A 72,089-nucleotide genomic window follows, 5' to 3' on the forward strand; every position below is an offset into this window, starting at 1 on the left:
CTTTGGATTACTCCAAGTCCTACTATCTCACTTTAATTCATACATTCCTCCCCACCCTCCCCTCTGCAGGCCATGAAAGCCAAGTAATTTAGTCTGAGCTTGGCATTAAACAGGAGGTAACAGGAGGGTTTACCTTTTATGGCCAATTAGTTAATTGCTATATGCCACACAAGAGGCATAACTGCCACATAAGTAATGAACTAAAGCTAGGGAGTAGATCTCAGAGTAATGCAATTACGTGGTAACAAAATGGGGCATGTGTGCTGAGGTGAGAAAGGGTGTCTAAAACACTACAGCTTGCTATGGTGACTTCTAGTCATGGATGAATGCTCTCTAGAACCATGAAGGCAATCTTGCTCTATCCCAACAAAGCGCTTCCCTTTTTTCAGGAGACTGAGCTGTACCATGCTTTCTAGGATTTTTTTGGCAATGTGTTCTATAAAGCTAATTATTGAACCTAAGTGCTTTTTCATGGTCTTTCAGAAGAAAGCTCAACTCGAAGACTCCCCCTGAGCGCAACCTACCCGGTAAGACTTTTCCGACGCCTAAGTCACCCCTGCACCTGAAGCCCCTGGGCAGGGGGGGGGAGCTTGACCAACTGTGTCCCTACATCCCCCTAGCATCTCTACTTACCTGGGCAGCTGTACGTTTGCCGGCCTGAGCCTTTCTTCAAGACTAGTCTCCCCCACTGAATTGCATTGAGGGCCCATCGCTGTGTTGGCACTCAGCTGCCCCTGTGCCGCTGAGAGTGTACATTTTTTTGCTGCCTTGTGGCCCCCCTGTACTAACCTTAACTCCAGAAGATCGAACTGGACACAGCTTTACTCAACTGGGAGCAATGAGACTTAGATTACCCAGTCTCCATTGATTAACATTGGGCGCCTGACCCTTGTACCGCTGGTGGTGTAGTTTTGGTGCCGATTTGAACCTTACCTAGTGTTGACACCAAAGACCGAATTTGAAAGTTGAATACTTACCTGCAAAACTGCATTCTTGTTTTCCTCCCATAGGTGAACATTGCAAAGCCTGAGAACTGCACGGTCAGCTTTTAAAAGTATTTTTCCTGAAAAACATACTTACCTTTTTTCGTACATCTTGGTCTTAACAACTTTATAGAAGCTTATTTTTCTAAAATTTGTGTGGATCTACTTTGAGTCGCGTGTCATGTATTGGTCAATGTGTGAATAACAAAGGTCTTACACTCCTTTGTGTTAGGCCTAAGGCTGCTGAACCACACTACCACAAATAGAGCACTTTGGGTTTACATTGAGCCATGCATACTTCTGGGGAAATCTCTGGAATCTTTGCACGATATAACCACTTAGTGGTATAGCATATAAAGAGCCTGCTTCCTACACCCGGTCCATCTCACGCAGCTACGGATTGAGTCCAAGTCTTCCAGTCACCAAAATCAAAATGCTATGGCCCTGGCCCTCAACTGTCAACTCCTGATGCAGCCAGGCCCACTTGCAGCCACAAACCACTGAGGTGAGCAAAGCACAAGCCATCAAAGTGATATATCTCGAGCTATACTTTACCATCTTCGAAACAGCCACACATCATCAGGCCCACAAATATCTAAATACCTATCCCTAAATTACTGCTCTACAACGGCACATCCCTTTCAGTTCGGGGACTCCCACTCTGCGCTCCCTTTCTTGAGTGATCTCTCCTTGCAGAAGCACTGTACTCTGACCCCTAGTATACACCTGCCTAAGCTCTTGCTCCTTCCTTCAGACTTTCCTATTAATCCCAGCTGCTTTAAGCTTATTAAATCAGTCAGGGAGCTGGGGGCATTAGGTTACATGGGATGGTTGGTGATCCGGCCAATTTGGTTCTTTCAGGGGTATTTGGGGGTAAGGAGTGACCATGGAATCCAATAATTGCCTTTTTACAGTGGTATGAAGGTTCAGTTAATGGACCTCAGTGGGCGGCTTCTTTGGGTGGTTCATAATACTGACGCCAAGATGGATCTACAAGATTTGCTTTTCCTGAATTTAGGGATTTCACCAGTTTTACTTCAGATAGCCATCCGGGGGAACAGTCTGCTTGTTGCTAGGAGGCGATTGACAGGGTTCGACCAATCTGCTCATATGAACTATTCAGCGATTCGGAGTCAAGTCCAGCTAGCCAAGTGAAAAGGATGTGGCAGAGCTAACACTTATGAGCAGATTGACAATAGATGGAGCAGTCTAGTGATAATTTTTTTCCAGTGTGAAGGGGACAGCAAAGATACCCCCTGGACATATATGCATGTCTAAAAGGCTGCTCTTCAGATTCTTAATGTGGTGGTTAATAAAAGTTTGTTTCCAGTACTGGTGGCCTGTTTCCGAATAGCTGCTACACTCGTGCATGGCTGTAAGGAGCTTAATTTCCAACAACACAGTGATTCAACATTACCACACTCCACAGGATTCTCAATCCTAGCCATGCACTTAAGGCAGAGGAAAATCCACCATTCTAGTAGCTTTCCTCCTGCAACAAGTGGAATTTAGGGTCAGAAAATGAATCAGATGCAACATTAGCGATTCAGGATATGGGAATTTGTCTCCAAGAGTAATTTATGGCCGACAAATATTTTCTGAAACACAATCTTAAATTTTATCTTTAAGAAGAATGGTTGATGACCACAAAGATAACAGACTGTGTGGAAAGTATTTTTTATTCAATATTACTTTTTCTGAACAACCACATGGAATCATTCACTCGTTTTCGGTGTCCTGCAGTCAAGGCTTCAATTGTTTGAAGGTCTGTTGAAAAGAGAAATAAAATTACAGTTATAGAAAAGAAAAAAAAAGAGAAGTCAAAATCACAAGAAAATCTATTATTTTACAGAGATCGTTTGCTGGTTTGATACGCGTTTACCACGAGTCGATTGTTACAGTGAAGTGAGGAGCCACAGGATGTGGCATCACAGTAGAATCACAAAGCAACTACAGGGCATGAATGTCTTCAGTCTACATTTTTAAGAGGTGCAAAAGAAAAAACATAGCCCCTTCAGGAGACCCAACAAATGATATTACACAAACCAGACAGGTTTTTAAAACTTTAATATGAATCCTTAAAGACCCAAGAGGCCTGCATGGGGTCTAGTGCATAACTTAACTCGTGGAGAAGAGTGTTGTGGAAGAGAGATTTGGACAATCGGAAACCGGAGTGAGTACAAAAAGAGAAGGGGGATGGCATACATGTTTAAGAGGGATTTCATGTCTTTATTTGCAGGAGCCATCTGCTTAGAAACATCCAACTGATATTTAGCATAAAAATAAAATGGTGTCCCACTTAATGCAGCCTGCCCCCTTCTACCAAGATGTTTCCCAGCACTTACAGATTACTGTGCAGCATACTCTGACCTGCTCAATGCAGCATCACACCTTAAACCTAGACTTGATGGCGGTGTATGGTGCAGCCTGCTTATTTTTTTCCTACAACACAAGTTTGGACTTTGACGTGACAGGAGCCAAGCAGAATTTTAACAAAGTAAGGTGGTGACTGCAAGGGACTACGTCGAAAGTGCACTTCACCTGCATCACTGGATTAATCGGCCAAGGTATCCACTGGAGAAGTACAATGACAAAGGCGTGGGTGTTTCATAATGCCTACTTGTTGCGGCAGAAACACCTTAAAGACATTCTTGGAGTATAGAAATTCACCTTTGGCATACTAAGGTTAAAGGAGGCTAAAGCAGGTGCTCAGGCCTTGCACCAAACCGTTTTGATACTGCTGACCATAAAAGAAAAGCCTGGATTTATTGGTGGTCTTAACATTGAAAGCCAGGGTATGCTTTCAAGCAGGCATGATGTACAACGATGGGGCAGCGCAGATAACCACTCAAAGCACCATCGGAGCAGTGTTAACTAAATGTGCTAAGCCTAATCCAAAATGGCCCTTCCACCACTGGTCAGGGCTTCAGAACCTAGGTGTATTAGGATATGAACTTAAGAACTCCACCGTGATGTAGGGCACCGTGCAGAAAGGCACCAACTGTGATGCTTGTGAATGGATCAGTTGATAAAAGCTGTATTGATCGCCATATCAGGTCCTCAAAAAATAAATATGTATTTAAAGTTCTTGTAATGAACAGCCGCACAGGTCGATCAAAAATCACGTGCTTGATGCAAAAAAATAAAAAGGAATATGCTACTTACCAGTATGCATCTGTTCTTGGCATGTAGAGCTGCAGATCTACACACTTTTGCATAGATCGCCATCTGGTGTTGGATCCGGATGTTTGCACTAGTTTTTGTCCTGGAAAGTCTTTGGAAGTCACGAGGTATGACACTCCTCCTTAGGATCATAGTGCGCATGGGCATCGTCTCCATCCTTAGATTGTTTTTCGCCAGCAGGGAAATGATGGTTCTTTGTAATAAACAGGACGAGGATGCCCTTGTATAGTTTATCTAAATAAGATCATACTGGAACAGATAAAGGAAGCCGGGGAGGCAGGTGGGCGTGTGTAGATCTGCAGCTGTACATGCCAAGAACAGATGCATACAGGTAAGTAGCATATTCCGTTCGAGGCATATGAGCTGCAGATTACACACTTTTGCATAGATTGTATAGCAGTCCCACGTCTAGCGGCGGCCACCATTATCTGCTGCAGTAGTCTGAAATAGGGTTTTGAGTACAGCTTGGCCTACACTGGCTTGTTGTTTCATTTGCACATCTACACAGTAGTGTTTAGTGAACGTATGTGATGTAGACCATGTAACTGCTTTGCAGATATCATCTAATGGAATGTTGCCTAGGAATGCCATTGAAGCCCCTATTTTTCTTGTAGAGTGGGCTCTAGGAGGAACAGTTAAAATGCGTTTTGCTTTGTGGTAGCACATTTGTACGCATTTAACAATCCATCTGGCTATCCCGGACTTAGATATGGGATCGCCTTTGTGTGGTGGTGAGAAAGAAACAAAAAGTTGTTTAGTTTTCCGAAAAGGTTGTGTTATTTCAATGTAATAGAGTAATGCTCTTTTAACGTCTAAAGTATGAAGAGCTCTTTCTGCGACTGTGTGGCTGCGAGAAGAAAACGGGCAACTCCACAGATTAAGGTGGAATGGGGAAATGACTTTAGGATTAGTGCGGAGAACCTTATTATGATGCATTTGTAAGAATGGTTCCTGAATAGTTAGGGCTTGTAGTTCACTAACTCTTCTTAGAGAAGTTATAGCCACTAGGAAAGCAACTTTCCATGTTAAGAATTGTAGCTCACATTTATGTAGAGGTTCAAACGGAGGACCCATCAGTCGTGTGAGCACGATATTTAAATTCCAGATAGGTGAGGGTGGAACTCTGGGAGGAATTATCCTTTTGAGGCCTTCCATAAAGGCTTTGATGGCGGGCACTCTAAATAGTGATAAATGTTGTCTATTTTGTAGCTATGCTGCTATAGCAGCAAGGTGTAGCCGAATAGACATGTAGGCTAAGTTGCACCTTTGTAGGTGTAGTAGGTAGGTTATGATGTGTTGGATAGACACATCTAGGGGATTGATGGTATTGTTATGGCAATATACCACAAATAGTTCCACTTGGCTGCATAGCAGGCTCTAGTGGTAGGGCGTCTAGCCTTCTTAATGACGTTCATACAGTCAGGAGGAAGGTTAAGGTAACCGAACTCTAAGATTTCAGGAGCCAGATCGCAAGGTTCAGCTGAGCTGGGTCTGGGTGTCTGATCTCCACGGTTCTGGGTTAAGAGGCGTGGTGAGAGGTGTAATCTTTGGTGCGAGACTATTGACAGTTCCAACAATGTGGTGTACCACGGTTGTCTGGCCCAAGTTGGAGCAACTAGAATTAGAGTTAGAGAGTGTTGCTGTAGTTTGCGCACCACCAGTGGTATGAGTGGGAGAGGCGGAAAAGCGTACGCAAATCTGCCTGACCAGTTCATCCATATCGCATTGCCTTTGGATAATGGGTGTGGGTATCTGGCGGGGAAGCTAGGGCATTTGGCGTTTTCGTGGGTGGCGAAAAGATCTATCTGTGGTTACCCCCATATCTGAAAGTATGGTTGGAGAACTTGTGGATGGGGTTCCCACTCGTGAATCTGTTGTGTTTGATGACTTAACAGATCTGGTATGGTGTTTTGGACTCCTGGGACGTGTTGGGCTAAGAGAAATATATTCTGAGGTATAGCCCACCTCCATATGTTTTGTGCTAGCTGGGAGAGCTGCAGAGTGTGTGTCCCGCCTTGTTTTTGGATGTAGTACATGGCTGTCATTTTATCCGTGCGGACTAAGACAGCCTTGCCCAATATTTGTTTTTAGAATGCTTTTAAGACTAGGAATATGGCCAGTAATTCCAGGTAATTGATGTGGAATAACTTTTGTTGAGGTGTCCACTTGCCTTGTATGGTGTGATGTAGTAGGTGAGCTCCCCAGCCGGAGAGCAATGCGTTCGTTATCATGACAATCTGAGGAACTGGCTCTAGGAACGGTCGCCCTTTGGAAATGTTTTTGGTGTTCCACCACTGCAGAGAGCGGTGAGTGCAACACCAGATCTGTTAGCGGACCTTGAGCCTGGTTCCATTGTCGTGCTAAGCACTCTTGTATGGACGCATCTGGAGTCTTGCGTGAGGCACTATGAAAATGCAAGAGGCAATCATCCCTATGAGCTGCATGAACACTAGCTGGGAGAGTGATGCGGCTGAAATTTGGGTAGGAGAGCGAGGATACTTGCTATCCTTGCTGGACTGGGATAGGCTAACGCTTTTAAGGCGTTTATTGTGGCGCCGAGGTATTGTGTGTGAGAGGGTTGCAGATGAGACTTGGTGTGGTTTACTGTGAACCCCAGGTCGTGGAGTAATTGGATAGTCGTGTGAGTGTGACGAACACACTGGTTGTACGAGCTGGCTTTTATGAGCCAGTCGTCGAGGTATGGGAAGATGTGAATGTGTTGTCTTCTTAGATGGGCTGCGACTACTGCTAGGCACTTGGGGAATACCCTTGGTGCTGCTGTGACTCCGAAAGGGAGTACTTTGAATTGATAGTGCTGCCCGTCCACTACAAACCTGAGATATTTTCTGTGAGCAGCGTGCATAGGAATGTGGAAATAGGCCTCCTTGAGATCTAAGGTGCCCAGAAAGTCGCCCTGTGAAAGTAGAGGGAGGACTTGCTGAAGTGTGACCATGTGGAAGTAGTCTGATTGTATGTACCTATTTAGTGGTCTGAGGTCTAGAATAGGTCTCAGAGAGCAATCCTTCTTTGGTATAGAAAATATAGGGAGTAAACTCCCTTGTTTTGTTGGTGCAGGGGAACTGGTTCTATTGCATTTTTTTGTAGTAAGGAAATCACCTCCTGTTTGAGGAGTGACAAATGGTCTGCTGACATTGGACGTTGTTTTGGTAGAATGTTTGGGGGGGTAGAGGTAAGTTCGAGACAGTAGCCTGATTGCACTTTTTGTCGCACCCACCTGTCTGTGGTGATGTTGGTCCAGACAGGAAGGAACTGCTGTAGTCTTCCCATGACAGGAGTGGAATGGTCCGGGGGAAGCGGAGGGAAGTCATTGGGCAGGGGTGGAGGCAGAGCGGGTGTTGTTGGTCTTGCCTCTGCCCTTGTTATTGTTACCTCGGTATCCTCCTCTGTGGTAACCTCTGGTGAAGGTGGATTGGGTGGGAGACTTTTAGGAGGTGGATGGGGTGTCAGATGAGTATCCCCTGGAGTTGCCCCTGTAGGATGAACGACAAAAACAACGTCTGGGAGCTTGCGATTGCAAGGCTCCCATTGATTTGGCTGTATCTGTTTCCTTTTTCATCTTCAAGGGACGCATCAACATTAGGGCCAAAGAGGTGTTGCTGGTCGAATGGTTGATTTAGTATAGAGCTTTGCACCTCAGGTTTAAACCCCGAAATGCGTAGCCACGCGTGCCTGCGAAGGAGGACGCTTGTGTTCACTGCTCTGGACGCGGTATCTGCTACATCAAGAGCACACCGGATAGAGGTATTGGTGATAACTTTACCCTCTTGTATTAGGTCGTTGGCCTTCTGTTTGTATTTGTCCGGGAGGTGTTGGAGCAGGGACTCCAACTCATCATAGTGAGCCCTATTATATCTGGCTAGCAGGGCTTGAGTATTTGCGATGCACCAAATATTAGCTGCCTGGGACGCTGTTCTTTTGCCAGAGGCGTCCAGGAGTTTAGACTCTGTCGGGTGGAGGTGCATCCCCTGTTGTCTGCGAATTAGCCAGTTTCCTAGCATTTGAGGCGACCATGGAGTCTAATGGAACAGGGCCCCTAATGTAAGCTGGGTCTGTAGGGGCAGCTTTGCATTTCTTCTCAATTCTAGGGTTGATGATTCTAGTCCTGACAGGGTCTTTAAATACTTCTGTAGCGTGTTTAATCACCCTTTTAAGCATTGGCAAAGTGGATGTGGACCTTTGGGTGGTGTCGAAAGTGTCTATTAAAAAATCATCTTCGACTGGATCTGTATGGAGGTCGACCCCGTGGTACTGGACAGCTCAGGGTATTAGCTGATTAAACCCCATGGTATCTTCTGGTGAAGGCCTAGAGGAGTAGATGTCTTCTTGTGGTATATTAGGGACATCAGGCGTATTATAGTCATCCCATGGGTCAGGGGAGCCTGAAGGACTGGGGTCATCTATTGGCATGTTGTTGTCACCGTCCCCTGTGTCATCATATGTGTAGTCGTCATCTACTGGTGGAGGGGATGGCGTAGGAGACCTAGGTGGGAGGGGTGGAGGAGGAGGTGGTGGTAGTGGAGAGGGTACCCTAAGAGGTGATGTGGCTATATCCCTTCTTTTAGGTGGTGGAGCTGGTGCAGGCATGTTCAGTGGTCTTTTTCTGGAACTGAGAGTCAATTGACCGGTTTTAGGGTCTTTAAAGTTTTTTGTTGAGGGTCTGGTTGAAAAAGCTCCTCCATAGAAGTTTGGGTGTTCGGTGTTGGCATCAAGGGCTTTTTCGGCTCTGGCTGCTGAGCTGTTTTGGGCTTGGAGCCATGCGATTTGTCGGTTTCTGTGTGTTTTTTCGGTGTCGATGTCTTTCGGCTCCGAAGAACGCGAGTCCGAACTTTTGGGGAGTGGCTTCTTCGTCGGCTCGGAGTGTTTTTTCGGTGCCGGGGAGTCACTAGTTGGAGTCTTCGGTCCCGAACGCTTCGGGGTTGAAGTAGCAGTCGGCCCGAGGATGGGTGCGGCTTCTTTTTTCGGTGCCGATGATTGGGTTCGGGCACCGGTAACAGGCACTCGAGCCCGAGTCGCCGGAAGGCTTGGTAGGCTTCTTTGCCGGGCCCGAGGGCGGGGCATGGGAAGCACTGTGTCGTTATGCACCTGAGCCCGAAGGCGTGACCGAAACCTTTGTTGTTGTTGTAGGGAGTGGGTCGGGGGTCGACGTCTGTACTTACGACCCGTTGAGCTGGAGTCACTTCTTCAATGTCAGAGTCATCGGCTTCGGAGGCGCTGATGAGCTCTTCTTTGACCCGCTCCTCTGGCACAGACACCCTCGTGGAAGATGTCGTCGGGGATCTAACTCGACGAGCGAGCCATGGTCCATCCGGGTTCGACGAGCTCGAAGGACCATGGCTCGCTCGTCGAACCCGGATGGTCTTCGAGCGGAAGGAGGCTCAAGCAGGACAGTCTCTGGCCTCGTGCTCGGGAGAGAGGCAGATGTTACACACCACATGCAGATCGGTGTGGGGAAACTTCGACCCACATCGAGGACACTTCTTAAATGGCGTCCTTTCCATGACCCAGATGCCAAGGCTCGGGTCGGCCCGAAGGCCTGCTTCGATGACCGGAATGGAAGATTGGTAGAGATGCGCGCCGATTAGGGGTCACGTTCGAGAAAACACCGTCGAAAAGGTGAAGGATTGCGCATCGAAACTGGAATCGGCAACGGTTCCGAACTGGAGCGCGAGAAACACATCCGAACCCGATGGCGGAAAAAAACAATCTGAGGATGGAGCCGATGCACATGCGCACTATGATCCTAAGGAGGAGTCACATACCTCATGACTTCCAAAGACTTTCCAGTACAAAAACAAGTACAAACATCCGGACCCAACACCAGATGGCGATCTATGTAAAAGTGTGTAATCTGTAGCTCATATGCCTCGAACATATGTATATCTGCTACCATCACAAGACACATTTCTGAACTTTGATCAAAGTTAAGACACTCTAGCCCATTCCCCAGGCTTGAATGCAGGCAATCTAGAACAAGGCAAAAACGTTTGCTTAAGGAGCTTTCAAGAACTAGAAAACATAAGAACCATGGGCCTAAATGAGCCCTTGCAAGAGAGGCTCGCCTTCAGATTAACAAATGGATAAGGCAGTACAGCGACAGGATAAAATACTTACTTGGCCCATTCGACGTTGAGGATCAAGTGATCATAACCAAAGCCAGACACCCCGGCAATAGCCCTGGCAGCATCTTCCCTGCGGTGGAAACTGATGAAGGCAAATCCCTGAATAGAGAAAGAACAGAGAAGGAAGAGGTCTTAATTCAGGACATTGATAAAAAAAATAGCAAGCACCCAGACGCATACTCAGTTTGTTAGGCTTTGAAATGGTAGACTTCTGTGCAAAGTGGACCGCAACCCACTTCTATAAGCACTACTAAGGCATAAGCAGCAAACACGTAACACTGAAGAATTTGATACTCGCCCCTGAACTCTGGCAGACACAAGAAATTGGACATCCTAGCATGTGGAATCTGAAACAGAGTCTGCTTTCAGACCCCATTGTCCATCGTCCACTCTCATTATTGGTTCCTTGGGAGATCTAATAATATAGGAGGAAATCACTCTAAGGCGCACTTTTAAATGCTAGGCATCCTACCATGCAAGCTAGAAGGCTTACTGGGAGGTACCTTCCTGCCAAATATGGATATTTTGTCCTGTCTACCTGCAGTTTTAAAATCTGCAGCAGTGACACTACACAAGTAGACCGGATACCATGTTTTCCTGCTCACCCTAGTGGATAGCACAATATGGTCTTCAGGTGACAGGTGACATTTAACTTTTCATGCCATGGGTGTATTTTCAGTGCCATATACTATAGTCCTAAAGTTCTGTAGGTCAAATGGGAATCAGCCAATTTTTTCATGTTGTTGGAGATGAAAACTCATTGTGCAGAGCTCAACTATCAGTCAGCACAAAAATGGAGGTGCTCACGCAAAAAGAGGGTTTGTTTAACCATAAAACTACTTATAAAGTGCAACTACACCTCAAAGACAACTGTACACTACACAGAACAACAACATCGGAACATAACACTAGAAAAAGAACAGAAAAAAAGAAGTATTCAACACCCCACCACTGTAAGCTGTCCAGATTTCTCCTCTGCAACCTTTGTGAATGGTTGCTGATTACCTACCTTTGACTGTCCAGTGGTCTTGTCTTTGGCCAGGTAGATTCGGGAGATGGATCCAAAAGGCCGGAACAGCTCCTGCAAGTCAGTCTCTCGAGTGTCCTCAGATAAGTTGGTGACTCTGATTGTAGCATTATCATCAGCTGGGAGAGGCAAAAGATGGTTAGCACAGGCTGGCCACAGATCAGACCCGAGAGGTAAAGTACTTCTACACTGCAGAATTGAAGACAGATACAAACTCTTCACATAACGTCACAAAACATGCAGTCAGGAAAACGGTAAAAAAGGTAGCTTAGACAGCTCCGTCACCCAAATGCTTCTCATATCACAACTTTATCTAGGTTTTGAATATGCTCTGCTTTGCAATAAAAACATTTTTTTTTTAACTAGGCAGTTCCCAAGACTCCATTTTCAACCTTGGGGCAAATAGGTTGCTTAATAGCATTGTTATAAACTTGGGAGTGCAAACCGATACACTCACTTGCAACAGCCATTGGATGATCAAACCACAATGATCTGATAACATGTGGCTGCACTGAATAAAGTAAGTATTTGGTTGCATTTACATTGGGTTCAGAAAAATGCTGTGAATGAAAGGACGAGCAGACTGATCACATTTATTCTCGTTCCAGGTTTATGTTGTGGAGTGAGAGGAAAGAGTTTGGAGGGGACTCTACTTTAGTTGCAGTCTAACAGTCACTTCTACAGTTAAACATAGCATTATGGGAAGTTGTTCACAGCAACTCCAGTAGACCCAATCTACGCCGCTTTAGCTTTAAATGGATTTTTACAGATTATACTGGTAGGTGGGTGCTAGATTGTTTCTTCAGATTACCGACAGAAGGATTATTTTAATTGTAAATTTAAACTGAGAGGAGCTAGAACTGAGTCCCTTCACCGGAGGTATACCTCTGCGATTTGGCTGCATGGACTCTCCTCGCCGGGTGGCCCCGTCTCGCAGACTGGGAGGTACATATTTTCCTGTGGTGCTACTCTTTGCAGCTTGTGCGGCATCAGGTTCTGCATAGAAATTAACACAGTTAAACAGGACATACATTAGTAGTGGATAAATTTATTTAGGTCTGTAGTGAGTTGATCATTGCATCGGAAAAAACAACTTTAGACACAGACCTCCACCAGGAACTTTCTCCTTGTCTCCAGTAGTTAGCCCCAGCTGATCTGCCAACTCTTTCTGCATTGGGCCCAAAGTGTCCTTGTATGGACATCGTGTTGTCCAATGGTCACCCTTGCAGATACGGCAGGACACAATCTTCTGGCCCTTCAGCTTATTCATCGGGTCCTCATCCTCCTGAGGGTTCAGGTCCTACATTTAGGATTAAAAAAGCCAATTAGATGAGCTCGAGGAGATGGAAGCTTAGGAGAACAATGCCCATTTCCTCAAAAATCAAGGCCATTTAGAAAGGTCTAATCTTACACAAATGACTGCTCTAAGACTTCCTTTATTGCTCTTACTCTTCGACAATCCGTGTTAGTAGAATTAGAGGAGGAATTTCTCACCTTGAACACATACAAGTTCAACAGAAGCTTTGGGGTAGCAGATGTTTTATGATAACGGAATCTTCCATATCTCTCTTGTAAGTAGACTACTAACTACTCATCCTGCTCCAAAGCGTGAAATATTCTCCAACGGTCGTCAGTGCAATACACATTGTGACATAAAAAATACATGTTCCATACAAATCAGCCCAAATTGTATGATAAACCTAAAGCATTAACTCTTCGGGGTGTGCCTGTAGGAGGCTCATAGCCTCGAAAACTAACATTATCAAATGTAATGTTAACTAATAAAGCGTTCAATATGACATTATTATTTTAACAGCTGTTTAACTGGCATGCTAACAAAAGTAAAAGAAATGCTGCAAAAAGGTACCTTCCATTCTATCTTGCAAGGCCATGTATGGAACAGATTTGGACAGTAGATAGAAACAAAGTTAAATACATTTTCTTGCCTTTTGGACATATCTCTGACTGAGACATTGTTCATTCTATATTGTGAAGATACAAAAGCTGTAGACCACCTTCCCCCTCCCCATAGAGAATCATTGGACAGTATGCTATAAAGAGACCTGATGATTGGAGAGTGGCAGACATAGATTAATTGCATTAGGAAAGATGCTGGGGCGCCATGATCCGTCTGCAGGCACAATAGCTTTCTGAGGTATGCAGGAATAAGTGTATGGCATAAAATAATTAGCGATATTACTATTCATTCAGCCAATACAACCACCATGAGGTGAATTACAAATCTATAGGTGTTAGGGAGGGATTAGACACATTTACTACACGTAGTAGGGATGTGTAATGTGAAATGTGTTGGGTTTCCCTGATGGTCATTCTTAATATTCACCTTTTCTAATGCTAATCAAAATGACTGCTGAAGTTACCATGATACCATTATTCGGTCCACAAGGTTTATACGCTACATTTTTTTTTTATCCTGTTCTTGTAGGTGCTACTTCTACTGTCCTGGTAGGTAGCAAATCCATGACATGGAGAGTGCTGGATCTTTATTATGGTGGACTAGTCATAGTTACTCTTAGCTGAAAGAGTCAGGTACAGCAATTTCCCTAAATGCAAACCATCATCATCTTTTACTGAAAAGAAGCTCCAGATTAAAAATATAAAACTGTCGAATGAAGCCACGCTTTGGATGAACCCAAGTTACACAAATTTATCACGATATATAATGGTGTCTGAATCTACTCTACCTGTATAATTGGTAAGCTTTCTCAGCTTGAAGAATACACCCAACTTTGCTTAGAGGAAATGCTTCTATTAGAGAATATTTTACATCACAAAACTTTTGATAGGAAAAAACGTATCCCTTCATTTAAAAAACTTGATAAAGTTCAAAGATGTTTAAGATTGCATGGTTGGCAAAGAACCTTTGCAACTGCACAGCTCTATAATTCAGGCCGATTTGGAATGTTTTTTTTAATTAGATTAAAAAAAAAGAAAATTGATTTAGAAGAGTGCATAAAACATTTACAGTATTCAAGTACAATACAATGTGTACTTCCCACTTAACGTTTTGATAAACATGAGAACTGTAGGCAAAGATGAAAAGGCTGATTTTCCACTATTCTCTATAAAACTTCACTGGCTTTTACTCTACCTCTTTGCTGCTGATGAATGTCATGAGTACATCGTCGCTGACCGTGGTGGTGGCAACATTCGGTCCAGGAGGATCAAACTCAGAATTCCCAAACTTCTTCCAGTTCTAATGACCCAAAAATAAAGAAGGAAAAGGAAACATTACTAAACTGCACTGCTTCCGAAAAGTACATTTACATCCCAATGTCTTTGATCCACATGCCCACTTTCCAAGGGGAGTTAAGAGTATAAGAAGTAGAGATCAGTGTTCTGCGCAACAGATCATGCTGAAGTCCTTCAGCTTATCCCTGCCGCTTGGTCAAATTGTTCAGAGTAACTCAGCAAAAAGACAAACTGAAAATATGGAGACAAAGTTTTGGTACTAAAGCTGCAGTATATCTTATGCCACCCTAGGGGACCCACACACAAATCCACACTGACAGCCATTGCAGGCTGCATGACATAGTGCAAACCATTATGTAAGTCACCCCTTCAGCAGGTCTTTGAGCCACTAGGCAGGGAGTATTATATTTTATGTGAGGACATATCTGCTTGGCTGGTATGCAGGCTTTTTTAATCTTCCTTTTGCTTTATTTCCTACAGATACAGTGTGTCAGTGTACAATCGTATGTGTTAAATATCAGGTGAACACACATTAGGCGTGCACCCCATAGTTTCCTATTCACAGGATTCTTTAGGAGTGGTACGCACAGGGATGGCCCTCGCGTAGTCCTGAATAAGAGCTTTAGTGGAAAGCTCGAAACATGTCGACCCAGTACTAGGGACACCATACTCATTACAGTTAGGTCTTTCCCTAGTATTAACCCCTGATTTTAAAACATACCGACTAGGAGCAGAATAAAATATTAGCTCACTAGCTAGGTATTTTTAACCTGTTTTTCACACTCCACATCACTGCACCACACATTTTCCAAAAACGAAGTGCTCCTACGTAGTTCGCAAGTCGCAGCATGCCTCAATCCGCAGCGGATTGAGAGGACCCCAATGATTAAGTATGCCACCTAGGGGTAACCCTTGTGGGTGAGGAGACTCTAGAAAATATTTTCTCTTTCTGGAAAGAGGGTTTTTCACACATGTTCAGTGGAATCCCTGTTCTTCCTATGGTTAGGTTTCTAATTCCGTATTTTGTGGAACTGCATTCAGTAAGGAGGGTGAACCTAACCTCTACCTCCCCCCGTTTTTTGTTTGACATACCTGCATGAGCAGATTGAGGTAATGACACAGATATGGCCCTGTGATGTCTAGTTCTATTACTAGATATTGCAATTGAGCAGGGAAGCTATGTTAAGGTATGTACTGGGCACTAGTCCAAATGAGTTACCTAGCTACATAATGGCTTCAATGAAACATATGGTGTTTGGTATCAAACACCTCGTATTACTAAACTCACACCGATTCCAGTGATCGATTTATTGATACATACACCCAGGGAATGCCGTAGAGGTACCCCATAGACCCTACTAGACTTCTAGTGTGCTGGCTGGCTCTGACCAGCCTGCCATCACAGATACACTTCTGACCTCTAGGGGTGAAGGCCTAGGCTCTCAGGAGGTCAGGGACAAAACCTGCTCTGGCAGGAGGTGTTTACACCCCCTTCCAACAGAATGACCTGTAAATTGGCATTCTAAGGCAGAGAGCTTCAAAAAGCCCACCACCTTTGGTATGCAAATCTTGCTTCCCTCAGAGGTGAGGGGATGCCAAACCCCCTGACCAGGGCCCATTTTAATCCTGACAAGCAGGAACATTAGTAGTCGGCGAGGCGTGTCCACCCTCAGGCAAGTTCCACCTCTTAGGTCAGCCATGTGACGTGGATACAAAAATGTAAAAGTCTACCATCGTGGTGATGGAAAATTTAGGAACTCTGAGACAGGATTATGCCCACTTCTCACAGGAAGTGGGTCATATTGGGGGGGGGGGGGGAGGGGGGGGGGTGTAAGTAGCCGATTGGCTACTACCCTACACTCCCCTAACACCCCTAAATCTAGGGAAGCTCCTGGCACCAGAAAAGGAGATTCCTGCTGATCTAAGGAGGAGGACACTGAAGAGCAGCAAGAAGCAAGGACTGTGGAGAAGGAACTGACTTGGCGTCAACCCTGCCAGCCTGTCTGCTGTTCGACAAACTTATGCCAAAGTAGTCTCGTCCTGCAGCTGATGTGCCTCTGGACCTCCGCAAACCTGACACTGGGAAGCACCACTGCACCTGTGACCCCTAGCCCGAGTTGAAGTTGGCCTACGGTGCCAGCGTAGTCTCTGACCCCCAGAGACAAAGACCACTTGGGTTTGCCTTCAGTGGACTTACCGACGCAGCATGCAGCCTCCTTGTGCACTCTACATCAAGTGCCTCCGATGACGAAAACCCACCGCCTTAGAACACCTCTGCACCCAGCCGCCCTTGCCTGCGGAGAAGGGGACCGAAGGTGTGCCCACGTCCCTGAGGATCGTGAGACCCGTGCCCCCTTGTTGGGTCACCCTAACTGGTCTCCCAGTACCAGCTTGAAGCCTCTTTGAAATCTGACCATTCCCCATTAAAGTGAATGGGACACCAGACACCATAACACACCTCTGAACCCGGACGCCCCAGAGCCTCCTGAGGTGACCTGTTGGGAGTGGCCTTGGACCTTGCCCCATACTCACCTTAAGTCCAGGAGATTGGCTCCGTAAGTCGCTGTTAAGTGCCTGAATAGAGTTTGCCCCCATCGGATAATATTGGGCACTTGACACTGTATAGCACCTCTGCACCCGGATGGCCCTGTGCTGCCCCAGGTGACCTGCTGGTGCTGCCTTGAACCTTGCACCATTCTCGCCTTAAGTTGTGAGTATTTGTCACGTAAGTCACTGTGAAGTGCCAGTATGCATTTTATGTCTTTCCTCAATAGGATAACATTACCGCTTCAGAAATCAATTTTTTAAAACTGTAAAAATTCATAACTCAAAAAGGTACTTGCGTACCAGATTCAGATGATCATGGTATCTAAATTTGTATAAAAGTATGCGTTATTTTTATAAATTGGTGTTGGATTTATTTGAGTGTCTCACTTACTGCCTTTGTGTGTGTAATATTTGCTTAGCACTTCCCTCAGACATGCCGTACTGCTAGTCAGCACAACCAAAAAAGGGAGCATTTGGGTGTCATTTGTGCCTCTGTAATTCCATTGGTGTTTGCCTGGACACTTTACACAGTGTACCTTTTTTTGGTCCACTATATAAAGAGCCAGATTCCTACACCCACACCTATTATGGAAGAGCAGGGACCGGGATAAAGAATACTCTTGCGCCTTTACATCATTGCTCTAGTCAGATTTTAAGCGCTAAAGTTACTACAGAAGCTCCTGAGCTGGATCAGTGTTTTGCCATTATACAAACATTTGGTTATTTTTATTTCAAAAACTTGTCAGTACAGCCTGAATTTAAAATAACCATTTTAACAGGTTCAGGAACAGACATACACTGCATGATGGCTAGTCTGTGGAACGTTCTAGATGCACACATGACGATCTGAGAGAAGTCTCATTAAAGAAAAGAGATGTCCTTGAATGAGGTTTAAAAGACACCTGAGAGTTTGCTTAAAACTACTCAGATACCCTCTTCTTTCAAAAATTATATCTTTGCAGTGCCCATACACAGGCTACACATAAAACAAGCTACTTTCCAGATTCTATAAATAGCAATCTATATGCACTGCAACAGATAAAACAGACACCACGTCAAATAGTATTTTGATTAACAGAATGTATTGGTTGATATTTGTGGACATACAGAAGGGTGCACCTCCTGGTTTTTGGCAACCACCATCAAGAACTAATTCACAAATCTGGTGGATGCAAGTCCAAGCAAACCTTTGGTGTGACCACTGAAACAATCACAAGTTATTCTTTGAAAAGCACACAAAAGCTGTTGTAATGGCATGTACATCAGAGCACAATTACATATAGCCACAAGGCAAAGCAGTGGAGTACAGATATGATTCAGAGACACACGTCTGGCGGGACCAACATTATCAAAAGAAACAATTTTCATCTGGAGTGACTTGAACTAATCTTCCAACCTACAAGATGGATTAAATTGAAACAAGAAAGAAATATTTATGTGTAATGTACGTAAACAGGAAGTGCTTAAAGGCCAGCGAGGTGAAGAAGAAACCCAATGCAAGACAAGCGAGCAATAATTGTGTGAAAGAGTAAAATCTGGCACCATGTAAGACCGGTGTTAAGAGGTTTGTCAGAAAGTGTTCCTAAAGATTCAAAGGCATGTGACTTTTGCCCAGTAATTTCCATAAAATATTACATAAGACGTGTGGTCTTGTTTTCTCACAACCACAAAATCAACACCAAATGTTCCTCTTAGCTATGAAGAGGGCTTGAGCAAACGGCACAGTTTCACAGTTGGTCAAAGGTCCATTGATTCTATTTCAGTAGGTGATGTATGGGGCTGGCATGCAGAAAGAGCAATCAGCTTCAGCAGAAGCCTGAAATAGACCATAACTGTCCCAGAGATTAATCCAGATTGGCGAAATCTGAAGCTCAGTAGTAGGTCTCCTGTGGTTGTCTCACCACTAGACCGAGAGCACAGTGGCCCAAGGAATAGAAAAAACAAGGCTGCACATACTTCTGACTGAGTCTCTGTTGCAAAAAGAGGGGTAACAAAGGATCGTGAAAGGGGCAGTATGACACAGGGAAGCACAAACGGGATTATGCTTGGGTACAGTCATGAAAGGAAAGTGTGCTGACATCAAAACAATTTTCTTTTCTCCAGAAAATTACAGAACCGATATCCGTTTGGTAGAGAAAATGGCCCAGCTTCTCGACTTTGACGAAATGCTATAAATAAATGCATAAAACAAAGGCCCAGTTTGGGAGAAAAAGAGAAGAAAATCATTCAAATACACGGAGAGTTTGACAACACTAATACTAAACTTACCTTCCTTCTTGCTACAGATTTGGAGGCCTTTCTCGTTTCAATTCTGAAGGTGCGGATAATCTGCAAAAATAAAGAATTCATTTATTAAAAAGAGGTTGGAAGGCGACTCTTGCAAGGAGGGACAGACTGCACGACATTTTAAGCGATTCAATTAATTTTGTTCCTTAAGGAGAATTTTTGGCAACAGGTCTGAAAACATGTTATTCTATGGTTTGAAGAGCAACACAGAGCAAGTAGACTGGGTTGGACAAGGAAAGAACCAGTATATAAACTACCAATTAATCAAATAGGCAGAAGGTTCGAAATACTACACTGGAGCAAATGAAATAAACAAAAATCACATTTTAATAAGTTAACACTGGTGTACATGTGTGCTCTTCAATTAGTCTTTTACATGCAACAAGGAAACTCCATAGCAGTCAGTTCACTTTTAAACTTTGAAGACGTGCCTTGTCCTTCAAGACAAGTTATCAATGAAGAAGCATGGACCTTTCCCCCAGTACCTCCCAAATTCAAAACCAATAGGATAAATGGAAAGCAGAATATGATAAAGTGACGAGTACAGATATAGCAAAGAAAATATTTATGAGAGCATTTTGGATAAACAAAGAGATGGATTGATGAAAAGGCCATGATATTTACATACTGAGCACCATGACTACGCCAAGCACTAAAAGGTCATAGCCTCACCAAGCTTAAATCAGAAATGCGTTCATTATCTTTTTAAAAGACAGGTTTTGGACAGACAATATTATTAGAAGCATTAAATCAAGAAAGCTGGAGCTCTGTGGGGGAATCCGGACCTCTTTAATTGCCACCATGTAGGATCACTTGCAGGATGATGGTTTATTAAGTATGCAAGATAGTGGTAGTAAACGCTTAAATTAGTCATTCCAAACTTTCAGAAATTGCTAGTGACTTGCCAATTTTCATCTGAACTAAGCAATGGTTGCAATTTCTAGATTAAAGTCAAATCTGTCTTCCTCAGGGGACCATCTTACAAAGAGAGCTGTGGATTGCAGACAAAGGCATTTTTTCCTGCAAGCCTCTGCTATGCAGCCTTGAGCTACCATGGATTTGAGAACAAAACTACGTATCAGACTCACCTTGAACTTCTTGCCATCCTCATCTGTCTTGTAATCTACAACAACCTTATGGTTTTCATCGAGAACTATTTTTGGTGCATCCACACCTGCAAAAAAGCAAGATAAAGTAAAAAACACAAATGATAGTCTGCATGGATGTCCTGGAAACAAACCTACCCGATGTGTACATAGATCCTATAATAAAGATGCCAACTGCACTGCAAAGCAGCAACGAGGAATGTGATACCCATTGAAACATTTCTACAACAGTCTTTTCAGAATCCTGAGATGTTAGTAACAACCTTGCTTATATAGAAAACGTACTACAGCATTATTTACTCACTGGCAGCTTTCAAAATGTCACTACCTACAAAACCCCAAACAAAAGCTCTAGTACTACACTGGCCTTCATATTCACCTTGTAGACCTAACTCCCAAGTTACATGCTTTAAAATTTCCAGGAAAAACAAAGGCATCATAAAGCCTGGTTAAAATTAAATTAATAAAGTGTTGAATGGGTTCGGAGAAGCACCATGTCAGGCAGAATACACAACCCAAGATCATAACAAAAAGCAATCTCTGGCCATTTGTGAAGGAATTACTGCAATCAAAACATTCTTAAAAGAAAGAAGAATCTAAAGGTTAACAAGGATAGTGTCAGGACTGCTGGTCCTGCCACAATAACTCTCGGGTGCCGGCAGAGGAGTATCCCATTCCACACTAGAACGCTTTGCGTTCTAGTGTTCGGGATCACTCCTTGTGAGAAAGTGGCTCTGTATATACTGTTCCCTAATAGGTACAGGGTGTACAGAGTCCACAGTCCCCCAGGGTTTGACAGAGGTTAAAGTTGGATATAACCTTACTCACTAAAGTGGTAGCTTGGTTGAGCAGTAAGGCAGTACCAGAGGACAGTGTAAAGCATTTGTTGTACACACTCAGTCAGCAAATGGTCTCACACACTCAATAACTGAACTCTAGGCCAATAGTTTATATATAAAAAAAATTATATGTTTGTTTTATTTTAGAACCAACACTTGGATTTAAAATATACTATCTCAGCATGAGAGGTTTCATATAAATACTTTTTTTGTAAACATGTACAAGTGGTTGCAATGGCAACTCTATTTTAAACACAACAATGCATTGAGCTCAATGATAAATTCAAGTTATTTTTAACAGATTACTTTTTAGATTACTTTTTGAATTCCAGGACTGGATCCTAGATTCAGTCCTGGGTCAGTATTCAGAATCAAGTGATGGAAGTCGACTTAAGTACTGTAGTGATTTTTAAACAATATTTAGCTATTTTAAAAGTTGACACTTAGAAAATATTTCAGAGAAAACAGTCAATGATTTCCTATGGAAGAAAATGCAGGTGACAGGTACAGTATGTTCTCGTTACTTTTGTAATCCAGTACTGGGTGCCTAGACTCAGTACTGGGACCTTTATCCAAAATAGGTAAGCAATTACGTTTTCAGATATCATACGATTTTTGAAGAATATTTAAAGATTGCAGAAATCGACACTTAGAACAAATTTCACAGAAAAACAGTCAATGGTTTCCTATGGAAGAAAATTGAGTTAAGGGTAAGTACAGTTGTAGAGATTTTTCAGAGTCAGTGCTGGGCATCAAGATCCAGCACTGGGAGTTCACCTAGGAACAGGTAAGTAAATTCGTTTTTGCCACTCGGCTGAATTTTGGTGAATATTTGAAGATTTGAAAAGTCCACACTTGGAAGAAATTTCAAGGAAAAAGCCAGTCAATGTTACCCTATGTGGAAAATAGAGTTTGAGGTTTAAGGGTAAGTACTCGACTGGCAGAGTTGAGGTTCTGGGCACAGACTCAGGGGTCTCCCAGGGTCAGGTAGGTACAGTTGGTTCACCCTCAGCGGCTCTAGGGCGGCCGGGTGCAGAGAGAGTTAGGCCCAATGTTATCCTATGAGGGATAGGGGGGCCTTGTTTGGTGGCTGCTGTCTGGCAAGCCACGCGGCTGTGGGAGCTGGGCTCCTGGTCACTTACTCAGGGCAAGTGGGGAAGTAGGTAGGTGTAGAGTTTTCACTGCCAGGGCCACTCGGGCGGCTGGGTGGAGAGTGCTTTTGAGCCTTCGGGCGCTCAATGGATTTCAATGGGATATCTCCGGTTTGGAAAAAGACTGCAAGCTCGGGGACGAGGACTCTTCAGGTGCCACCACCACTTCAAGAGGTAAGTTGGAGGATAGGTAAGTACCCTGGGATTGGACACAGAGGGCCGTGGGGTGCCTTTTGGTGTCGGAAAATCTTACCCTCTGTTGATCGCGGTTGGGGTGGCACACTGTTCTGAGGCTGCAGGCTTTTTCAGGATTGTCGCGGGGGGTCCTTGGGTGCCGCACTCGGGGTCACAGTCGCCGTGGGGTCGTCCTCGTGGGTTTAGTTCACATCTGCACCGGCCAGGCTGGGCCAGAGTGGGCTGGGATCGCGGTTCCGGGCTGCTGCCAGGGGTGAAAGGTAGGTTTTGAGTAGAGCCTCTACTCATGGGAGTCCCAGGGAATCAGAGTTCAAAAGGTAGCCAGGTCCTCCGGGGTTTCTGAGGTTGCTGGCCACAAGAGATGCTGCGCTGGAGCAGGATCAAGGGTCGACAGGCCGGTAGGGCTGGGGCCAAAGCAGTTGGTGTCTTCCTCTTTTTAGCAGCTGCAGGGCAGGTCTTTGTTCTTCTTGTAGTTTCGAATCTGGGGAAGGAAGGTTCAGGATGCCCCTAAATACTAGATTTAGGGGCGTTACAGGTAGGTGAAGGGCAGGGGCCAATGGGTCCCTGTCCTGGGGTGGGTACACCCCCTATCCTGCCTCTCTCCTGTGGGAGGGGGGCAGGAGCCTAGTCCTGATTTGGCAGGGCTTCCCATCTTCAAGATGGCGAGAACCCGGAGATGTGCTTCACCTCGCCTCCCCCAGCTGAGGGGTGGGGTTGGCAGGCGGGCACATCCCCTGTCCTTATTTGGGGTTTCCAGCCAAGCTTCCCGCCAGAGTGGGGGATTGCAGTGGCCTGGGGAAGTTCACAGAGGCGGAATGCCTTTGAAGCTTCCCCCTGCCCATCCTGGGGGAGGAGATTTAGCACCTCGCCCAGGATGTGCATTGTTGCAGGCCCAGGAGAGCAGGGGCTCTCCTACCCAGGGGTCCAGCAACAGGTCTGCTGTGTGGCAGCCTAGGCAGCCTCAGAACAGATGTGGATTGTAGGTTTAGGATTCAGGGGGCCTCTCTAAGATGCCCTCTGTGGTGCTTTGTACATTAAATCACACACTGGCATCAGTGTGGATTTAATGTGCTGAGCAGTTTGATACCAAACTTCTCAGTCTTCAGGGCTGCCATTATGGTGCTGTGGAGTTCGTGTTTGACAAGCTCCCAGCCACATATTCTCTTAGCTGGCAGCACTGCACTTACAGGACCCAGGAATGGACCTGGGTACTGTAGGGGCACAGGGCTCCTGCCTCTGTGTCCACACCACTGGCATAGGGCACCCAGCTAGAGGGGTGGTTGATGTATGCCAGGGCAGTGTAGGTTGTGGGCATGGCACTCAGGGATGTGTGCCATGTCGACTCTCTGTTTTGTCTTGTATCCAGACACTCAGCCTGCAAGAACAGTGTGTGTGTGTTAGGGTACAGGGACTCTAAGGGTGGCACAATGAGTGCTGCAGCCCTTAGAGGCCTTCCCTGGTCACAAGGCCCTGGGTACCTAGGGTACCATTTACCAGGGGCTGACATGTGGCCAGGGTTTGCCAATTTGGGTTTTGGATGTTAGGCAGTTTTTAGGGAAGGAACACAGGCCCTGGGCACCTGATTGGCAGGAGCCCAGGGCACAACAAGGAAAAGTGCATCAGCTATTAGGCGAAAAAAAGGGGGGGGGTGTTACTGCAACAGAAACCCACTTTCTTACACTCCTCACTTCCGGGTACTCTAGATGGGCTTCCGCTGCCCGGCCAGGTGTCGGCGTTCCTGCTCGTCATGTCTTCCTCGTGTCCCTAGGCGTTTTCTCGAGTACCTCAGTGATTAGGTCGCATTCCTCCAAGTCGGCTCCTGCGGTGCTGCATGCCTGAAATCCTGGCCACGAGAATAAGTTGCAGCCTTCACAGCCATAAGACGATAACAGCGCTCTTGCGCTGCACATGAAATGCCTACGATTTAAAAGTTATAAGAAAACAGTGGTTCTGTCGGGTATAAGTAAAACAATTGCTTTATCGAAAGGATGAGTCAAGGAGAAAAGGGGAATCAATCAAGTTAACCACACAATCTTAGAAAGCAGATCAAAAATCAGGCTTGTTTTGAAGAATATAATGTCATTTTTTATATATAAATTACATCATTTATATAGCAGAGCACAAATGGCATTAGAAATGCAGGATTACCAAGGTAATAAACTGTAAAGTGAGTCAGTGAATTTGTGACAGAGTGACATAGGTGACCAAATTGTGCATAATATATACAGTGGACAAATACAGAACTTTGTTATATGTACAATATGTAAAAGAAGGGCCAGTATCGAGGGCAAACAAGGACACTGTTTCATGGATAAGTCAGAAATTATATGAAAAACAGGTCTCGCACTGGTCCTAGCATTTTCCGTCGACGTTTCAACCCAAAAAGTGCGACTTTGAATCGTCACGCAGGGTCTTCATCAGGACATTAAAATACACGTAGGTAACCTAGCCGTAGGTCTAGGAGGGCCTGGTAAGGAATTGTTCGGAGGCGCAGAGCTCCTCATCAAAAGTGGTCTCTTAGGAAGCTAAGATCAAATAAATGAGGACAAATCCGGTGAAAAATCGCGTCGGAGCCGTTCAGAGATTTATCTTCTATTTGGTTTTGGGAAAAAGAGCGGTAACGATTCGCGCTGCAGCAGCTCCTGTCAGAGTCGGGAGAGGCTGCCGATTTAAAAGTGCCATTTACCAATCTGTTGGGAACCTGGCCCTTGGAGATTCGTTTTTTCCTTTGCTATTTTCTATCATTTATGAACTGCGCCACAGAGTATTCCCGAAAGATATAGGAATTCTCTGTCATTTCTTCCCGACTCCAAGGAGGGTTTAAGTAATCCTCAAGAACTGAGCATGTGTTTAAGTTATTTTGAATCAATTCTTAAGGAACCAACGCTCTTATTAAGATACCTGTTTAAGTGTTTCTAATAGTTCTTGGTGGGTGTTAGATTTCTCCCCTTCTTGATTTCTGTTCTGTACTTCTAGGTGTGCTTTGAGATTTCTTCCTTTCCCAGACAAAGACTATCACCACATGAACCACTCTATAATCATCTAGCAGAAGAAGGAAATGTCTAGGTAATAGACAATTACACATTTTGTCAACTGGTAGTATTCACCGGTTATATATTTCTCTATACTTCTCTTTTCAGGTAGGGATTTTTCCTGGTTACTTGGTCCTGTCCATGAGTGGGGAACGACGTGGGACATTTTCTTTTCATCCCTAATTTCCCTTCTTCCCCTGGAGTACTGTGACTAAGTTGGGCACAGCTGTGGCCTAACGAAGTCGGGACCTCTCTTCCTTGCATGGCGTTCCCGCGGAAACGCCAGTCGAATCTGACAGATAGAAGTAGATTTTATAGATGAATACTCCAAAAGCAGATCCCAACAATGAGGCAAAACCGTGCCAAGAAGCTGCGACAGAACTTCCAGATCCTTCAAGAAAGCCAACAATATACAAGTTAAGAGATTCTGAACATTCAAATCACACAAAACTCAAGAGGTAAATGTAATGCTAGTCTTAGCCAAACACACAGCACACCTATCCTAAAGGGTAAAGATTTACTTAGACATGAATTTAAAATAACTTTTATAAGCATACACCTTACTAATAGAAAGCTTCCTCCTATTCTGCATTTTACTTCAAAAATCTAAACTTACAATTCCAGATCCTAACTAAGCCTTTGGACAGGCAGTCGTTCATAATGATGGTCAATAATGACTCTGGCTCCAAGGGTGCTTTGGAGCCAGTTCTGGCTTGAATTGATTTAATCATTCCAAGCTTTGTGATGACAAAAAGGTGTTGAAGGAACAGTCATGTAAAGAAATATTGCACCTATCAGCCGCCTTCGACACTGGCTGCAACTCGACAAGATGGAGGTCCTCATCCTCGGCTCCACCCCCTCAGCCTGGGACGACTCCTGGTGGCCGACCGAACTGGGAGCAGCACTGACACCCACTAACCACGCACGCAACCAGGGTTTTATCCTCGACTCAACACTCTCCATGGCCAAGGAAGTCAATGCCGTCTCGTCCTCCTGCTTCAACACCGTCCGCAAAATCTACAGGTGGATCCCCACCGAAACAAGAAGAACGGTCAACCAGGCACTCGTCAGCAGCAGGCTGGACTACAGAAACGCCCTCTACGCAGGAGCCTCGGCCAAACTCCAGAAACGACTACAACGCATACAGAACGCCTGATGCTCGACATCCCTCGCCACAGCCACATCACACCCCACCGGAGAGACCTGCACTGGCTTCCCGTCAACAAGAGGATCACCTTCAAACTCCTCACCCACGCACACAAGGCACGCCACAACACTGGACCAGCATACCTCAGACGACTCACCTCCTACACCCGAACCGCCAGCTCCGCTCTGCCGACCTCACCACCGTCCCCCGCATCCGAGGAGCGACCACCAGCGGCAGATCGTTCTCCCACCTCGCCGCCAAGACATGGAACACCCTCCCCATCCCCCTACAGCAGACCCAGGACCTACTAACCTTCAGGAGGCTACTCAAGACCTGGTTATTCGAGCAGTAGCAGCACCACCCGCCCCCCCCGCCCAGAGACCCTCACGGGTAAGTAGTGCGCTTTACAAATCTTCTGATTGATGCCTGCTAACACAAGGTTGGGACATTACAAAATATCAAGTTGGTTACAAAACCAGCACTTACAGGTATGTGTTTCATGGAGTCAGATTAATGGCTGGACGAGGGATACAAACTGGTACAGTTTAGTTTGCAACAGTCAAAGTGGAAGGGGCACTGCAATCACAAAATTGAACAGTGTGGGTCAAACGCACATGCCGTATGCTTCACATCCATTGTGGTTTAAAAACATTACTAAAATGATGTAAATGGGCAGGAATATAATCATTAGTGAAATCAACTAATGTTAAATAAAACACTGATGGCACATATGACTCATTAAATTATGAACAACATGCAGTCCCCTTTTGCTAGCCATAATATGTCGTCCAATAAGAACGAGAAGGGACTCATTCAAGTCACGCAAACTGATACTTTTTTTGTTAATCCGTATTGAGGGCGTGATCTCGCAAAAACAGGTCGACACAGTTTTAATAAAGAGCTATGGAACCCGCGGAGTGCTCCTAGGTCCAATGTGGATGTTTTTTAGAAAGAATATTACTTGATGGCAAATAATCACAAAGGAGGCACCCGTCCTACAAAGCATTCAACAATAATCAAGTGGTTTGTGTACAAGAATATATATTTCCCTAAAAAACACTAAGGTTAAGGTAACAGTTAGAAAAACGTATTTCCTCTATAGAAACAAAGCTCAAACTACAAAAAAAAATGTACGTTATAGTTATAACTTTCATTTATAATTATTCTACCACCTTCAAATTATTATAAGTAGTGGACCTTGTTACACACTCTTTTCAGCTCACTAACCAGTGGTTAATTTGTAACACAATAAGTGCCAGAGTCCTTGTCAAGAGGACAACAGCTTGCGCCATCCATTGCCTCTGCCAGCGCTGCCAATTACAGTACCAACACATCTATTAACCATCACACTCCTACAAGTGTGAGAACTCATACTATTCAGGGCTCCCAAAGCTATAAGATTGGCTTGGGTGGCACGTATCAGTGATTCTTAATGTACATTCTATTATTAAACAGCACTCGTACCCAAATTTAGCAGGCAACACGCCCCTGTGGAAGACTGTCACAAGCACCAGTGCTAAGTATTAAGTACTGGCGTTAGGCACAAGGAAAAAACTGCTCAAATTAAGCACTGAAGCCAACTATAACGAGCCACTCTACCATCTGTGTTGTGATAATGTAATTTGAGAAGTTATAAGTGTTATGAATGCTACGATTTCACATGCTGTAAGTGATGTAGTATGCAAGCAGAAAGGCATGAGTTATAGTTAATATAATGTGGTGAGTGAGGTGACAAGACAGTTTGGAGGTGCACAAAATAGTTTGAAGGTGGTACGTAAATTAGAAATTGAAGTTGTGATTATAATTTTACAATTTTCTCATGTTCGAGTATTTTAAGTTGGGTTTGTATAGAAAGAAAACAAGGTATTTCTAACTCTAAATTATCCATAACCGTTGCTTTTTATATTGTATGTAATATTTTTTTTTTATTTGTTTCATATCGCAGTGTGTAGTGCCACTGATTGGAGTGTCGCAAAGTGGAGTGTAGTAGAGTACAGTGAAGGAGAGTGCGAGAGTCTCGTGTCGTAGAGCAGAGTGACGTAGCGTACAGTGGAGTACAGGGTAATACAGTAGGTGTTGCGTCGTATTGTGGAGCAGCATGTTGTACAGTGGCATGTCGAACAGTAGAGCTGAGTTTTGTCGACTGGAGTTTCATGAAATGGAGTGTGGTGGAGGGCCATCGAATAGAGTAGCATGGTGTGTTGTAGAGTGTAGTAGCATAGAGCGAAGTTCAGTAGAGTAGAGTGCCTTATAATTCAGTGTTGTGTCGAGCACTAGAGTAGTGGTGAGTCTCGCACACTGTAGTGTTGTACAGTGGAGTATCACTTGTAAAAACAGTGCATGGTGGATTGGCGAGTTATAGTTAATGTTGCCTGGTTAGCGAGCTGAAAAAAGCGTGTCAAGGGGTCTGCTACGTCTAATAATTTGAAAGCGGGGGATAAATTGTTAATAAAAGTTATAACTATATCTTGAGAATTTTTTTAAGTTTGTGTAGTTCAAACGTGGTTTGTTTAGGGAGAATATGTTGTCCTAACTATAACTAGGCTTTAACCTTTGTTTGTGTCTGAATTTTTTTTTTTTTTAATAATGTGATTTAAATGATCAGAGTCCAGTGTCGCAAGTGGAGAGTTATGTGAAGTGTCACATGGTACAGTGGAGGAGAGTGTTGTAAAGTCTATTGTCATAAACGGGAGTATTGTAGATTGGAATAGAGTAGGGTGTAGTAGCGGATCATACGGTGTAGTAAAGTGTAGTGGCAGGTCTTATATAGTGGAGTTAAGTATCAAAACTAGAGTAGCGAGTTCTACAGTGGAATGACGTGTCAAACAGTAGGGCAGGGTGTTGTAGAGTGTTTTTAGAGTGAAGTAGGGTGATGTAGAGTGTCAGAGTGGAGTATGTTATATTATGTTAGGAATTTAGTATAGCGCACGACTCGTCCTCGGAAGAGCATCTCGGCGCTTGATAGCCAGACAGCGGTTCTGTGCCATTAAAAGAGCCAGGTCTTCCGATGTTTTGTAAAACTTGAAAACTCGGCGCAGTCCCTAATATAAAATGGGAGCTGGTTCCAATGGAATGGGGCGAGGTATGAAAAGGAGCGACCACCGTGTTTTAAAGTTCGAATACCTTGTGGTTGAAGCAGAAGCTGGATCTAAGGTTTCTTTGAGGGCAGTAGGGAACTAGTTTGCCCAGCAGATAATGGGGACCCCTTCCTGACCTCGCTTTAAAGGGCAGTTTAAAAATAGCTCTTTTCTTTCTAGGAAACCAGTGCAGGGACCCAAGGAGGGGGACAAATGGAGTGCCTGACGGCTGTTTATTTGTCAGTTGGGCCGCTGTGCTCTGTACTACCTGTAGTTTAGATATAAGAGATTCGTTAGATGCTGCAAGTAGCCCATTGCCGTAGTCCAGGTGACTCATTTTAAGTGCTTGGACTTGGGTCTTCCAGGAGGACACCGGGAGCCACTGGAATATTTTCGTAAGGAGGCGCATTATCCCAAAACACGAGCCACAAGTGGCAGTGACTTGCTCTTTCATCGATAGTTTATTATCTATCATAACACCCAGATTTCTTACTGTATTTTTTGGGCAAGGCGCCGGACCAAGTTCCGTTGGCCACCAATCCGATGTCCATAGAGACTGTGCTTTTCCAAACAATATAATCTCCGTCTTTCCTCCATTCAACTGAAGACAGTTTAAGGACATCCACTTGGCAATGTTTCTCATACATGTGGTGAAACGGGTTTCAACATTCTCTACCTCAGGTCCCAGTGCAATAATCAATTGTGTGTCGTCAGCATATGAGAGTATTTCAAAACCGAAAGGCTTGACCAGCTGAGCCAGAGGGGAGAAATAGATGTTAAAAAGAGTGGGGCTCAAAGCTGAGCCCTGAGGCACTCCTCTTCCTAGAGACAGTCTTAGATTGGAAAGGACCCAGTGTGATTTTTTGAGTTCTGTTCTTAAGGAAGACTTTTAGCCAGTTCAATGCAGTACCGTGTATTCCCATCTCAAACATACATTGGATCAGAATGGGATGGGACACGGTATCAAATGCTGCTGACAGATCGAGCAGGACCAACATCATGAGTGTACCTGCATCCAAGGAGACACTAAGTGAACCGACTACCGCTACAAGAGTGGTTTCTGTACTAAGAGCGGGGCGAAAACCAGATTGAGCAGAGCAAAGCAGATGTGCTTCTAAGTATGAGGAGAGTTGTCTGTGGACATGAGATTCTAGCAGTTTGCTAATCGAGGGCAACAGAGAAATAGGACCATAGTTTGATACTTCCATAGGACTAGCCAACAGCTTTTTTAAAAATAGGTGTAACAAAAGTGGTTTTCCAATCTTTAGGCAATGTTGCTGATTGCAGGGATAGATTGCATAGAGCTGTGACCGCCGGAGCATGAGAACTAGATAGCAAGGCTGTGATATGAGGGGGGCAGAGATCTGCTGGAGACCCGGATTTTGTTGTAACCAGAAGATCCAATACTTGAGACTGGGTGATAGGTTCAAATCTTTCTAGCATAGCCTGAAAGCTACTTCCAGATGCCTTGTCTAGATCTATATATGTTGACACCGATGGGTCGTTGTGAAAGTTACTATAGAAATAGTCTATTTTTAATTCAAAATATGAAGCCAAGTAGTGACAGTGTTTGAGAGGCTATGCTAGCCGAGCTGCATGCAAGTGGGTTGGTATGTTATTTACAACTTAGAACAGCTCTTTTGCTGAATTTCCAAGTGGAGTGTCAAAGTACAGCGGAGGAGAGTGTTGTAGAGAGGAGTGCCGTGTCAGAGTAGCGTATCGTAGAAAAAGGTTGAGTGGCGTGTAGTCGAGTGTCATACATTGTATTACAACAGCGTAGAGTGGGTGGGCATAGACTGGAGTAGAGAGTGGCATAGTGTGTCGTACCGAGTGGAGTTGCACACACATTGGAGTGACGTACAGTATTGTGGTGCAGAGTGGGACAAATTGTAGTAGAGTGGCGTACACTAGAGTAGGGTAATGTAGATTGGAGTTGTGTTTCGAGTAAAGTGTCAAACTGGAGTACCGTGTTGTACAGTAGAGTGTAGTGGGGTGTCTTACATTATTGGAAACTGATGTAGACTACAACAGAGTAGAATACAGTCTAGCTGATTTTTGCACAATGGAGTGGTGAACAGTAGAGTGTTGTAGAGTATGGTACAGTGGATTGGCATACAGCATTATAGAGCACAATGGCATAGAGTGGAGTAGCATAAAGTGGAGTAGAGTTCTGGGTCTCGAGTGGAGTAAAGTGGGGTGCAGTGGCATACAAAGAGCTGCGTAACGTGTCCTATAGTGGACTGGAATATTGTACAGTGGAGTAGAGAGTTTTACAGTGGTATACCATATAATACAGTGGAATGAAGGGGTATAGACAGGAGTAAAGTGTCGGAGAGTGGCATACAGTGTAGTAGAGTGGATTTACACAGAGTACAGTAGTGTGTGAAACAGTGGGGCTGCACAGAGTGGATTGTTGTATAGTAGCATACAGTGAGGTAAAGTCTTGTACATTAAAGTAGAGTCGAGTGGTGTAATGTAGTGTGGAATAAAGTACAATAAAGAGCATTGCTGTGTTGTAAAGTGACGTGGAGTGTAGTGGTGTAAAGTACAATAGTGTCTAGGTGTGTCGTAGAGTGGCGTGCAGGTAGTAAACTTATAAATTGGAGTAGCATCTCGTACAGTAGACTGGAGTGTTGTGTCACGTAGAAAAGTATCAGTGGAATAGAGTGCTGTACATTTGAGTGTACGGTCAGAGTGGAGTACAGAGTCGGACAGTAGTGTGTATTGGGATAGAGAAGAGTAGAATGTTGTAGAGTGCTATAGAGTGTGGCAGACTTATAGAGTTGAGTTAAATAGAGTGGAGGAGTGCGCCATTCAATGGAGCAGCATAGAGTGGAGTGGCGTAGAATGGATTACTGTGAAGTGGAATAGCATACAGTGGAAGAGCGCTCAGTAGAATACTGTACAGTGGAGTGGCGTGGAGTAGGGTAGAGTGGATTAACCCCTTCGATGCGAGTGACGGAGCGGTTCCGTCATGCGCGTTGGTTGCGCTGTGCGCATGACGGAACCGCTCCGTCGCGGCCCCACCCGCGCACGGAACCTTCAGCAGGGCGCGGTAATCCGCGCCGCGCTGAAGGGGTTAACGTAGAGGGGGGTGGCAAACATTAAAGTAACAGAGTAGAGGAAACTTATAAATTGGAGTGGTGTCTCATGGTAGAGTTAAGTTCTGGGTCATACAGTGTTGGAAAAGGTCGTGGAGCAGAGTGTTGTACAATAGACTGTACAGGTATGGAGGCAAGTTCAAATTAGGACCGTGGAGTGTACAGCGATAGAGTGCCATAGAGTGTAGTTACAGTTTTGTCGAGTAAACTGGAGTGGCAGAGTGGAAAAGTGTACAGTGGAGTGGCATGAAGTGGAGTAGCGTAGACTGGAGTGACAAACAGTGGTGTGGCGTATAGTGTAGTAACGTACAGTGAAGTGGCACAAAGTGTATAAGTCTATATTGGAGTAGAGTAGAGTGGGGTGGGATATTGTGGGGTAGAGTGTGATAGCATACAGCAGAGTGCCGTACGGTGGGGTGGGGTAGAGTGGGTACAGTAGAGGAGCAAAGATTGAAGTTGTGTACAATGTAATAGCATAGAATGGAGTGGCGTACAGTGGAATAGCGTAGAGTAGAATAGGAGAGTGGTATATTCTGGAGTAGTGTTCACTAGAGTGGCATAGAATGAAATAGCATATAGTGGAATGACGTGGAGTGGCGTCCAATTGACTACCGTAGAATGGAGTGGAGTAGAGTGGTGTACACTGGAGTGGCATAGAGTGGAGCGTGTATAGTCGAGAGGCATACAATGGAATGGTGTAGAGGTGAGTGGTGTACAGTAGAGTGGCGTAGACTGGAATAGCGTATAGTGTAGTTGTGTACAGTGGCATACAGTGAAATGGTGTAGACTGGAGAAGCGTAAGCTAGCATGGGGCAATGTGTAATAGCATACAGTGGAGTGGTATTCATTGGAATATCATAGAGTGTAGTGTGGTAGAATGAAGTGGCATACACTGCAGTGGTGTACAGTGAAGTGATGTACAGTGGCATGGGGTAAAGTGTACTAGAAAACAGTGGAGTGGCGTAAATTTGTGTGGGGTCCAACTGAGTAGGGTACAATGAAGTGGCGTAGAGGGCCATACACTGGAGTGGAGTAGCGTACAACGGAGTGGCATACAGTAAAGTAGAGTGGAGTGGCATTAAGTAGAATGGTGTAGAGTGGAATAGAAGGTAATGGAGTAGCATCCAGTGGAGTGGTGTTGCGTACAGTGTAATAGCGCAGAGTGGAGTTTCAGAGTGGAATAGCGTATAGTGGAGTGATTACAGTGGTGAGGCATACAGATATACATGAAATGTAGCAGCAATCTACATTATGGTATGCAGTTTAACGCAAAACAGTGAATTGCGCTGTCTTGCATTTCACCAGATTTACCAATTAATGCAGCGCCGTGCACTGTGGCCTTGAGTTCCTTTGGAAATCTGACTAAACTCTTGCATTGCCCATGCGACACCACGAGTAACGCAAGGGTACTGCAATCCAATAATACAGCAAGGCCTTAGTTATAGTTTGGGCTCTGATAACTTTGCAGTATACCTTGGTACATGGCGATGACAAGCCAGTAGATAATTGGGTAATGGCTGTTTTTAGAGCCTGAAAAGGCTGCCATATTGTTTTTGCTACATTTTGGCTGTGTTCAGTGTTAGGGCCTCGGATATAGGTTTGTAGTGGGTCCCTACCTATTACCACTTTAAGTAGTAATAGCAAGGAAAGTTTATTTATATATTTTTTTAAAATATATTTTTAAATAAGTTTACAGCCATGTATTGCGGTTGTTTCACAAACGTTTGTGAAATTCTGAGGAAGCAAAGCGGTGACAGATATCACTAAATTTAAATGCCTTATAACTTAAAAAATACTTACCCTACTTAACTACATTACCCAAAAAGCACCATCTCTGCACCATAATATATAATACTGCCACATTTCATATAAATCCATTCAGCCGTTTTCGTACTACGCAAACAATAGTCTATGGAAAATGCATTGGGGGAAAACGCGTCTGGGACCCCTTTTATTTTTGCACCCCCTTAACGAATTACCACAAAAATGTACATCACCTCAACATGTAGAAAATGAGAGAGGCATGGAAAGTGTTGTGATGATTCGTCAAACAGGTGGGAAGTTATTAGGGAGCGAATATCCGAAGAATTACTATCTCTGGGAATACTAATCATAACTAGAGATTTAATGTGATTTCTTTCTTTCATTTTATCTACTGTATTAGTTATGTATTTTGTTTATTGGTTTACATAATCATGTGACCATAAATGTGTCTTTTAGTTGTTCATGTAATTCTGGAACTTTACCAATGCAGTTTATTTTTAGGGCTTCCTTGCTACATTTAGTAGGATTGTGCTACATATGAAGGCCAAAGTGAATCTAAGTCAATCACTGTTATAAAAATTAAGATTTTTTCCCCAATGGCCAATTATCATGCCCGCCATATAGTAGTTTGTGTACCTCACTGCTAGGTCACTTTTCCATTTTGTTGCACAGACGTACATAAGGAAGACGATTTTTGATTTGTTTAGTGGGCACAGTTTTATTTTGTGCACCAGATTAAGATGCATTATATTTGTTATATATTTGTTAATAGGTTTCCATTAGCATGAGACCATAAATGGGTCTTTCATTTGTTCATATAGTAAATCGGAAACTTTACCTATGTTGTATAATTTATTTGTTGTTGTTCCTTGCTTTTAGTAGGATTTGAGGTTAATATTTTTTCCTAGTGGCCGATTAGGTCGTCCAAATAGTAGTTTGTCTGGTTCACTGCTTGGTAAATTTGTCATTTTGTTGTACAGGGAAAAATAAGAAGGATGGCTTTTGTTTGGCTGGTTGGGCCAGTTTTATTTTGTAAGCTTAAGAACATGCAAAGAAAATCAATATGTATTCTATTTGTTATTTATTTGTTGATAGGTTTCGATTTGCATGCAACCATAAATGGGTCTTTCACTTCATGTAGTAAATCTGAAAGTTTACTTATGCAGTCTAGTTTATTTTTTGGGATTCCTTAGTAGGCTTGTGCTACATATGAAGGCCAAAGTAAATGAAAGGCAATCATTGTTATAAAAATTGAGATTATTATTTTTTTCCTAGTAACTAATTATGTCCTTCAAATATTATTTTGAGTGGCTCAGTACTTGGGTCAATGTAGGATTTTTTTGCACAGTGGTGCATAACAAAGATGTTTTTGTTTGGCTGGTTGAGCCAATTTTATTTTGTGAGCCAGAAAGAAAACTTATGTAGATTAAGATGTATTATATTCGTTATATATTGGTTTATAGGTTTCCATTAGCATGTGACCATAAATGGGTCTTTCAGTTGTTCATGTAGTAAATCTGAAACTTTACATATGCAGTCTAGTTTATTTTTTGGGCTTCCTTGCTACTTTTAGTAGTATTGTGCTACAAGAGATCACTAAGTTGAAAAACCTTATAACTTAAAAATACTTACTCTAATTACCTGTTGTACCCCCAAAGAATTGTCTAAGCAAACTAATATCTAATGCGGCCAAATTTCAGCAAAATCCGACTGGCCGTTTTTGCGCTACACAAAATACAATGGTCTATGTAAAATGCATTGGATTTCAAGACCATGCGAAACTTTCAGTCTTCTGACAATGAAACAGGTGCAACAGATCTGCAGAGTTTATCAAACACTCAAACGGGTGGAAAGTAATTAAGGGACAAAAATACAAAAAAAATCCCTCCCTCTGATAACCCTAACTATAAAGTGGCAAAAGACACCAATATATATACACATTTGAATGGTTTTAGACATATATTTGGTGGTGAATGTTTGTTTTGTAATCTTGGAATTGCTTATATGTAACATATAAACTTCCCAAAACAAGGAATTCATTAAAATGATAGGATCTATTGGAATTGAATTGTGCAGGGCCATGGAGATCTGCAATTTATCCAAATCATGTTTGTTGGGGAGTAGGAACCATAAGTTACATACCTCATTTTTGAGTTTCATTCTAAGTCCCCGTCTTCTAAATCATGCCATCTTAAAAGATCTAGCTCAACCGGAGATTTAGCTTACTGAATGGGATTACAATTTATACTGTATTTGAGTTCTCATCTCTTCACTGCCTCCTGGAGTAAGCCTGGCCTGCTCGCTATTACAACTTTTGAAAAGACTTGTTCAGAAAACGTACAACTACTCTTAGGAGGAAATAAACACTGTATTCTAAAAGTGTGACAGGGCCACAACACAGTGACACTCCCCTGTGAAGAACAGCCACTTGGCCTTACCATCAGAATCACTGCCACCCGAGAAGTAGTCTAGCGGGAAATGTGGACACGGGAGACTTCATTTAATCTTGGCCCCCCATTTGGCCAAATTGTGCGCTCTTGGGTAATCCATTTTTTAACTGATTGCTTTTCTCCCTTTTGGCAAAACAGAGTACCTGAGATCAATGTAAAAGCTGCTTGTACATGCATGGTTAAAAACAGACAGGATATTACCTGGAGGAGTGGAGAAGTGCGTATACTCACCAAAATACAATACATTGGTAAATGTATAGCCTTAGCAGCAGGTAGTAGTGTGCTGCATTCTCAAGTCTGTTATTTTAACAAACTGAGTGACCCAGAACAAATCATACTATACTATCCCTGTACCTCTGTCCACTTATCTGACAATGTGACAGCAGTTAGAAACCAGCTCAGTGGAAAAAATTAATTCCCAGTACAGATTCCCGACACTGTTTTTATTCACACCTTAATGGCTGTTTATCAGCAAGTGGCAAGATTTGCATTTTGACTCAACACACTTTTGAAGCTGCACTATGCAGGAGGACTCTTGTGCTGGGGCTCCCACCTCACTTTTACAGCTCAAAGCAGATCTCCTAGCTTTTCGCAAATCGCATATTTACTGCAAAAATGGGCAACGTGCGGAATGCCCACAATTTCATACCCCGGTGCTGTGAAAAAGCTTACGCGAAGCTTCCTTGATTTAGGTATTGTTTTAATGCAGGCTGCCTAGTTTCCCTAAATCTACCACGCTATTATGTTCGTCAGTGTGATAGCAGAACGGCATGTCTCTTAGCTGTTTGCCCACAACCATAAATGTGCTTTTAATAATTTAACATGTCCTTCCTCTGATCTTTCTCCTCTTCCCTTTCACTGGAGTTACTTCAGGGACAGGGGAAAGCGAAGGAGCCAGGCCAGTATCAGCAGTTTTTTTTTTTAAGAGTTTCCAGAAGACAAGTACAAGCTTTTGTGAGGTATGGTCTGCTATATTTGAACTATTTTTTTTACTACTCCTTGCTTTTCCCTCATCCCCCCATTCGTCCCTTGAGCTGTCCTCAAAATCAGACACTTCACTTTAGTACATTAGATTATATGTCTACTTTGAGAACTGTTAATTCATACATTTGAAGGTGCTCTCGTGTCGAAAAGAACAAAAAGAACACTAAGTAAAATTAAGTGTTTGCCTAAGATCACACAATTTCGTCAAATAGGGAAGCCACGATTGATCCCAGATTTTTCAGTTTCACGCTGTGTAATAAAGCCACTAGATGGGCATCTCTTTCTGACATCAAAGGTTAATGCTTTGTTCTTAAGTCTCAGAGGATGAGATTAGAGCATGGGTGACAGGCAGAATCCACATATTTTTGGCAGTTTACATAGTGTAAACGTAGCCAAAGGACATAAGGGAGCATCACAGACTGAAACAAGGACATGTGATGAGATTCACTGGATGCTGAGCAGATGTCAGGATTTGAACATGGTTCCGAATGTTACATGGGCGGCAGCTGTATCCACTAAACTACATCCCTCCTGTTAAAGCTTGGTTCTTTCTGGGCTCAATGTTCCAAGAGTACCTCAAGCAGAGCCAGGAATCTGGCTCGAACTTTCCTGTCAATGCACTAAATTTGCCATACGGCTGTCAAAATGACGGAGCTGTTCGGCAAGCGTACAAAGTTTTTTTTTATAATAAAAAAAAAACAAAGCCAGATTTTCTTTTTGAAAAAGAAAAAAGGGGACACCGATCACTTTTCAATGCCCCTTATCGAAAGGTTTTTCCTTGCGGTCATCAAACCATGGTCCCCTTGCTTCTAAAATCGAGCGGGCAGACCACAATGCTGGTGGAGAGGAACTCCATCACACCAGAGTTCTCTTTCCGCTAACATAAAAATCAGGCCCCCGGGTGGTGTGTTACATTATAGTAACAATCAATGACACTTTAGTCAGCTATTTTTCAGCATTCTGAAAGCTTGTAATTTAAAGTAAGTGTTGGTGAGGGACTATTGTTGCACTAGCATCTACAAACCAACCATTATGTTTAAAACGTAACCACCAGCTGCCACATCTACCTAGCCCAACATCTTTAATAAATGAAAATAAATAGTGAACAGATGCATTATCTTCACAGTCCACCAATCACAAGCTAAAAGTGTGGAGGACGTCGGCCGAGCCCGACTATCACACAGCTCCAGGACTTTCATTCGATGCCCAGAAGGAATAAGAAGATTAAGAATGCCTTCAGCTACTGGTAAACCGCAGGATACAAGCCCTGCGATAGCCATTGCTGCAGCATAAAGTAACACACTTTCTTAACTACAATGTGTTAAGCCTGTAATGTGCTTAAGTGTTGTACTGCTAAAGTAACATGAGGTTTAGCCAGTTAAAAGTGCCTTGTGCAATGTAAAACTTGAATTAATTCAAACTGACAGCGAGTATCCCTCATGCAACAAACTTTAATAAAAGTTAGCAGAAGTAACAGTGGAGACGCAGCAAAGGAGATGTGGCCAAATGGCCAGAGCTGCCAACTTTGGAAGTGTGGAATCAGGTTCAAGTACCGACATAGGGTCAATAGCCTGCGATTGTGGGCATTTCTGTTTTTACTCTGCTCCAAAGAAATTGGCAGCAACTACAATGCGGTAGTATGCATTTATTAGGGTGTTGCAATTTATTTAACTCAGGAATATGGTGACTTGCCTTCCAGCATCGTTAAGGGGTTGCCAAATCACTTTCTGAATGTTACAGTTGTTGGTGGCCCCATCGAGCCCAGACGTTGACTTTGTGTGTGTCTTGAACATAGGGTGTCAGCCATATTTATTGTCTGGTAGAATTGCCGAGATGATTCTCTCTAGTCCATTTCTCACAGGCATTTTTACAATACATGCAGATTTCTTCCATATAAACATGAAACACTTAAAAACCTAGCCGCCCCAAACTCCCCCTCTTGTCCAACATTTATTTTCTTTCAAAGTACGGTGGTGTCGGTAAAAGGAGGAGCCTTATGCTGCGGTGATTAGGAGAGCATGCACCGTGTTTTATTCCCTCCAGAATCCTTTTTATACGGATGTAACTATTAAATGTCACTAAAGTAAGATACTGCAAAAAAGCAAGTGTCCGCAAAATGTCCTAATCAATGGCGCAATATACGGAATAATGGTTTGAAACAGTTAGTTGCTTGACTTTTGCTAGGGTTAAAAGTATGATGGACAAAAAATAGAAGACTATATGTGTCCCGAAGTACCTCTATGCTGGCTGCGGAACTACGACTGTAGGACAAACCTTCAAAATACGGGATGGCTGGCCGCCCTTATCTGCACGTTAATATCACAAATCCTACTCAAGCACGTCACAAAAGTCCCGATCGCTGTCCCACGTCTGTTCCCGAAGTGCCATATCCCTCATGTCACCGTCCGCTGTTGCATAGTTCCCGCTTTAATGTATTCGGGACACCATGTCACTTTCTGAAGGCCTGTATGCTAACGTGCGCGCACCTGGCACTCACCCGGGGAGCTGGGTAGTTCAGTGGAAGCGAGCAGCGGAAGGCTCCCGGACTCTCCATCCTCGCCCTCTTCCTCCACTTGGTCTGCCCAGCTGGGCTTCGAGCTGTAAAACAGAGGGATGGGGTAAGACACGGAGCTCCACTCAACCCCCTCTCCCCTCTCCCCGTGATAAGAAATACTCGGCAGTCTTCCACTCACTCGTAGTCGCCGGTCGGCATGGCTGCGGGAGGGCCCTCGGCAAAGGAGCCCAATGCTACGAACACAGCCCTGAGAGGAAAGGGAAACCACACGCGCGTGCGCGGACCTCGGTCTTCGCGTGAGATCTAGTCTCCTTTCCATCTCCATGCTCCTGGCTAGTTACTGCGACCGCCCTTTTGGAATGGGCCACATGTCTTGACGGGTGAGAGAGAGAGACCACATTTAATCGGATTGGATTAGAATGCCCTACAATAGAGGCTTTACTACTTTTCTGTGTGGCTGCCCTCGTGGAGAACAACGTTTGCAAGTGGACGTTTCTTCCAAGCATATAACCCAAAAAGTGGTGGTTGCCGAGGGCGTGTTATTAATTGTTATTCTGTGTCATTACCAGAGGCTCCGATTATGTTTCTCTACTCTTCACTCAATATCAGCAGCCAATCACCTTAATTAAAACAAAACTAAATGTCTTGTGTAACCCTTATAGTCTCATATCACATGTCCCAATCATGATTGAGCAACCCCTATAAGTACTGTCAACTCTATTTTGAGTCCTCTTTCTTTGCTGCTTTGCAGCCAGATAAGTACAGCCATATTAGCTTGTTTATTTAAGATGTGGACACTGTATGATATTGTTTTGTATTACCTTCTGTCAATTCTCGTGCACTTAATACCGCAATGATTTTCCAAGGTTTAGTTGTGTAAACATAGCTGCCAAGGTTTCAGATTGCTATTTGTGGCATTTGAATAATTTCAGTGTAATTTTGAGTGACTCATTCATTTCATTTCATTTCATTAGTCTTTATTGTCGATGCATTTCATCATAAAAGACATTTACAAAACATTAAAAATGTAAATACATGTTATAAAAAACACGGTTTTTAAAAAGAAACATAATCAAGGTGGTTAAAAATGGGTCAATGACTTAGTGCCTCTTGTTTCGAATAAACCAAACCCATGCCAAGAACTTGGCAACAGCAATAGCAACATATTCACTGGGCTCAAATCTCAACATTTCAAGGGCTTCTAACCCTTGCCTAGTGCCCAATGTTTGACATAAAGGCTTGAGCCATTTAGCACGAGGTGCAGCATAGGCAGGGCAAACAAAGAAAATATGACCAACAGAATCAATACAGTCAGGGCAACTTTTACAAGAGTCACTAGACATACCCTTCCACTTTTTGGTGAAAGAGTTAGTCTGGAGTGTGCCTACCCTAAATTGATGATACAGTTTCCTGTCACAAGGTCTGGTGATGGTATCCCAGTATGCCTCGAGGAATGGGGTTCTTTTGCGGGCCAGGAACCTTCCCGTCAGGGACTCAGCAGTGACTGTATTAAAATGTTTCTGCTGCACCATAGACCAGTAAAGACTCTTGAAGTCTTTCTTGGAGGGAAAGGGGTTGTTAACTGGGTCGATCCATAAGTTGGCCAATCCCATGGATTCCAGGAGCAGCCTGGTCTGTTTGAACCACGGAATGTTGCCAGCCCCTAGAATAGAGCGCACATCAAGGAAGGCCTTTGCATATAGGTCCAGCTCAGGGACAGTCCATAAACGCCTCCAGAAGGCCAGAGGCTTAAACCTCGCGATGTCTTCAAACGAATGGCACCCAAGGTCCAGCAGGAGGGGTTTGACTGGGGTGGAGCATGGGAGGCCCGTAAGTAATCTGAAAAATTTGTATTGTGCCTTAATCAAAGGAGAAAGATCTGCAAAACCCCAGAGCTCAGCACCATAGAGGATCGCAGAATTAATCCTCGCATTAAAGATTTTAATGGGGGGGCCCATCATTCTCGACTTTGATTGCTTATGTTCTTTGACTAGGCAGCCAGAAAGCTGGGCAAATTTTAAAGATAGAACATCAACTTGCGGCCTCCAATCCAGCTTATTTTCAAAAGCTACACCTAGATAGGTCATAATGTGCGTACGCTCAAGCAGAACTTTGTCCATAAAAACATGTCCCTTTATGCCTCTCCCTTTATTAAAAACCATATATTTGGTTTTGGACACGTTGACCGCCAGGTCAAAATCGGAACAGAAATGTGTAAAGATATTAAGTGCCGCCTGTAGTCCTGATAGGGTCTGAGAAAGAAGTAGGGTGTCATCAGCGAACATAAGGAGTGGGATTTTAATACCTCCAAGCGTGGGAGCGTCCGTCGATGTGTTGGAGTAGTACTTAACAACACTGTTGATAAACAATAGAAACAAAGTAGGAGCAAGCACACACCCCTGCCTGACACCCCGATTCACCCTGAACCGTCCAGTAACCTGGCCCTGTTTCCCCCAGCGGACTTGAGCGTAGTTGTTATCATGAAGCCTAATGATGATATTCAAAAGAGCTGGGGGAAGCCCAAGCTCCGCCAGTACGCCCCAAAGTTTAGTTCTATTGACTAGGTCAAATGCTGACCGGAGATCTACAAAGGCAGCATATAAAGTACCGCCGCACAAATAGACCGTTTTCCAGACAATCAGTTGGAATTTGAAAGCCTGGTCGATGGTACTGGTACACGGTCTAAAACCGGCTTGGAGAGGAGAGATGATGTCCTCCTGCTCAATCCAAGCCTGGAGTCGTGCCAAGATCATTCTAGCGATAATTTTCTGGACCGAGTCGATAAGACTAATTGGGCGGTAGTTCCCCGGGCATGAACGATCACCTTTTTTGAAAATGGGGAGAATCTCAGCCCCCCCCCAGGAATCTGGGATGTCTGACCCTCTGGCTACGGCATTGGCTAAGTGTGCGATGTAGGGCACCCAGTTCGATGTATCAGATTTAAAGAGATCAGCAGGAACACAGTCCATGCCCGGCGCCTTGCCGCTTGAAACCTTACTTAAAGCCTGTTCGACCTCAGCGCAGTCAAAATTTAAAGACGTGGAGAGGGAAGGATCACCTGTAATAACTGGGGCAGGCCCCTCGACAACTGTGGGGTCTGAGAATTGGGATTCAAAATGAGTCACCCAGGCTTCCGGGGGGACATGGTTGGAAGGGACCTGGCTGTTCTGGCTGTTACCCCACTTAACAGTATGCCAGAAGAGGGTTAGGTTCCTGTGCTTGCTGGCAGCCAGGAGGTTGTTCCAGTGATCATTATCCCACTCCTGTTTTGCCTTGGCCTTCACCTTTTTATAATTTATCCTGGCCAATCTGACCTTATCTATTTCTTTATTAGCAATGGCAGATTTTAGTTTGCAATAAGATTCTCGGCAGGATTTATTATACCAGGACGATGTTTTTGGAGTTAAGGATTTCTTGGCCTTACACGGTTTTAAAAACAGGGATTTAAGCCCAGTGAAAAGATGATCATGTATGCATGATGCTTTACTACTCACATCCTCGGTGTTCTGAAGAGACTGAATGTCCACCAGGGCACCGGAAACCATGGAGCTGATCCTATGCACTAATTCAGCATCCATTGCAACTTTGTCCCAACGTACCCTCCGTTGGTCATTAGTTAAGACAGCTTCCGCAGTGACTAGTTCTGTGGCTTTGGCTCTCTGGGCTGGACAGAGTAAGAGACTTAAAACCAACGGATTATGATCACTCTCCGGGCGGTCTAATATCGCCATATCGCTTAAAGTGTACCAGAACTCGATTTTAACTAAGGCATAATCAATTCTGCTACTACAACGACGGCCGTCTGAGAAGGTCGTCTTTCCACCCCTGTCAGAGGCAGTCCTCCCATTGGCGGCCCTGAATCCCCGCTCCATACAAAGTCCCATCCATTGTGTGGCTGATTCAGTCCACCTCTTAATAGGTGGAAGATCGAGGGAGGGAATATTTAAAATTACATCTACTTCCCAGGTTAATGAGTCTAGAATGGACAGCAAGGGTTCAAAACAGCAATTTAAATCACCCACAATAAAAACATTTGTAAGCATATCAATAGTGTCAAGAAACCCATCTAATAATAGAAAGGTATTTGTGCCCCGTCCCCCGGGGAGGCCTCTGTTATAAATATTTACAATTAGGACTACAGGATCATTATCATGTTGCAAGGAAATAATTAATAGATCAGGGCTATCAATAGCTATTTCCTTGATTGAATACCCAAGGGATTGCTTAACCCAAATGCAAAGCCCACCAGACGGTCGGCCCCTTGTGCCACGACTTGCCCCCTTGGAAAAATTCACATACCCTGAGAGATAGATCGGGTCCACAGCCCATGTCTCCTGGAAAACCAGGATGTCGTGGGTGTCAACCCAACTTACCCATTCTTCAGAGGATACCCTGGTACCAAGGCCCGCAACATTCCACGAAACCAGGGTCAGGGGCATAGAACTAAGTGACATTGTACATGGTACTACAGATGTTGGGGTAGTATCGATATTAATATTGGTGTTTGTGGGGCCCCTAGTCTCGCTTATAGTTGGAGAGGGATCATTTTGGGGTTGAGACGCACTAGTTGGGCGGGAAAACTGAGTATTGGAAGACGTATTTGCCAAACCAACTTGTGCCCCCCCAGAACACCCGCTCCCTGTTTGCACTGGGTTATCTGTACTAGAACAAACTTCCCACAAGTTATTCAAATCTATCAGGTGGGGTAACTGTCAGTCAACCCCATCTAATGAGCTCAAGGGTGTGTAAAAGTTTGACAGGGGAAGAAGGAATTCCGGCCTTAACTGGTAGTAGGAAGGCCTATTAACCCTTTCCCAGGCATAGGACATATCCCGTGTAATGACAGTGGAGTTGTATGGGAAAAAATATGTCAAATCCACTGTAGAAATGCCAGTCCCTCTCTGGGTGTTAGAAAAGGAGCAGATATGCCTGACAACCCTTGGGTCACGAAAATTTATGATCACACAGTCACCCTGCACCTGTTTAGCTCTGTTGCCCAGCCAACATACCCTGCGGACGGTCATTATTTCAGTCCGTAAACCAGTAGGTAAAGGCCTGTTGGTATTTAGCCAGTGTGAGACTTTATTCTTTAGGTCTTTATGACACTCAGACTTTGACTGGGGAAGCCGGGGTACATCCAACAAAATAATAGTATATGGCTGCGACTCAGGTGGGAGATTGATAGTCGGAAAGTTTTGATATGGAACAGCTGCCTCGGGGATGGTATTACATTCTGTTTCTCCCGGGACCTCAATATTAGCTTGAGGACATGGAACGTCCACCGCCTGAACATTGTGTGTCGGGATGCTAGGTAGAACTCCATCCAGAGATGAATGGGCGGTAGAGGCAGTCCTAGGTTTATCTCCAATGTCATTGTTAGAGGAGGTTGCATGGTCGACAGAAGACACTGCAATCTTCTCCAGCAGGGACGTGTTAGCATATACCATACCCTCTAGCCTCTCAAGTGATGAGGCTAGACGCGTAACTCGCTCCAATAATGGGAGGAGTAATGATTTAAATAACTTCTCTATGGGCTTGAGAAGATCACAGGTAAGAGAATCTGCATTTGGTTGAACAGGGGATGGGAACGGGGACTTCGATCCACTAGATGCCAAATGTAAACTAGCAGACGTTGCAGGATTATTAACTTCGCTTGTAGGTGCAGATTTGTGTGTATTGGATGCTTTGGGGATTTTAGCTCGTTTCCCCTTAAGGGGTGCTCCCAAACGTTTCCTTTTACTTGGAATGTGCCTGGCCTCGGAAACCTGGATCATTTGCTGGTCGGTGGTAAGTTGAGGGATAACAGTACTGTCAGTGGTTAGAACACTACTGGTATCAGGGATAGTAGTTATCTCCTGAATATCCGCCAACGGACAATGGTCGTGGGTGTCCGGTTGTACATTTAAAGTATCACCAGTAGAGGGAATTTGAGGTTGACTGTATACCGGCGAAACAGCCAACATGATATTGCCAAGGGATGATCTTTTGGCAGAAAGTTCTAGGGACAGTCTTTTTTCTGTTAACAAAATTTCGTGTTCAAGAACACGAGAAGCTCTAGTAATGAAGTTGTCAAGGGTCCCTGTAACCTGACCCCCTACGCTGTTTCTAGCCACCTTCCTGCCAGACCTTAAGGAGGCCATACTTTGGGGAAAGAACAAACAGGCAAACAAACTCACAATAAAGGTAAGGGAAGAACCTCTGACTAAAACAAGAGGATAAATATCACCAAAGATGTCCAGCACACACTACAATGTTTATACTCAAGATGTGGGCGGCCAATGTTAGATGAGCAGGACACCGGTTGACTAAGGTGCATGTACTCACAATACCGGCTGGGTGAGTGGCCTGGTCAGTTCAGCTCGTATTGGGGAGTGGGCCCACCCGGACCACAACCGCCCACGAACGGCCACAAACGGCCCGCTCTTTGTCCGGTCTTCGTCCAGGCTGCGTCCCGCGCTGCGGGAGTGAGATGGAGTTTTAAATCCTCAGGAGGGCGGGGGGCGGGCCAGCAGGGAGAGCGGACCGGAAGTACTTAGTCGGTCTGGCAGGGACTTCTGGGAATTGAAGTCCCCGCACACTCGCAGCCCTGAAGCACCAACACCAACACGCCAGCTGCCGCTTCCCGTCCACAATGGTCCTCGCAGGTGTCGAGTGCAGTTTCCTCCACGAAACAGGCGAAGGGGCGCCCGCGAAGCGGGTGCGCCGAGGTGTAGACAGGGACCAGGGTCCAGGGTCCAGATAAATAACAGGTGAGCCGGTGTATCACAAGAAGACCAGGGTGACCCTTCATCAGCTATGAGTGGCACTTTCTTGCCAGCAAAAATCAAGCAATGAAGACGAGGGAAACACAAAAATATCAGAAATTACACCCATTTGAGCAACGAGAAACTCTTGGTAGATCTTAAAACTGCTGCAAACGCCTGCGGCGGCTAAACCATAATTACGATGAAACTATGAAAATGTCACACAGAAGTCTGAAACTTTGGTGGCAGCTATGTGCAGACATGCGCAGGTAAATGCAAAAGTGGTCTGTCTCAAGTGACAGTCACGACGCACCCTGGTGGGAGTAGCTCTCTGTGACCTAGTGGCTGCGCTGCTGCTGGTTGGAGAGAGGCGTGCAGCCTGACCTGGGTTTTAAATATAATAACTCGGCCGCGGTCCGTGCTGGTAACAGCTGTGGGTCCGGGTGGGGGGATTCCGACGGACGATGCAGAAGGAAAGTTAATTATTTATTTAATTTCCCCCTGGCATCGTCCATCGGAATCCCCCTCCACCCGGCCCCACCGCCCCTCCGCTGTTACCTGTGATCCAGCGGAAAAGGCAAATTTACATATTCTCCCTATGTCACAGACTAGTCATCACACTAACTCATTCATTCATTCATTGGTGGGGCCCATAACACCAACACTCATACGTCTCACTCCAATCTGTGCACAGGAGAAAAAGCGCTGGACATGTGGGGGTACCTTGTTACCTATCGTGAGTAATTCTTTACATTATATACATTATATATGGCTGCACCTATAGAATCCTAACTTTGACATCAAGGCACTCCACCACTTGGTCAATGGACCAATTAGTTGGACTGGTTGATGGTGATTTAGAACCAGCTAAAACTTAATTAAAGTCTCGGAAATATTTAATTAATCATCAGTACCTAATTAAAGAACCACAAACTCAATTCTTATTAATCCAAATTTTGTTTATCTAATTTAGTTTGCTCTGCATTTAGCATTTAAGCTCTACAGTTTATTACATAATTTGTTTTATTTCAAAGAGACATAAATATTTAGAACATCCGCATAAGTTTGCATGGCATTATATTTACCAAATCTCGTAAATTGGAGACCCTCCGATCACACAGGATTATTCAAGTCTCTGCGACAATCTCCAGGATAAAATGTTCAGCCCATGGCAATGATCAAAACCCTTCAGATAGAATCGCTCTCTCGTATCCAAAGAAACCCAGGTAAACCATGGAAATCTCCGTCAGTTCAACGCAGACCTAACGCCAAACGATCATCCCAACGAACCAACCCCCCTCTGACAGATCACTGTCTTTTATACCCTTTTCCTTCTTAACTTTAGGTCAATGTGCAACAATTTAGGTTAGAAAGTGTTCTGATTGGCTAATCCAATTCAATTTGTAAGTTCTTCGAGTGTTCTCAGGTTCGCCTGTTTTCCCATGAGACCTGGCATGGCATGGCAGCGCTCAATTGTATATCTCTTTGGTAATTCACAGGCAAAGGTTCCGAAGTAACAACAAGCAAGCCTCCTCATACAGGTCCGTCATTGTCCCCTCGATCGTTCACACCATTCATTGTTTGGCAGTCCTCCATGTTCCTATCCTTGACAAGGAACACTTTGGTTCGTGGTTGAGGTCACTTGGAGATCTCCAGAGCCATCCGATTCTGCGCAGTAGACATCGCGCTCACATGACGGAGGCACCCTCGGAGCTCCATTTTAAGTACTGCGGCCTAGTAGGCCCGAATGCCAACTTAAGTAAAAACAAACATAACAGCCATTAGAATATAGAAGTGAAGATTCTAATGCTTAAACCCACACTAATCCCAATGTATATCAGTATTTCCTAGCTTATAGCAACATTTAAAGCAATAATACTCACCATTCCGCATTGCTGAAAGCACAAACCATCACAAAAGCGACATGAATCATGCAATTCTCTATTTTGCCACGTTCTAAAGTTAGTTTGCGCATGCAATTAGCATTTTAGTCCCATGTGTATCTCATGTTTATCAAGGTGCAAAAGTTAATTAGTCGTTCCATTCCACACTAGTTAGTACAAGTTAATATTTATTATGGTTAAGTAATTAATTTCATGCAAAATAGAGGAGGTATACAAAATTTTGTTTTACCTGCTCCATCACCTGCACGGACCGGGGCTGTAATAACCCACCTCCGGCTCAGCTAGCTCTGTCTCCCGGACTTGGAGCACGTAAAGTTAGACACTGTTAAACAGATTGAGTTCTAGTGTTGCCAAGTGACAGCAACAATTCCGGGGGACTCAGGCTGGGGCACAAGGAAAGTGAGAATGGGACACCTCACCTGTTGCCGTGCGGGTCAGCAGAAAAACAATCCTTTCAGCTTTAACCATCCAAGTAGTACGCCAACTCACTTGGCCCCCGGCTACTCCCTGTCAATCAATAAAATAATAAAGCAGACGAGGAGCATCACTTAACTCCGTGCCGCTTTCTCTGTCCCACGAAGGATGTGGGCCCAGACCATAAAAAGATGTGAGAGGCCCTAACACAGATCTCAGCTGCTTAAGGCCTATACCATAAAATAATTATAGAGTCAGTTAACTCGCGGACTCCGGCCGCCACAGTCAGCATACGACAGTATGATTGAGCAAGCCTCAGAAGAGGCTGTGGGACACACATAGTGGTCACAGCCAGGCTGGCTTTATTATTTCAAAATGTCACTCCAGTATAAAAATTATGAATTGAGTGACCTCGGGGTCCAGCCTGCTGCCCGCTACTACTGCGAGTTCAGACAATTAACGTGCACAAGTTCTTTGAAAAAGAAAAGACTTTTACTTAGCTCAGTCTTTCAGCATGATTACAGTTCTTCTCACAGTGGAGCAGCAGGCTCACAACGGCGAGTGAGTCATCCACCGCCAGCGATGGGGGTCAAATAAGCCTCAGAGGGTCCGACCCGCGGGATCCATTATACCGCCGCCGCAACCGTGGTGCAAGCGGCATGCTCAGCTGCACTGCCAATCCCATGCACACTGCAACTGAGCAGCATAGCCATTTACTACATTTGAAATGCCCCTCCCTCACTGCTTCGCTGCCCTATTAAATTTAGTCTGACAGCTCCGAGAGACTCATGCTGTCTGACCATTGCCATTGGGCACTGACAATGACTCCTCTTCTGACATCAGGCCACGTGGTGTCGAGTCGTGTTAACATTTTAGCACAGGATCAGACACCAGAAGAACCAGCCCCCAAATCTGCCAGAGCAGTGTGAATTGCGCTACCACTGCAGCTTTCAGCATTGATTAATTATAGACGCTCCGCTTCACTGCTGAGAGGCACTATAATGCATTACAGTGCAGTGATTCAGACCACCACACTGAAATGCATTAGTCTTACACCTGATGCGTGGTACTTGGCAGGTCTGTGAATAACATTATTGAGCAATAATTGTTTATTTATTTTCGTGTGCATGCAGCGGGGCAAGTGTTCTTGACACTTTGGCTGTCATCCGATGCCAAATTTAACAGTGTGGGAGGGGGAGCGGACTATGTCCGCCCATGAGATGGGCATTGTCCTCTTTCTTCTTCTATCAACTAGTGCCCAACGTGCAAGCGCAACTTGGCCCATTACTCTTCAAAATTAATAGAGTTTGTGTTCTTACATCACCGGCAGCGTCTTACCGGTTCTTGTGTTATGGCTCATTAGATCTGCTGCGCGACGCCCTGAGTGCTGAAAATAGCGCACAGTAGTACAAATTGACACAGGCTTGGCCTAGAGTATTTCCAGGCTGCTCTCTCCACATCCTATCAGAAGTGCATTGTTTGGCTGGGATCCACATTCCCCCCTTTCTAAAGTACCTATCAACCCATACACCAACAAAGGAAATGAGACATTGAGAACCTTATGAGGATGATATAGAGGCTTTCCCTGATGAGGCTGATGACCCGTTGGAGCTGAATTTGGTGGATGCACTTGATTGCAGTGGGCATCAATGAGTCAGTAAGCTCTAGGTCCAGGCCTTGGGTCCTTTTACTCATCACTTACGTGATTATGTGCACCAACAGGACTGGCAACCTTTGATACCTGCAGCAGAAAGCAATGCTGCCCCTGAACAAAAGGGCAAAGCCAAAACGAAGACCCATGTGGGGTACATGTAAGCCCGGGAGGAGTTGGCGAGTGCCACTACACGGAGTTCCACGGAGTTGGAAAAAAACTCAGTGGAACTCCGCTCCCCTCCGCCCTCCCTAATTTAAAATGTAAAAACAGTAAAAAAAAGCACTTACCTGCCTTTGAGTCTCCGGGCTGCCCTCCTCGCTGTGGTCTCTCCCTCCTCCTCACCGTCCTCGCAAACCTCTACGTTGTACGTCTTGCGAGAACAGCGCATGCGCACGCCTCCCAAGACGTACATCGTAGTGGTATGCGATGACGGCAAGGACGAGGAGGAGAGAGACCACAGTAAGGAGGAAGGCAGCCCAAAGACGCCACAGCAGGTAAGTGATTTCTTTTTTTACTGCTTTTGGGGGTGGGCAGGGGCCGGCTAACTCCGCTCTGCTGCGTAGTCTGAGTTTTGCCTGAACTCCGCATTCTTAACGGAGTGGGGACTTGGCAAAACTTCACAAACTCCGCTGGCGGAGCAGAGTTCTCTGCCCGGGGTTAGGTACATGCTGAAGAATAAAAAGAACTAAGGCACAAGAGGTAAAATGAGCATGAATCTCACTCTAGCACAGCTCCTCCTTCGCCGAACCTCTGTGAGTCGAACTCCTCATCCTCTTACTCTGAGGACAGGGAAGAGGAGGATAAACCTAGAAAGAAGAAATGCTTTTCCTTATCCAAGAACCCTCGAGTACTTACTTTTAAGCCCACATAGATTATACACCACAGAGCTTCAAATTGGGCTCCATCTCTGGAGATAGCTGATTATGTCCAATAGCGTCTTTGCCAGCGCTTTGATAAGGAAGCCTGTGCGCATCTTCGAGTGAATGCCCTCACCCAGGACTTGTAGGGAAAGTCACTGATACCCAGGAGGTTGACCCTACCACGGTCATCCTTATGAGAAAATATTCAAATGACCCTAAGAAAGGGCTAGTCCAAGCGCGGTGTAACTGCTAGGACAAATTAGTCAATATGTCTAGTCCATTATCAAAAATACTTGAATAGGCATTCCAGGCTAAAAAATCGAACTCCCCGGCTGACCTGGATGTTCTAGTGTGGTTGGCACAGACAGCTGTCTGCCAATTGGGCAATACTGCGCTATGTTCTCGGAGCACTAGAGATCTATTCTCATGAGAATAGACCCAAAACTTAATTATTTGGCCACATCCAGAAGCTGGCCCAGAGACTGAGGGACTGTTGTTCGGGGGACCTTTTGTCAGTAAGCTCGCTAGGTTTCTATCTACTTATTCCACCCTGGATAAGGCCCAACTGTCACTCAAGAAAGTTTTTTGGAAAAGTGTTTTTGGCAATGCCCGGTGCTTCGGAGGGTATCTGTCGGGCAGGGGTTCCTTTCAAGTCTCTTAAGAAGCATACTATCCCCAAGGCTGGGGTGGATGGCACATGGAATCAGCTGAAAATACCTCTACGCCTTCCGGGCTTGCAGAGGCCACCCCTGCTTCCATTGAGGCAGTCTCAGAGAGGATCTCAGGGAGCAAGCTAGTATGCCGACTGTAATGGTGAGAGTTATTCCTGTTTCAGAGGTAACCTTTATGGGGCAGAGTGGGTCTGTTCCCAGACAATTGGAGATAGATTACCGAGGACCCTTGTGTTCTGGAGATAATCCTAGGCTTTAAACTGGAATTTTATGACATACCTGTTCAATCCTCCCCTCCAAGACAGATATATTTTCCACAAAAAGAGCAGTCTTTTATAGACTCAGAGATTCAAGCATTGCTGGACAAAAAAGCAATTTACTTTTCGGTCCCTCAACCTACCTACCTTGATGTGAGACTGCTGCCACAAGCACAACTCGGACAAAACGGAACTACTCATCCTGGGACCCACCTCCTCAGCCTAGGACGACTCCTGGTGACCCGCAGCGCTAGGAACTCCACCCATCCCCACAGACCACGCACGAAACCGTGACAGCATATTGGACTCCGCGTTCTCAATGGACCTTAAAATCACTGCAGTATCCTCATCCAGTTTCCACACACTCTGCCTGCTTTGAAAGACTTTCAGATGGCTCCCCAGAGAATCCAGAACAATGGTCACCCACAAACTCATCACCAGTAGACTACGGCAGTGCACTCTATGCCGGTGTCACCCAGAAGCAGCTCAGGAAACTATAGAACATCCAAAACACCACTGCCAGACTGGTCCTCGACATCCCATGCCACAGCCACATGACACAACACCTCAGACAACTCCCATCACTTTCAAGTTCCTCACACTGGCCTACAAAGCTCTCCACGACGCAGGACCAGCATATCTCAAACACTGCCTCAACTGCCACACATCCACCAAACAACTCCGCTCCGCCCATCTCACCCTGGCCTCCGTCCCACAGATCCACCAGAACAGGAGGAAGATCCTTCTACTACCTCGCCTCCAAGACCTGGAACACCCTGCCCCTCCACCTCAGGCAAGCCGCGTCGTTGACACAGTTCAGGAAGGTCCTCAAGACCTGGCACTTCGACTGAACCTCCAACCCAGGCAGACCATCAACCTCCCCCAGCACCAGGGGCGTAACACAGGCTGTCGCAGCCCCCGCGGTGCTGGGGGCCCCAAGCTCCAGGGGGCCCCCTTAGCACAACACTCTGGCTGCAGAGCTCCTGATTGAGCCCAGAGGGGGCCCCTCCACGTGCCATGCAGGGAGGCCCCCTCGAGTTTCGTTACGCCAGTGCCCAGCACTTTTAGTACCTCACGGGTGAGTAGCCGAGCTATACAAATACCTGATTGATTGATCCTAAGGGATTCATATTTCCTATTTTCCTGGTCGAAAAGAAAGGAGTCGGATATCCTCTGGTTCTAAATTTGAAAGACTTAAATGTCTGGATATTGTACAGGCCTTTAACAATGAAGGTCATTCATTTATTGAGAGATTGTCTGCAGGAAGGTGACTGGATGGTCTGCCCACACCTGAAAGACACCTACCTCTTGCTTCCCATTTTTCCACCTCACAGGAGATACCTGCAATTCCTTTGGCAGATTCAATGGATAGAATTTATATCCCTTCCTTTAGGTCTCTCATTAGGTTCCCGATGCTTCACCAAACTGATGAGACCTGTGGTGGAGTTGCTGACAGCTCGGGGAGTATGTCTGACTGTGTATCTAGATGGTCTTCGTTTAATGGCACAGGGTCTTCAGACGCTCAAGACCCACCTTTCTTGGACCATTCAGCTACTGCAGAGTTTATGTTTCATAATCAACTCTCAGAAATCAGTGCTGTCTTCTGCGTGAAAGATGGAATTTTGGGATTCCAAATAGATTAGGTCCAGAGCCAATTTATCCTTCCCTTCCAGAAGATTCAGAACATCAAGAGAGAATTGAGGTCTGCGGTGTGCAACCAAACTGTATAGTTGAGATCGATTGTCAGGATCATAGGTCTACTGGCCACCTTAACCCAGGCCATTTTTCCATGTCTCCTCCAGTACAGAGCCCTTTGAAAATTGATATTCATCATTTGAGGAAGGGTCTTTCTTATGCAGAATAGGTCCCTCTTTCGTTCCAAGGCTAGAACAGAGACGACATGGTGGTTGGAACACATGGAATCCTGGAATGGCAGGGCTATTTAAGGCACCTCACCAGAAGTAGTTATATAATTGGATGCCAGCCGTTAGGGATGACGAGCGGGTCTCTCTCCACTGGGGGTCGTTAGTCGAAGGAGGAGTTGAGTCTCCATATAAACTGACTGGAACTACCAGATCTAAATCAATCAATTAGCATTTGTAGAGAGCTGCACTGTCACCCCTGGGAGTATCTGGGCACTGGGATGCAAGGTCTCCATTGTGTCAACTCCCCCTGCCACAGGTTATGAGGAAACGGCAGGAAGAGGGAAGAAACAAGTAGAAAAAGGCAGGACAGAAGACCAAGCAAGCAGAAAAGCAGAGGGCAGAAAAGCGAGCAGAAAAGACAAAACAGAGGGCAGAGAAATTAGCAGAAAAAGACAGAACAGAGGGCAGTAAAACGAGCAGAAAAAGGCAAAACAGAGGGCAGAAAATCAAGCGGAAAAGGCAAAGTGTGGGGGGCAGAAAAAGGCAAAATAGAGGGCAGAAAATGAGCAGAAAAGGCAAAACAGAGCAAGAAACGAGCAAACGAGGCACAACAGAGGACAGCAAGTAGACAGGCAGCAGATAATAGCGGACTGCGGGCAAGCTAGACACGAAAACTGTTGCAGGGGTGCTGGCATGAGGATCTTTTATTGGATCCAGAGGGTCATCTGCATCCCTTGGCTATGTGCGGTCAACTCAAGTTGATGGCTTGGATGGTTTAGGGAAAGATGGAATACCCCAGACATTTCACAACAGGCTGCTATTTTCATCAGGCAAGCATTGGCGGACAGTACTCATTAACGATGTGCCTCAGCATGGAGGAGTTGGTGGGCTTTGTGCAATGAACGGGGTGTTGATCCCGCGTTGGCAGATTGTGGCATGGTAAGAAATTTCCTTTCCGATCTAGCCTCTTCTGGTTTGGCATACATGACTGTGAATAACTTCAGGTCTGCGGTTTTGGCAATGCATCTCCCTCTCGAAGGTAAACCTGTGGGTGAACATCCCTTGATATGTAAGCTTATGAGGGGCATTAGTATGTCCAATCCTCCTGTACCGAAATACTAATCGCTATGAGATGTGAATGTTGTACTCAGATTTCTGGAGCAATGGCCAGCAAACAGATATTTATCATGAAAACATCTTTTGGCTAAGCTCACTATGTTGTTATGCCTAATTTTATTTAAAAGGGTTTCTGATGTCCGGGCATTAGATTTAGTAGGCAGGGTTTTTTCCCCAGATGGAGTTACATACAACATCACTTGCCGTACAAAAACAAATTCCAGGTTGGTATCCTATTTGGCCTTTCGCCGTAATTCTCAGTTGTGTGTTGGTCAGTGCTTGAAAGAATATGAGGCTTCCACCAGTGAATTGAGATAGGAGGATGGTGGCCAACTACTTATTGCTTTACAAAAACCTCATAAACTGGAGGCTTTGGCCACGTTAGCCAGATGGATGAGATGACTGTTAGCGGAAGCAGGTTTTGACATCTCCACATTTAGATCTCGTTACACTAGAGAAGCCATGGCATAAAAATCGTATGCTTTGGACTCTCGCATAGAGGATATAATGAGGGCAGCTGATTGGTCAACCGAGTCTACCTTTAGATCATTTCTATTATAAACCGATTGTGGATGTTGCGTCTGTAGTAGTAGTGTAGCTTTGAACAAGTGCAATGAGAGCCTCCTGTGCTGACAGAATAAAAACATTTCTAGCTTACGCATAAAGAAATTTCAATTCTATTAAGGAGAAGGCAGCGAGGATTATCCCACCCAATATATGCAAATTCTGGGGCAGATTTATGTGAGACTTGCGCCACTTTTACGCCGCTGTTGCGTCACTTTTGTGACGCAGCGGCGGTGTAAACCCTGCGCCCTATTTACATCGTGACGCATCTATGGAGATGCGTCACGGTGTAAAGCCCTGCGCCACATTAAACCTGCGTCAGGTTTAATGTATGAAGGGTGGGCGTTCCATCGGAAAAAGCCTAGGAAAAGTGACGCAGTGAAATCTACAAGATTTCACTGAGTCACTTTTCCGACGCTGCTGCATCAAAACCCTGCGCCTGCTTGAAGCAGGCGTAAGGCATGACGCAGCATGTTAGGTATGGGCAACCCCTAAACATTGCTGGAGTTGCGTCGTGCTTGCGACACGACTCCAGCAATGCGCCGCCCTTACACCATCAGATGCGTCACGCATCTGTTGATCCTTGCGCCACGATGCGCTGCATTGTAAATGCGGCGCATCTGTGGTGGCGCAAGGGTAAACTTGCGTGACGCATCTTTCCTGGCGCATCCCTGCTGATTTGCAGGGATGCGCCAGGAAACATAAATCTGCCCCTCTATATTTATGTGCATTTCATTGATTTCTGTAATGAAGTTTCATGTAAGTATATGGTGATTTCTTTTCCCACCATGTTTTGTTTTTTAGAATGTAGTATTGTTGATATTCGCATACAGCAGTGGTTACCAAACTTTTTCGACCCGCGGCTCCCTTGACCAATTGGCCTTTGGCCCGCGGCTCCCCATTACATTACTTTTTTTTGGCGGTGGTCATATTTGCGCTATATAAATCTGCAAAAAAATAACTGTTATTTGGCTAGATGAGTCTCTGCTTTGAGACACTATTCTCGATCAAGAGGTGTCTTTAAATCTGGATATGACAGTGCACTGGACACTTGTCCTGGATAAGGAGAAACTGCATCGTTTAATTTGTCAATACCAGGAATGTTTTAGGTCGGGCATTACCCACAACCTTTTGTTTTTAATAAAAAATATATATAATATACATACTTCCAGGGGCTTTCCATCTGCCCTGTTCATCCATTAGTCTACTGTGGTGTCATTCACATTTTGCTTCTGCCAACCACACAACACATGGAACGGGGCACAATGTAGGCCCACTTCAACCATTAATTTACCTGACTGTGAGTAATTGCACTTTGCTCTGGCACAGTATGCACTGTAATGCTCATTCATCAGCCTTCTACCATAGACCTTCTATAACGATGGCAAATGCAGCATAAGTTTACAGCAAAGGTTAAGAGAATACATTAAAATGCCAAATGCAATCCCGGGTGCTTCTTGTTTCTATACACCACCAGATACTGGAAGAGGATACATGTAAATCTCTAATGTATACATTCTGTAATCAAAATTATGTCACACAATTTGTTACATGGGTAAGCCGGAGAAACAATGGTAATTTAAAGGCCAGACTGACTGTTACGAACACAAGACTGAATGTAGAAAATCATGTTACCAGCAGCATTTTTCACTACTTCAAAAAAGAGTCCTGATATAAAATATCAGCAGTATTCCAGCAAAGATGAGAGAGTGCAAAATTGAAAACAAAACGAAGTCACCATGAGTGTGTAGGGCAGGGGTACCATTCTTCTGAAAAACTGCACTTTTTAGGTCTCGGCTAGCGAAGGCTGCGCTTGCGCAGTCTCGCTCGCGAGATTTAATGTTTTTAGGTATGGGGCTTGAACCCGCCCCTCTTCTCCATTGGCTGGCTTCCTAAACGGAGGCCAGCCATTGGAGGAGAGGGGCGTCTGTCCATTTAAGCCCCGTCTTTTTCCGATTCAGGGGCGTGTTTTTTACTTTCTTTCTCTCCTCTGGAATATAAACATTCCAGCCAATGGCAAGAGGAGAGAAAGAAAAACACGCCCCCGAATCCTAAAATGCCGCTGCGTTTCTCCGAGGCATTTCTGCTTCACCTCGGAGAAAGGCGGTGGTGTTCATGGCGATTCCCTCAACGACTGACGTACTTCCCTTGACCCTGAGCTGCACGCAACCCGAGGATCTTGAATGGATGGTGCCTTTCCACCAGCCGTCGCTAAAATGGAGACTCCAAGCCCACTGGCAGCGCTGCCTCCCGAGGACGAGCTTGATGAGGACGATGACGAGGTAGGGAATGCACAGGAATGTACAGGAGAATACACAGTGTCTCTAATACACAAGAGAGGAAGGACTGCCATTCAATAAATGAGAAAGGCATTGAACAATATATTGTTTTGTGGTCTTCGGTATGACTTTTTTTGTCATCCGAGTCAGTAACATTGTTTTGCGGTGGCTCCGCTGTACAGTGCCCGTTGTGTGTGGTCGTGCAGTGCCTGCGAAGTGTTTTATGATAGCGCGTGGCTCAGCAGTGTAGCGTTTGGCAGTGCAAGGGCAGCATGGGTTTGGTGTTTCCTTTGTGCAGTCTCTGGGCAGTGTCTTTAAAAAGTAATGCCTGTACAGGGTCATGCAATGTCTGTCTGTCCAGAGTATGTGAAGCGTCTGTGCAGTACGCACACAGTGCGCGCGCAGTGTCCACGCAGTGCATTTGCAGTGATTGCCAGTTTCCATGCTGTGTTTTTCATGCTGTGAAACTCTCGGTTAACGGAAAACCCCTGGCAGGACTTCCGTCCTTCCTCCTCCACGCTTCAGTGTTTTTTTAGAGCATTCTGTGAATCATCATGTTTTTGAGCGATCTGTCAAAGTTTCCTTTTGTCTAGTAAGTGATAACATATTGTCCGAGCGACAGCTAGGGCAAGGACCGAAACGTTTCTTTCATAGCAAACCGAAACCAACAAACCGACCCCCTCCCTGGACTCCCACTGAGGGGTGAAAAACAAACTTTTTAAGCTTAAGCTTTTTCCTCCGCTCCACACCGCCCCGATGACACCGACCACCCCCCCAGTAGGGGCAACAGCTCAGCGCCGCCCGGCATGGGGAGCGCGGCGACTCCGAGCCCTTTTGAACCTGTGCTCTGTCCGCACTACCCACGAGAGGTCCTCACATCCTGGCCGCTAACCCCCGAACACGGGACTGTTATTCTGCTTCTAAGGACGTTCTTGGGAGTAGAACTACACAGTGTAAATGCCATTTGTCCCTACATACAGCATACATGCCAACATTTCAGAAGAGCAAAGTGGGAGATTTAAAAAAAAAATCGGGAGAATGGGGCCTTGAATCGGGTTACTGTCATGTATGGGCTTTGGAAGTGTGCTGCTGCAGGACTGGACATTTGAAACGAAAATGCACGTTTTTTTCTTACCTTTCAGAAGCATGGAGTGCAATGGCAGGCAGAGAGAGGGTGATGCAAGTGTTGTGCACTGGCCTGGAAGGTTGCTGGCAGTGCATACACCAACCCCCTTCCCACACACCCCCACCGTGTGAGGCACCCCGGGCACACACAGAGCCACCCCCGAGTACTTCACAGGTCTTTAAAAGACCATTCGCTTGTTAATGGGGCTTTGTTGGTTTTTCACCTCTTCTAGAGCCCCTGCATCGCCGCTGACTATTGCTGGAAGAATTAGCACATTACACAATACCTGGCTGCTGAAACTCCGAAATCGGTAGTCTCCCGCTCCAGTGTAGGTGGCTCTGTGTGTGTGTGGGTGGCTTTGTGTGTGTGGCTCTGTGTGTGGGTGCAAATGCAATAGGTCTCGCATTTGAGAGAGATTAAGCTATTGACATTGTAAATAACAATGCCGTTTCTTTAAATGTTTTAAAAGCAAAAACATAAACAAAAATAATGTCATGAGCAATGCCAATAGCTCTAACTTTAACAATGCCGAGACCATTGCATTGTAAATGCTTGTTGTCTGAATGAGGGGGCTTAACAAAAAGGGAAACACAGATAAGTAGAACTTGACCTTCAGCAATCGCAATGATGCAACTAGAGCCGCTGTTCCCAAGTCTGGCTGTATGTGCTCATACTGGCATCTAGTGACTGTTATACGAACTGCAGTTCATTAAAACGATCTGCAAAGCTTCACTGCTGAACAATGTGTGCTGCATTGAAGTTTTGTAGTGACCACAGTGCCCCTGGCTGAGTTTGGTGGCGCACCGGCATGCCGCAGCGCACAGTGATGCAACGGCGCACAGTTTGGGAACAACTAGCATACAGGCTTTAATAATTTGCTTTTTTGCATTTCAGGAAATGATCAGAAGAATGGTTGAAAAGCAGATTCTGGCTTTGGTCTCTGTTCGCACATGAGAAGAGGACAAGTGCAACTTGTTACCTTCGCCATTGACTGAAGGACCAGTTCAGGAGATCGCTTCTTGCCTGGTTCTTTTGTTTGACATCCCTGTTGAATTGTCTGGAAGATGTTCGATCCATGTTTGGGATTGATTCTGGCTTTTGGCAACTATTATTTTGTTTCATGTTGGATAATATTGTACTTATGATGGTATCCTGACAAAGAAAGAGGCCAACAAAATGGAGTCGGTACAAAAGGGGGTGGTGATGGACGGAGCATCTGAACCAATTAAACACTCACACCCAGTCAACAGATCTGGGTTTGATCCATCACCATTCTTTAGCCCACTCTGCCACCCCAGTTCAGACATGGCCATATGCAAATCAGTCTGACCCTGTGCCTCATGGGAACAGTCCAGCCCGAACTGCCAAGCCATGTCTTCCCTGGACCAGAAACAAGCTTCCTAGGACCGGTTTCTGGCATTTCAGCCGTCTTCAGCCAGGCTTGCTTGAATCCAGTGGCAAAGTGAGCAAGGGACTCACATCTGAGCATACCCTGCCAACTTATGGCGAACAAAGCGGTACAAAAGGGGGTGGTGATAGAGTCGACAGTAGGGGTTGCTCTTTTGTGATTGGGACATGTGATATGTGATGTATAAGGGTTCCATGGGAAATGTAGTTTTGTTTTACTTAACGTGATTGGCTGCTGAAATTTTACAGTAAAGAAAATAGAAGCACAATCCTCACCTCCATGCCCTTAACAGAATTGAAAATTCTTGAAGCGTAAGCTAGAATTTGTTTAGTAATTGCATATTTATAACGCTTACTATTCCTGACTAGGTATTGAAGCGGTGTACGGACCACGGTTAGTGGTTAATCCAGTGGTTATTGTTAGTTATTGTGATTTGTCATGTGCGCTCAACAAAAAGTAGCATGCATTTTCTCCAGTTACTATGTGATAGATTAAATGAATACTACTTAGATGTGATCTTCAGTGGGGGCTAGATGGTTTCAGGTGAATGGTTGGTGAGATAAATCGGCTCCGGTAATTACATAGTGTTAGGTTGCAGGGATGAAGTATTAAAATAGGAGAAGCTGTGATCTATTAAATGAAGTATCAGCCAATTGCAGAATTACTGTAAGAGAGAATAAGGCAGAAAGGCAAGAAACTGGGAGGAGGCTATACTAAGAAATAAAAGGCATAACGAGGATTTGTCTGCATGGAGCACTGCACCACAAATCTCATTCACGAGATGCGCCAACAACTAGGACCAGGAGCGGTGTAGACCCGATATGGACTTTGGTGCTCCCTGACTGGAGCAGTTACTCTTTTAAGTTTAGTAGCAGGTGATAAACATTTACACAAGCACCAGTTGCATTACATGAGGACACATTCATTTTTGTTAGGCACGGGGAGATTAAGTGATTTGCGCAGAATCACAGGATGTGGCGCATCCTTGCCGGGACTCGAACCCCGTTCCCCTGATTTGAGATTGACCGCCCTAGCCGTTAGGTCAACTCCTCTTCCCAAATCATAAATCATAAGTGAAAAGGACTCAGTACAGTTCTAAGTGAAATCCAGCATAGATTTGCCTTCTAAGAGTGGGAAAAGGGATCTCCTCCCTATAGAAATCTAAGTGCGCTTTTATACGACTTTAGACAAAAACAGTCACATTCTACACGAGTATGCATTTCTCAGGACATGCACCAATAGGGAACAAGCAATACAAAACATTTGACTACATAATTCTCTCATGGTGTCATGACATTGGATGTGCAGACATTTTCACAGCTAATTCAATAGTCCAATGAATACATTGTATGCCCATAGCCTGGGACAGTTGAAGTGTCCTTGGTACACAGCAGACAGGTCTTGGGAAACTGTTTTCAGTTTATTAGTGCGAGACTTCCAATTCTTTATTTGGAACAAAAAAACAACAATAATGTGATCTTGGTGATGTCAGTACAAGATAGAGCACATTGTAAACTCAATTTGAGTTAGCATAAGCCCAAAATGCTAAGCATTTTAAGATGAAAGAAGATCAGCTCCCACACACGGAATATAAGAAGAGAGCCACTTTGAAGACTGAAAGGAGAGGAATCAAGTGGAAGGAAGTCAAGGGCATTTTTTCAGGCACGGTTTTAGGAGGCTTGTGGGAGGCTTTCTGAAATAGCCAGCAATCTGAGGATGTAAGCTGCTTGTAGTTGTTCCTAAAAATACATAGAATCTGCGCGTTTGGAAAACATAAACTAAGTAAGGGATTGGTGTCTAGACTGATTCCGGACATCCCCAAAGGATAAGTTAGCCTTTAGACCAACTAGCTCACAGTGCCACCATAAGCCCCCTAACCTTTCCAAGGAGTGAATAGTTTCTGGCCACTATGGAACATGACAACTCTTGATCCTTAAGTGATCGTGGAAACAGTACAGTACTTTTCGTTTAATCAATCGTGCTCACTTGGTCTCAGAGACATACATAGAATAAATGATGGGGATGTTTTCAATAACCGTCTATTGAACCAGCATCATTCTAGTATAAAACATGTTTGCTGCCACAATCATTAGACAGAAACAGATGTATAAGATTACAAGCACCAACAGAGTAAATAAAAGGTAGAATTCTACCATGGTGCTAAAACAGTGAATATATGTAGGGTATAGATACATGGCAGTAAATCAAGCATACTCCTACGATGCAAGCCCTACCTAAGTGTACCTAAGTGTACCTAGCATGTATGTGGGTGTAGAGCCAAGAATCCCCTAGGAAAGAGCCTACGCCATTAACTGATGGGAGAGAATGAAGGACCCTGTCTTGGTCTCGAGTTGGACACCCTGCGAGGTATGTCAGACCACTGAGTGTTGCAGCTTCTGCAGGGCGGGATCTCAGCGTCTAGTGTCAGTGTGGAAGCTTCTCCTCTGCCTATCTAGTGTTGGTATGGGTCTTTTATACCATAAGGATAGACTCTGGGTTCCTTACATAATTAATATGTTGTGAGTACGATTATTCACATGAGCCTAGAACAGTACCTGCGATTATGCAAAGTAGTTCTTTCGCCCTAGAATGAAGATGACCATGACTTTTTTACAGAGTTTGTTCATGCTGTTACGTACGTTGGACTTTTTAATGTGGGTGAGTCTCACCACATGTCTCACCTACAGTATTCACATAACAAATGGACTGCACATGTTTACCACCAGTGTTGACCTTTTAATATAAGGCAGCTGCAACTCAGCTAGGGTGACAGGCACTCAGCTGTTAACGCATGGACACATATACACACGCGTGTGTACACATGTACAGGCTGCACGTGTGAGACTACTTTAGTGCGCAGCCCAATAACTGCGCAGAGGTAGCCTGGTGCAGATGGGACCCTGCAGATTTAGATATTGACCGGAGGTAGGCCTTAACATTTTAGTTTACACTCATAGGGAATGTTAGTGTGATTTACTATCTTTAGTAACGGGAGAACTGCCTTAGAGTGCATTTTTGCTTCCCTTTGGCCTACAAAGTCTAGTGACATATCAAAATGGGATGGAACCGGTGGAGAAAATCAAATCCACGAGTTCAAAGAGGATATCTGTACAACTGATAGGTCATCCAGAATTGTCATATTTCTCTGTCTCAGCTCAGGATCAGAGACCAGGTATTTTGTCACTCTTCTGTGCCAAGTTAATTATATTTCTTTCCAGCAGCAGGAATAAATGCGTTCCCTCACAAAGAGAGCAGATAGCAGTGGTTCACCCAGCTCCTGGGGAGAAAAGGGGTGGGGATGAAGGATCTGCTTCAATCGAGATGTCATACTGTACCAGGGATGGACCAGACCAAACCCACTAAACAAAGGAGGGAGCCCAGACCTTTGGAGCCAACACAGAAGAGGGCTCCCCTTTGAAGATTTGGTGAGAAAGGCAGTGGCAGTGGTGTCAGTGAGGGGCGGAGTTGAGGCTTTCATAGAAGATGTGACTTGTGAATCCTGGATAACACCATCCTGAACTGTCCTAGCATTCTGTGCAGGAGGGGTGACACAGGGGTGGAGAGGTGACGTCGCACCCTAGGATTGAACCTTACACCTCCCCTTTAAAAACTCTTGCACAAGGGTTCTCTTGTTATTTGTGCTCTTCACTACTTGACCCTTGGGCTGACATGGACAACTGGAAGGAACAACCCCCTGATGCTCAAAAAGGACAAAGAATTCCAGTGGACCCCCAGGACCAGTGGATCTCCCCAAGGGCTTTTAAGGTTGGCTTTCCCCAAAAGGACCAGTTGGGGGAAAGCCCTGGACTTCTGCACCCAGACACAAAGAGCAGGAGGAAAGCTGGTGCAGGGAGCCAGTGGAACCAGCTCCCTGTGGATCACACCAGTTTGGGGGGAGGAGGTGTGCTGAATCTGTTCCTGGTGGTTAGAGCTCACCAACGGAAGGAAAATGAGCCCAAGATCGTCCAAATCAGCTCAATAGGGCCAGAGTTATGGCATTTTCAGGATTGGTGACCTTTGACCCTTTCTTTCCAACAATGAAGCACATGGGGCACTGCTGCCTTTCCAAAAAATACCACCGGGTAGGCCAGGGCCGGGGTGTTGGCGTAAGATTAATTTTAAAATTTTCCAGCGAGGGGGTGTGCATGGGGCCCCCTCCACAGACTCTCCATTGACCCAGGGACCCTATTCCCCGGGTCGTATATATGCAGAAGAGGGAGCCGGGACCCCATCCCTGAAGTCCAAGTGACAAGGGGAGTGCAGTTACACCCCTGTTAGTGTAGGTGTGGACACTCCCACTCCCTGTGCCCATGTCTGGGGGGAGCGGGCAGCCACCCAGCAGCCAATCCCCTGCCCGCACAGAGTGGGCAGGGGATAACAGAGCTGCTGGCTACCGCTGCAGGGAGAGAGCAAGGCTGCTGCATGGGAGCCGGCTGGACAGCCAAGGTTGGACTCCCTCTGCTGCCCCTAATGTCTGGATATCAAAAAGAAGAAACAAAGGAGGCACGCAGCACGATGCCTGGCACCAGGAAAATTAACAGCGGCTCTCCCCAGCACAGTGGGAAGCCGCTAATTAAATATTCACTGCTGTTGGCTGGAGTGCCACATAATTCCTTGCAGGGCTGATTTGCATGTATTTACCTCATCTTGTGAGGCCCCAGGATGGCAGGTGGACCACCAACATTACAAAGAAAGTGCAGCAGTTCCCCCAGAAAGTTTTAGAAAGTACTGATCCTATCTTTGCGGGGTCCAGAATACCTTGACTCTTTGGGATCTTCACTGGAAGTTTTTCTCTACAGCTTGAAGTGTAGTGCCCTTTAGAGGCTTATTTTATGATTGCATTTAATATGGCTTGATGGTGTTTAAGGAAGTTACATGGCATGCAGCACCCTCTAGAGGCTTAATCTATGATTTCATTTTATGTGATCAGAAAGTGAGGCCCTCGGGGGGTTATTTGCATGATTGCACTTTATGTGGCTTCAAAGTATATAAAAAAGCGCACAAACACATGCTTTGTTCATTTTAAACTGTTTTATTGACATAATAATGTTGACATTATTTAGTGATCAAGGTGGATATGCTTTATTAACCTTAATAAGTGGATTTACACATGGTTAATCTGGGTAATTGTATTTATACGCAAAATGATGGTGTTTTTAACATGTAGTTTGTTGATCTTGATCCTTTGGCCATGCCGGTAGACTTACCTTATATGTTTGTAGGACCCTTTAGGGGTTCAAGGGTGATGATGCAATGTCATCTATGGTAATTTCCTTCTGCCTAACGTATATATTTGTAAATTAATGGGTAGTATTTAGTAGTGTGTGTAATTAATGTGCCTTTCCTTTTTCTAAAGAAAAAGCACTGACTGGATAATCATTTATTGAGTGTTATTATTGTGTGCCAGCGAATGGCGATTACTAGCCCACACCATCTCCCCTGAGTAGGCCTTGGACTGCTCTGCCTCGCTACTCTGAAAGCCACAGAAATAATAGCCCAGTTTCATTCAGTAGCCACGCAAAGGCGCTAAAAGATGGTCTGCCTTTCGAACAGTTCCCCCATATTGGCAGGAACTCCAAGCGGAGGCAGGACTACTTCAAGGAGGCAGAAATTCTTAGTGCTAAGTTACTGGCTAGAGAATATCCACAGGCACCCGTAGGAGTACCTCCTAACCCCTGAAGCTAAACAAACATTCGCAAAGCCAATAGCTTTCGCATATACGAATTCTATTGGCTTTGTCAATGTTTTCTTACATGTTGCATAGCAGTTGAGCTGTTGTGCAACATGGTTTGAAATTTGTTTTAAAAGCACTATGATGCAGGTACAATTGTCCATGTCATAGCGCTTTTTTTTCTCTCTAAAGCCATGTCACACAGCAGCTTAACTAATGTGCAACATGTAAAGAAAACATTGACAAAGTCAATAGAGTTTGCTTAGGCGAAACATATTGTCTTTGCCAATGTTTGTTTTTAAAGGGCAGCTGGTGAAAATCACCGCGCATGGCCCGGTCTAGAAAAGACTGGAGGCTTCTCTCCTACTAAAGAAAGGATACACTTGAAAACATTGATACCTTGCGACATATGCATATTAGCAATTCTGTTGAAATTAGTATCAGTTTTTCATCAGCACCAAAAAATACTGGAAGATAATATGGTCACCACTGTTAATTTTCAGTTTGGACTTCTTGGAAAAGAAGGTCATTAAGGATAATTGAGTGGTTGTCTCACCCTTAACGTATCAAGGCATGCTTTATCATTTGACTCCTCTCACACTGGGGTAGGAACAATGCCACCCCAGCAGACTCACCTGAGGGAAAATGCCCTGGGAGTTCTTATAAATTTGTTTTCAGGTCAGGTAAGTGGGTCCTTGTGAGAAGTTGGCCTGGCATATGCTGTTCCTAGTTATAGGGACACCTTGCACCAGTCCAATTCGACTCCTATTGATGGTAGGTTTAAGACAACCTTTAAAGAAAGCTATCCTAGTGGTAGCTGTGGAGAGCAGCCTTCAGGCTAAGTCTTGAAGGAGTGTTAAGCTTATTGTTTTACCATAATAACCTCTTGAATAACCAAATGAAAGAGTAGCCCACACAGGTATATATATAAAATATATGTATTTATTCTAGACAGAATCCCACAGTCACTTTATGTGGCTAGTGGCAAAGTTACAATTCAAACAAGCATTTCTAAACACAATAAATAGCACAGAAATCAATGGGCCCCAGGGGGGGACCAAACCATATACTAAAATAGTGGTATAAGAACCACGACAATTCTACAGGCAATGCCTAGGGCATTCAGGATCGCTGGCCCCCTAAGAATCCACCCACAGTTAAGAGGAAGGGGACCCACGGGAGGCGTGTGCAGTGCGAGAAGTTGCTGTCGGGATCGCAATGTTAGCCTATGGAGAATGTCGCGGTTGAATAATTAAGGTTTAAGGACACTTCTAACAACAGTACAAAGTTAAGGCTTGAGACTTAAGGCTTTGGAGAGCCCACCACCACGGAAGTACCGAAGTACCACTGTTACCTGCCCCAGGGAAGCCGGGTGCATAGGTCGATTCTGGTGTCGGGTCGCGGGCTGATTTTCTATGGAAAAGGAGTCCAAACTGCTGCTAGCTGGAAGTGTCGCTGAAGTCGTGAAGATTGAAGTTGAAGAAAAGACAAAGATGAACCTGAAAGCAGAGGGGACAGAGTCTGGGTCACAGCACAGTGACCAGGGAGCTCACAGGAAGGAGCTCGTGGATGTCGGGTGCTTCAGGTGTGGAAGGTACAGCTGGGCTCTGCAGTCACGGGCTCCGGGAGGCTTCAAGGAAGGCCAGCTTCTGGAGGGCGACTGTCCCACGTCGGCTGAGGGTCGCTGCGGTGTTAGTGTCCCGATTGGATCCACTAAGCATTGGCAACCGCAACCCACGCAAGATGAACAAAGCAGCTGCCGGTGCAGACCCACGTGGTCTGAGGGTGCTCTCCTTTGCAGGGAGCGTAGAGCAGGCCTGGAGCAACCAGGGGAACTCTTAGAAAAGAAGATTGTCCTCCGTCAGGGCCCACAAGTCGAGGGACAAGGGACCGCGGAAGGCAGCAAAATGGAGTGCGTAAAAGGGCTCCCACGGGCCACCGGAGCGGGCCAGGGAGCTGAGGGTCGGCACAAATGCTGCTTGAAGGTTGGCTCAAGAATGGGCCAAAGCACAACTTCCCCACTGGTCGGGGTCGTGTGCTGGACAAGAGGTGGCCGGTGTCTCGGGGTATGCGGGGATCTCGACACCCACGTGGTCCAGGGTGCTCAGACTTGCTGGGCACACTCACAGGACGCTGGGATGCACTGGAGACCCACCTCGAGGTTGCTGGAAGGCGTCGAAGGTCGTGAGAGCAACGAAGTTCCAACCGGGTATCTTGTAGTCTTTTAGGTGCCTGCCAAGCAGGGGGATAACTCCTTTATCCCAAGGGAGATTTCTTCAGTTAGCTGGGCAGCAGCTCGTCGAAGGTCAGTTCTGTGAAGTCCTGTATGAATCTAAGGCTCTAGGGCAAAGTTATTCCCATATATCCCCAAGATTAGGGGATGGTCCAAAATAGAGCCTACCAATCAGAGTAGAGGCGGGGAAGGGTGGCTACACCCACTCCCCTTTGTGTGTTTCCCGCCTGGGCGAGGGGCAGGATGCCCCTGAACCGGTTCCAGGCGGTGTATGCAGAATTGGGGCTCTGCAGCTGCCTACGTGCAACTCTGAATGGACTTTTGGTGCACCCACCCTGTTCCAATCCACATATCCTGTCTGGGGAGGTGCTGGCACCTCCCTGCCACAGGAGCCCTATTGTCCAGATGGCGAGGCTGGGGTTTTCCCCAGCAACAGCCAGCCAGAGTCGTGTAGGTGGCGAACAGTAGCCATTTTGTGGTACATGTGCACTTTTACATTGGTTTCCAAATTCTACCGCTTTTCCCATATCACCGTCCTAGCAAGGGGGAATCGTGCCCCCATGCCCATGGCTGGACTGGGGGTATGATTCCTTCATGTTTGACACCAAACACGATATGGTTCTGTGTAGCCATTCCTAAGTTACAGCGATGACGCAATAACTTATAATGCGGTTAAGAGTATATGGTATGGCTACACTACAAACAACCCAGTAACGATTTTACGAAGGTTGCAGGGAGGTCCTACTCATGTAGGGGTCCCCCCTCACACATACCTCAGCACCCAGCCCTGTAGGATTACCAGGGCCTGCCATAGGGGTGACCTATGAGAGTATATGTGTTGTAATGGTATGGGACATAGGGTACCTACATCCCTGTAAGGGGTGCTAGCACCACCTTACCCAGGCTACAGTAGTGGCCTGGTGGTGTCAGTTTGGGTGGCTGTCCCAGGGTGGCACAATAAGTGCTGCAGCCCTGGTAGGCCTACTGGGGGCCCCATGCCCTGGGTACCTAGGGTACCATCTACAAGGGACTGGTAGGGCATGTCCAGCATCCAATTATGTTTGTACCTAGAGTACTCACAACAGTTTTAGGGAGAAAGCAGATAGGCTGGGGTCCTGGATAGCAGGATCCCAGCCAGACTAGTCAAAAACCACTTAAATACCAGGCAAAAAGTTGGGGGCAACCATTAGTCAGATTCCACTCTCCTACATAACCCCCCCCCAAACGAAAGGAGATAAGGCTAACCTTGTCCAGATAAGCCTTTATTTCCTGAGTGGCCATATAAGGAAGAACCTGTACTAACATGGTTGCTCCCTTTGTCATGGTCCACTTGGGAAATCCTGCCCCAAGGGGTTCTAGAGTTTCTCCAAAGTCTAGGGAAATTACCTGTATTGGTTTTTGGGTCAGAGGTGGGCTGGTGGGGTGTCTGAGTCTGGAAGTGAGACCCTACTTGGGTTGGTCTCAACCTCCTCAGATCACTGGCCACTATGGAAGCCTTTCTGCCCATGACTGTGTCATATCTGGCCCTAAGGGTCAACCTCTGGCTGCCTACAGCTGGGGGTTGGATCCCTTTGGCTGGAATAGTGGAGGGCACTGGAAGGTTTGGGGCAGCTAGGCCCCAGGTTTCCCTGTGCTCAACAACATCCATTTGAGGGGTGCCTATACCTAGGGGTAAGGGGGATCCCTCAGTTTGTAGAGGAATATTCACCTGGCTGAAACTACTCTGCTGGGTGTCCCTAATCTGTTGATGAGGGGGTTCCTCTGGGCAGGGGCCCAATAAGGGTCCACTGACCTCCCTGACCTCTGCAGCCCTGGGTTGACTGAGGCAGGGTAGAGAGGGGCAGGATACCTGCTCCAGACTGGGTACCACCTTGGAAGGATCCCCTGCCATCAGAGAGGTGGGCAGGCCAAGCCGGTCCACTTCTGGGGCAGTTACTTCACAAGGGGCAGGGTCAGTTCCCTGAGAAACTGGACCTTTACCTGTAGTCTGGTGGGGGGAAGACTGCTCTTCCTCCCCTATGCTCTCTGTTTGTGTAGAGTGATCCATAGTTTCAGGCTTCACTCTTTCTATTTCCTCCTGGGGTGGAGGTGAGGCCCTCAGGGTCTCATCCACTCTCTCAGGAATTCCTACCATTTTCAAATGGGCCTTGTGGTCAACCTCAGCCCAGGCTGAGATTTCTAGATCATTCCCCAGTAGACAATCTACAGGCAAGTTTGGGGACACTGCCACTCTCTTGGGGCCAGTGACTCCTCCCCAGCTGAGATTTATCACTGCCATGGGATGATCTGTCCTGATTCCATCAATGTTGGTCACCTGATAACTAAACCCAGGTAAAAGCTGATCTAGGGGCACTAGCCTCTTGGTCACCATGGTGACACTGGCCCCTGTGTCCTTATAGGCCACAGCCTTCTGACCATTGATCATTGGTTCTTGTCTGTACCTGCCCAGAATACTGGGGCTCATGGTAAAGTTGGCAAACCCCATGCCACCATCACAGACCATTGTTGCTAATGCAGGGGACCTGGCTAGGCCAGAGTCCACTGGTGTCCCCAAAGAGAACCCAACTAAATTTTTGGGTGCACT

General features: G+C 45.2%; 1 protein-coding gene across 1 annotated transcript; it reads right to left on the reverse strand.

The window, feature by feature from the left end:
• Positions 1-2,644: 2,644 nt before the first annotated feature.
• On the reverse strand, positions 2,645-40,995 carry EIF3G (eukaryotic translation initiation factor 3 subunit G). Its single transcript, XM_085600771.1, has 10 exons — positions 40,919-40,995; positions 40,723-40,823; positions 20,468-20,553; positions 19,362-19,421; positions 14,446-14,550; positions 12,441-12,633; positions 12,219-12,329; positions 11,316-11,452; positions 10,299-10,405; positions 2,645-2,750 (listed from the first exon to the last, which is right to left on the reverse strand). The coding sequence occupies exons 1-10, from the start codon at positions 40,936-40,938 to the stop codon at positions 2,735-2,737; spliced, it is 936 nt and encodes a 311-aa protein (XP_085456897.1). The 5' UTR covers positions 40,939-40,995; the 3' UTR covers positions 2,645-2,734.
• Between the last annotated feature and the right edge of the window lie 31,094 nt (positions 40,996-72,089).

Source organism: Triturus cristatus, chromosome 4_2 (genome assembly GCF_964204655.1).
Source record: "Triturus cristatus chromosome 4_2, aTriCri1.1, whole genome shotgun sequence".
Lineage (NCBI taxonomy): Eukaryota > Metazoa > Chordata > Amphibia > Caudata > Salamandridae > Triturus > Triturus cristatus.

Bases quoted from the DNA above. Each gene is read 5' to 3' on its own strand.
- EIF3G (XM_085600771.1), bottom strand. From the start codon at position 40,938: ATGCCGACCGGCGACTACGA. The intron at 20,554-40,722 runs GTGAGTGCCAGG...GCTTTTTTGCAG, and splicing joins TGAACTACCCAGCTCCCCGG to GTGTGGATGCACCAAAAATA. The intron at 12,634-14,445 runs GTAGAGTAAAAG...TCCTAAATGTAG, and splicing joins CATTCATCAGCAGCAAAGAG to GACCTGAACCCTCAGGAGGA.